At 44.4% G+C, this 56,634-nt stretch overlaps 1 protein-coding gene across 1 annotated transcript; it reads left to right on the plus strand.

Annotated features, from left to right (window-relative positions):
- Positions 1 to 25,788: 25,788 nt before the first annotated feature.
- Positions 25,789 to 55,483, plus strand: LOC134575263 (zinc finger protein OZF-like). Its single transcript, XM_063434525.1, has 5 exons — positions 25,789 to 25,873; positions 44,565 to 44,714; positions 49,407 to 49,592; positions 50,967 to 51,039; positions 52,805 to 55,483. Exons 2-5 carry the CDS (start codon positions 44,637 to 44,639, stop codon positions 53,773 to 53,775), a joined length of 1,308 nt encoding a protein of 435 aa, XP_063290595.1. The 5' UTR covers positions 25,789 to 25,873; positions 44,565 to 44,636; the 3' UTR covers positions 53,776 to 55,483.
- The last annotated feature ends 1,151 nt before the right edge of the window (positions 55,484 to 56,634 follow it).

The raw sequence follows: 56,634 nt of genomic DNA on the forward strand, positions 1-56,634 counted from the left end.
CTCATTCTCTCTCCCACACACACGCTCTCTCCCACACACTCACTCTCCCTCCTACACACTCATTCTCTCTCTCCCACACACACGCTCTCTCCCACATACTCACTCTTTCTCCCACACACACACGCTCTCTCCCACACACTCACTCTCTCACATGTGTTCTCTCTGAATGCTCTTTATGGCACACTCCATGTCTCTCTCTCTCACTGACAAATGTTCTCTCTCATGCTTTCTCTCACAGACACTCACTTTCCTGGGTCTATTTACTAAACAGGTGGGTAAAAAGTCTGTTAAAATGGCCAAATTCCAATTAGATTGGCAATTTCCATATTTACTAAAGTCAATTGTGGTCCGAATTGGATAAAACCGACCCATTCTGTAGCATTCAGCCGGATGCATTCCGTGTCTGGATTAAACAGTGCATTTCACATCGACACCATATGCAGAGTATAATACCCATGATATTACAAAGAAGTCATTTTAACCCCTTAAGGACAAAGGCCATTTTTGCATGTTTTGCTGTTTGTGTTCAAACGCAATTTGCATCTCTGTCATTTATTGCACCAACACATATTATATACCGTTTTTTAGAGGGCAAGCAGGGCTTTAATTTGATGTCACAAATACATAGATAAATTCTCATTAATTATAAAAAAAATGCCAAAAAATTGGAAAAATACAAAAAGTTTTGGCAATTATGGAGTGTGCATAATATGTCCAGCTTACCAAAAGTAATTCAAAATAAATTCATTTATGTGTCTTGATTTATAGAGTACATTATTAGTGATGTCCTGAACTGTTCGCCGGGAAGCGTTCGCCGGCGAACATAGCTTGTTCGTGGCAGGCGAACGTGGCGGGCGAACATATGCGATGGTCGGTCCGCCCCCTATTCGTCATGGAGGTGGGAGGGTCTGGGAGGGAGGGTCTGCTGCTGATTGGCTGGAATGTGTCTGCTGACTGTGAGGTACAGGGTCAAAGTTTACTCAATAATGACGAATAGGGGGCGGACCGACCATCGCATATGTTCGCCCGCCGCGTTCGCCACGAACAAGCTATGTTCGCCGGCTAACGGTTCCTGGCGAACAGTTCGGGACATCACTATACATTACATGTGTAGGATTTCAGCTTATTTTGAAAGTTACCGGTCACAAAATACAAGAACTAAAATCAAATTTCAATTTGCAACAATTTTAGAATTTGGTATGTTTGTCTTATAGCTATATTAGCCATCACAGATAATAAAATTGCCGCAGGAAAGTATAAATTTATATATAGTAGATATTACAGGCTATTTACCAGAAGTTATTTTGACACTTTTTACGTAGCCATTTCACCGCCAATCTCTGCTAAATATTGGAGTAAAATTGAGTTTTTTCTCTATTTTGGCATATACACTTATAACAAGGTTTTTGTAATGTGTATTTCGTAAAGCTGGTGTGTGCTATTCCTGCACAGAACCCAGGGCCGGTGGAAGGATTTTTGGGTACATAGGCGAAGATGTATTTTTCCACCCCCCCCCACAAAATTACATCTTCACCTGTGTGCCTCTTAACCAGCCCCTCTCCCCGTCCATTAGTGGTCCCCTCCCTTCCCTGTCCCTTAGTGTTCTTCTAACTTCTCCCCTCTTTTCCCTGTCCCTTGGTGTTTCTCTCCCCTCCCCTCCTTGTCCCTTGGTGCACCCCCCACCCCCTTAGTGGTCGCACTCCCCTTCCTGGTGTGCCTCCTACCTCTCTTGTAGCGTTGCCGAGCGGAGGATATCCCCTACAGGAGCTTAAATTTTCTGTACCTGTCCGGACTGACAGGGAGTGCTCTCTCAGTGAGCACCTCCGGTCAGTCTGGCCGGGTACAGGAAACAGAACCTCCTGTACTGCGCTCCGCCATGCTACACTCAGTGGTGTATACACACTGACAGTCACACACACTCAATGACAAACACACACACTCACTGATCTGACACACACTCATTCATTAATGAGAGAATAATGCAGCGCACTCAGACTACAAAAAAATACAAAAAACAAAGAAGGCTACTAAAATGCCTAACTCAGTATAAATATGGGGATTTGGTTCCACCATATGGCCATATTTATACTGAGTTAGGCATTTTAGTAGCCTTCTTTGTTTTTTGTATTTTTTTGTAGTCTGAGTGCGCTGCATTATTCTCTCATTCATGAAATCTTGGTCACAGCGGCAGCACCTTTCATGCAAAATTCAGGTCTCGGGAGTGCCCCCTATCCTTTCTCTGTTTATACTATATTTGGAGTCCAGACCAGATTCCTTAGGGGTTAAGCACCCCGCCCAGGCCCCCCCAGCTTCAGAGTCTCCTTTAGAGGTGGCCACAGGTGTGTATATTAAGGAGGAGTTTATCAGTAGTCAAGTCACCTTTATTATTTTTTCCAGTGAGCACAGTCATCTGCATTAGTGAGTATACTCATTTTCAGCACTAACACATTAATTATTTAGCTTTAACACTGCTTTTAATTGCTTTCATCACTTTTGTTTGTATACTCACTATGCTCTTACTAGTATTTAACTCTATATTATTTATAACACGATTACTATTATTTTGTCTCCCACAGTGTAGTGTAGGACCCACCGATAATGGGGTACTTTGAAAGTAGTGGTGGGCTTAACAACATATGGCCATATGGTGGAACCAAATCCCCATATTTATACTGAGTTAGGCATTTTAGTAGCCTTCTTTGTTTTTTGTATTTTTTTGTAGTCTGAGTGCGCTGCATTATTCTCTCATTCATGAAATCTTGGTCACAGCGGCAGCACCTTTCATGCAAAATTCAGGTCTCGGGAGTGCCCCCTATCCTTTCTCTGTTTACACACTCATTCATTGACACACACACACTGATTGACACTCATTGACAGACACACTGATAGTCACACACAGACTCAATGACAAAGATACTCACTAATTTGACAGACACTCACAAACACACACTGACAGACACACACATACACTGACACACTCATACACTCACATGCAACACATACAATCACTCACAGACACACACACTCACACAATCACTCACAGACACACACACTCACACACAGACACACATACACTCACTCACATTCACTCACAGACACACGTACACTCACTCCCGCACACACTCACAGTCACTCACAGACACACACAGTCACTCACAGACACACAGTCACTCAGACACACACTCACACACAGTCAATCACAGACAGTCACTCACAGACACACATACACTCACACACAGACACACTCACACACATACACACAGATACACAGACACTCACACACATTTTTTTAAATCAAAAGAATGTTCTATTAGACTTCTATATATTGATTAATTAATGCACTATGTCTCACTTTAATATAGACTTTCTGGGAGCACAAAACAGAAAGCACTTGCACTTTAATATTGAAACAATCCTGTTATGTTTAATTTTGTAATTGTTTATAGATACAAGCTATATAAGCCCCTTGGATTTGTATTTATAATATTCTAAAAGCAATTTTTCTTTATTTTTAAATATATTGCCGCAAACACCTATGTATCTATGCTGTGGGACTTTGTGCAACACATGGCTACATTGAACTGATACGAATTTCCACTATGGAACGCACACGTTGTACGTCGTGCGTTCCAAATCATAGCCGTCAAGCGTCTTCATGCGACTAGTCAATCCGGAAGTGAATCTCCTAAGCGCCCGGAACTGGATTACGGGTGCGTTCCAGAGGTGAATCGAACCCGGAAATATCGTCCTTAACAGATATAAAAAGACGCCGAAGAAGAAAGTACACTAATTGTCGAGTGAGGAAGCCCCTGGTACGGGGCGAAACGCGTTTTGGATACCTCCAAATACTGGACTAAAGTAAGACTGTATACTGATAGTCTGTTGCAGCTTGCTTTTACGTTTTTATATTATTTTACTTTTGGAGCAATAAAGATTTCACTTATGAAGTAAGTGTGGCCAGTAATCTTCTATTACACTGCACCAAATCCATCCTAAGGAGATTCCTGAGAAGGAGAGGGACATCCTATTCAATGGTCCCAGTTCTGTTCCCTTTAAAGAGCCATATGTACATATTTGGCTCCTGGTTTGTGAGTACCTAATTCTCATCTTAATTTTATTCAACATATGAACAAACTATATTACGCTATATTGCTTTACATTCTTTTGTAGGTGTTCCTACGAGTGTGATTCACCTACTGTATGTATTGCACTCACACACAGACACTCACACACAGACATACATACACTCGCTAATTATTTTAACAAATAAACATTTTCCACCCAGCCTCCCTACCTGGAGAGCTGGTGTGGATGATGGATCATTCCCTGTGGTTCAGTGGGGTTGCTGGGCGGCGTGCGGCACTGCTGTGATCAGACGCGGCGAGGGAGCTCTAATCTCCCCGCTCTGCTCCCTCACGGGCTGCCTATTGATGCCGCAGGAGCCGGAATATGACGTCATATTCCGGCTTCCGCGGCATCAGCAAAAGGCGCGCAAGGGAGCAGAGCGGGGAGATTAGAGCTTCCTCGCTGCGTCTCATCACAGCACTGCCGCGCCGGGGGTCCAGAAGGTGGCCTGGCAGGAGGAAAAGCTTCCCTCCTGCCGGTCACGGAAATCTTGCGCCCCCGGAGCCTTATAGACGCGCAGGCCCTGACAGAACCCCATATTGTGTTCAGCTACATCTGCTGAGTATAACAATACCCCCATTGTATGTCTTTGGCACTTTACTGTAAATCCGCAATGCCATATAAGAGACAAGACTATTTCAGTTTCTATAGTTAGAATTTTCATAGATGGATATGATGGGCCTATGTCTCATTTTAGGGTATTATAGCAGTGTGACTGTTCAAATAACCCCACAAAGGGCTTTAATTTGATCAAGCAGACACCCCAGGGTATCTTATATGACGTATATTGTGCCTTAACTTGTCACCATTTTTTTCACCAATTTATGTCAATGTTTGTGGTGCGGGGAAACAAAATGGCATTTTGACATACATGTTGCATTTTTGCTGAGTATTTCTTACCCTTTATGTGTGCCACTGCCATAACATTTTAAACAAATGGAAGTTTACCCTCTCATGGTCATTGGAGGTAACTAAAAAAACTCCATTTGTTTAAAGATACATAGGGATTAAGGAGACAGCGCAGGTAACTTGTTTTTCTTTGGTTTTTACTATATATTGGGTCTGATGTGTACTGTAATTGTTGCTGCCGCCCAGGAGTGATAGGAGTGAGCGCAGGACTTATCTTTCTGCATTTTTATCCACTTTTTGTATCACACAGCCTTGTTGCAATGCTGCTACCCATCCCATGTGTTCCCTATTAAGGGTTAATAATGGATAGGGGTGTATATAAAAAATACCCCTTTCTGTCTCATTAGCGATATCTTTGCCAGAAGCTCCAGGAAGCAAGGTGAATGGTTAGAGTTAGGACTCACCTAGGGGGGTCTGCCTTGACGTTGGCAGGTGGGCATACCCTCTCATGGTCATTGGAGGTAACTAAAAAAAACTCAATTTGTTTAAAAATACATAGGGATTAAGGAGAGAGCGCAGGTAACTTGTTTTTCTTTGGTTTTTGCTATATATTGGGGCTGAGGGAGCAGGAGTGATGGGAGTGAGCGCAGGACTTATCTTTCAGCATTTTTATGTTTTTTATTCTTTTAAACTTTTTTGATATTTAAAACTTTTCTACTTATTACATTTTTTAAACTTTCTTAAAACTGTTTTTACACTTTTTTACATTTTTATAAACTTGTTTTTATCGTTAGCCCCTAACTAGTAGTAAGCTGCACTAACTGTAAATTCACAAATTTCCCATAACTCCCACCCACCACAGCTGGCAAATTATATAATTTAAAAATATTTAAAATGAGGACTGGGTAAAGGGGGTGGGATTTTTAAACTTTTTTAAAACTTTTCTAAAAACTTTTTTTAACGTTAACCCCTAGCTAGACTAACACCAAATTCCCCACTAACTTCCACCCACCCAAGCTTGCTAAATATATCATTTTAAAATATTTAAATTAATTAATGAAATTAATTTAACCCCTGAGGGTTTCGGGTGACACTGGATGCCCTCATGCACAATGCAAGGACATTCCGCGTCAGGTGTCCAAACGTTGCAGTGTGTGTGTGAGACCACGCAAGAAAATAGTGCGGCGCCGAGGCTCTCCTCTGTTGGCCCATGCAGGGCTTGTTATGGGCATATGCAAATGTAACAAATGTTTAGAATGAAAGTTGTATTTCTTAAACTGTGTACTTTGTCTTTAAGATATTGCAAACTGACAAGGTGTTAGAAATTGAACATTTTGTTTTTCATACAATTTTTCTTTAATAAATGACCTCTTACCGATATTGGTGGGTGTTCAGACTTTAGGACGCCATCTTGTCCTAGGTTAGAGTAAAAACAAGTCAGGGAATTTCCCACATCATTTGCACCCTTAAACATTAGTCTAAACATAGATAAGATGTTCCCGTGTGAAATGACCAAGTTATGGCCTCGTATCTTTGCCAAGTTAAGGTAGGTTCTAACATGACCTATTTGAAAATCTGAGGTATAAATATGTGTACTTACTATTTAATAGTAGGACATGGAAAATTGTGGATGCAGAGACGATGCTCCATGACTGATAGAGGTGGACTTGTTCAGGAGGGTATGTTATTCTATTTTACTGATATTTCAAGCATATATTTTAATCTTATACACTCTGCTATAAATTATTGTAATGGATTATTACGTTTCTGTAGGTCTATATCTATATTTATGTTATATTTATGCCAATAAGTACAGTAAAAATGAAAATCCGGCGCACTCCCGTATCTACTTAATACAGTACGTTATAGAAACTTGTTCATCTCATTCCATATACTTAAACGTAACCTCAAACTCAATTGGCAAGGACATACCCCCAGCTAGCTGCGACGAAATATACCAATAGGGCGGGCGGGAGGGAAGCTGTTTGCTGGCCCAAATCCCAAGTGGCACTGAGGTAAGACCTCCCCCACACTAACTTACACAGCACATAATCCCACCCACATACTCTTTCCCAACCAATCCCATGCATCTATCCCCACACTCCTACATGTGCCCTTGTCCGCTTAGCTGCGCTATCTCCCCAGGGCCTGACTGCTGAAACTGAATGGGTACCTGAAAAGGTATTTTGCAAGCTTTTATTTTCATTTTGTTAAACTACTGGGGTCAGCTTAGCTGCCCAGTAGCATAGACAGGGTACTCTATGTTAGTTAGTCTCCAGTGTGGAGAAGGTGTTTATTTTGGTTTTCATGCTTTGCTGCGGCTCAATTGGGGCATGCTTGCTAAATAAAGCTTTCCTCGTATTGGAAGAAAGAACTGTTTCTGTTGTTTATGACCCAAGACCCGGCCAGCCTGCTACAAGTGGTGTCAGAAGTGGGATGTTTGTGTACTGAAAACCTTACCAGTACAGACCCTGAGGAAATATAAAGCCATATAACATGAAAGTGATATTGCTGCAATGGAGGACGTATTAAAAGGCTTATTACAAGCTACTGCTGTGCAGCAAGAAACCAATCGAGCCCTGCAAGAAAGCAACCGGTTACTGGCAAGTGACAGCCCCTGTAGAGCTTTCCCATTTACTCACCCTGACTTCTTTGTTAAAGAAAGTAAAATACGCAAGTCAAAGAGAGGAAGGAGAAATAAGTACAGGGGTACAAATCGGTTGTGTGAGGTTCTGATTAATGATCAAGATGAGATCCCAAGCGCTAGTGCTGACGCCACACCTTCAGTAGAGAAAGATGTGGAACAGCAGACTGAACGCATGCGCAGTTGTTTAAATTTTGGAAGGGACCAAGCTAGAGAGACCTGTGTATTATTTGGGACACCCACCATAGAGGTCCACACACTTGTTCCAGAAGTAAAAATGTCTACTGACCTTACTCCTGAGCAGCAGAGTGAGGTCAGAGAGCTGCTATTAAGGAATGCAGACATATTCTCTGCCACCCCAGGTAGGACTAATGCAATAGTCCATGAGATTGTAACAGACCCTGGAATAAGGGCAAAGTCAAAACCGTATAGAGTCCCAGAAGCAAAATGGCAGGCAATAGCCGCTGAAGTTGCAAATATGTATAAATTAGGGGCTATTGAAAAGTCTAATAGACTCCCACCTGGCCCCCACCCCTGAGCGGCAATGCTTACAACTGAATCCTGGCTATGTTTGTATACTTTTTATTTAAAATTATTTACAATGTAACATTCTTCTTCTTTCACTGGGTAAGTATATTAGTACTTAGGCAATACTGTGCTTCGGAACTTCGACACTTTGACACTTCGGAAATTCGGTAATTTCGGAACTTCGGGACCTCGGCACTTCGGCACTTCGGCAATTCGGACAGTCGGAAGTACCCGAATGTCCGAATTGTCCGAAATTCGTCCCGAAACAAATTGCACGTGTCTTGTCAACACTAAGTTTTGAATACAGAATTATAATCCCACCTAACAATTAATGTAAAGTACTGCTCTACTTATTGATAATTATTCTGCTATAGCTAACATAATAACCAAGATTATCTATTTAGGCACAACTTTATATTTTATTAATTTTTCTGTAATAAATGCCCTTTTTTCTTCTTATGATACATTTCTTCCTGTTGCGTGGTTCGCCATGTTAATATACGTCACTATATTGTTTTCTTCAGGTCTATTCGTATAGTTACTGATATATACTAAAACAACAAAGGATGTTACAGGATAATGGATGTTTAACAGATGGTTATTGCTGGAGTCTTAAAGGGAGAGTTAGTCTACATCAGGGGTAGTCAACCTTTTTCTACCTACCGCCCACTAATGCATCTTTCTTGATGGAAGAATGTCCTTACCGCCCACCAGTTTTTGCGCAAGTGTGGAATATTTTTTAGAAAGGAGGGTGTTTATTTAAAAAAAATAAAATAAAATGTACGTACGTACTTTTTATTTCTACTTTATGCATATTTATAATGTTTTTAACTTTATGAAGTTTAATGAGAAAACAATAAAGTAAATTGAAATTACCTTTACTAGTGATTAATGAGATCCTTGAGGTTGATGCTGCGAGACTAAATATTTGATATCTGGTTTGATTTTCGTAAGGAACAGACGAAGGTCTCCTATTTAGGTAATATTCAGACGGTTTCTCTGTTTGCTCATAATATGATTTAACAGCACTAAAGCCTGATTCTACAAGATATGTGGTAGGAAAAGGTATCAATAAATTGAACATCATTTTCCACATATTTGGATATGTAACGGATCGTTTCACTTACAAGAGGATAAAACCCAGTTTAGGCGATAATCCCCTTTCCAGATGCACAGGCAGCTACTGCAAACACCATTCTCCCGACTGGAACCACACGAACACTGGAACAGCTGAACAAGAAAAGCAGACCTCGGCTTACACTCTTGGCAGTCAGCATACAATCCCATTCCCCCAAAGACCGAGACGACACATCGCTTTGAGGGTTAAGCAAGAACTCTGGACTGGGACACCCAGTCTGGCTTTTATTACAACCAAGTACATACAGGACACTCCCAGGGGGAGGATGAATTTAACCAATCACATGGATGTACCTCCCACACATTTCCTCCCCTTAGATTAGCACTTAACATAATTATACCGTACACCTTTTTCCCCAATTCCTGGATGTACCCCAAATACATATGGTATCCCCTGATAGCCCTTATTCAGGGGGACAACATATTCAAGAATCAGGTCATTCGGATGAATGGTTCGGGAGATATGAGGTTCCAAAGATTTGACCGACCGCATGGGTAAAGTATCCGAAAACAGTTCCATGCATTTTGGCCCTGCGGTCGGTCACAAACAAGTGAATGAAACAGACGAATTACTTGGGTTATAGAGACTAAGGGGGATTCGTATGAATCCCCTAGTTCGTATGTTTCTTTCTACCGAACGGCGGGTCATTCGGTAGTTTCTATACGAATTTCTGGGAGTATGGAGGTCTCAGCGGTGTTTGCCTAGTCAAGTGTCCGATTTCAGTTCCAGACACTCGACGGCAAAACACCGCTGTTCGGTAGTTTAAGATGGCCGCCGCCACGTGTTTGTTTCCCGAATGGCGGCCACCCAGAGGACAAAGAATACATTACATGGATTGCCAATTACCTGTTTGCAACATTGTTGCAAACGGTAATTGGAGGCACACTTATTCCTGGGTGGTCTGGTTGTTCGGTAGTTTCACTCAATATAATGAATGGAGTGATTCTAGCGAACAATCAGATGAATGCTGCATACATATCACCCAGGTTAAACTTAAAGGGAAACTCCAGTGCCAGAAAAACGATCCGTTTTTCTGGCACTGGAGGGTCCCTCTCCCTCCCACCCACCAATCCCCGGTTACTGAAGGGGTGAAAACCCCTTCAGTCACTTACCTGGGACAGCGGCGATGTCCCTCGCCGCTGTCTCCGCCTCCGCGACGCTCCTCCTAATGATTACGTTGGCCGGTGGGCGAGACTAATCTCGCTCACCGGCCGAGGAGACCTAATGCGCATGCGCGGAAATGCCGCGCATGCGCATTACGTCTCCCCATAGGAAAGCATTGAAAAATCATTTCAATGCTTTCCTATGGGGTTTTGAGCGACGCTGGAGGTCCTCACACAGCGTGAGGACGTCCAGCGACGCTCTAGCACAGGAAACCTGTGCTAGAACCCAGGAAGTGACCTCTAGTGGCTGTCTAATAGACAGCCACTAGAGGTGGAGTTAACCCTGCAATGTAAATATTGCAGTTTATGAAAAACTGCAATAATTACACTTGCAGGGTTAAGGGTAGTGGGAGTTGGCACCCAGACCACTCCAATGAGCAGAAGTGGTCTGGGTGCCTGGAGTGTCCCTTTAACACATGAATACATATACAATATACAGGCAGTACAATAGAATATGCTTCACAGTCTTAAAGGGACAGTAGTCCCAAAATGTCCATCGCTGATTTTAAAGGGCCAGTAGCAGCAATATAAATTATTGATACCGGAGAAACTGACGGAAGCCAAGCACAGAGAGATGGACACAGGTTTCTTCAGGAAGGAAGAGATTCTTTATTGGATCACCGATCGGGACTCAGAGGGACTAGCGTCACCAAAATACAGCAAAGTCTGAGTACTGAATACATAGAGTACATTCCTTATATAGCACTGTAGCTCCTCCCACAATTAACTACACCCACACATACCCTTAACCTATTTAATGAATAGAGTCTAAACTCATCCATCCGGTCTAACCACGTGGCTCATCTGATACAAAGGAGAGGGACGCGTAATTCCAGTTCTTACATTCCTGCACCTGGTCAGTACAGTGATGACAGTATCTTAGCTACGTGTTATTAACTAACTGATACTACAAACACATATACATACATATGCCTTGTGGCAATCTTAGCCTGCTAAACTTGTATTTTACTGGAATTACATCACATCCCCCCCTTTGATGCCTCTGATATTTCACAATTACTTGAGGCATCACTTAACCTTGGTTTGCATATACCTCAGGTTACCATGAACCAGACCAGACTTATCTTATGATGTGAATCTTCAACATTCATCTTCTTGCATTGGTTCTCCCTGATCTAGAGCCTTATACTTATATATCGCCATTATCTGTGCAGCAGCCTTCCTCTCTGCTATACTTCCTATCAGGCTTTGCACAGACCTAACTACTAAGGGTATAAGACACGGTAGGAGTAGACACAACAGTAAAATCAGTAGGACTCCACCTACCACTGCCTTAAGCCCTCCAAACCACTCATACCAGCTACCAAACCAACTACTTGGATTGTACCCTTTCCATACCTGAGTAGGCACATGCGCTAGTTTAACCATATGGCTAGTAAGCTCAGCTATTGCTTGCCCTTCGTCATCTATTTGAAGACAGCAATTACTTAGGTTAAACTTCCCACATACACCTCCCTCTACTGCCAAAAGGTAATCCAAGGCTAATCTATTTTGGTAGACTGCTGTCCTCATCCTGGTGTTATGCTTCGCTAGAAGATTGAGCGCTTGTGATGTCTCATTTGTGATAATCTCAACCACCGCCTGTAATCTTATAATACGGTTGAGCATATAAATAGGGGTTCTATAACCAAAGGTACCATCCTCAGCCCACGTGGCTGGCCCATAATAATCTATGATACGCTGGGGAGGCCATTCGTTATCTTCCCAGGTACCTATCTCTATGGGTCCCCTTTTCTTCCTATGATTCACATCATACACTTTAACACCTAAAGTCTCACCTGTTTCAATTGGTAACAAGAAGAAGGATGGTTTGAGCATACCCAACACACATGCCCCTTCCCAGTCCTGTGGCAACTCCGAATAGGCTTTCTTACCACAGATCCAGTACAAATTTGCTGGGGCTCTCCAGGTAGATGTGATGGATAAATCAAACCACACATCCTTTAAACTGGCATATCTAGCAAACGGGTTAGATGGTTCTGAGACATTTGAAGCCGACCACCAAGTTGTATTTTTAGTATCATCATCATAAGCTTTTTGCCCTAGACAAGTTAATTCTCCTACAGAAGTATTATACATTATTCCTTTCCTTGCTATGCAAACATAACCTATGATGGAGGTCTTTAATCTCCACTCAGATTTACCTCTAACACTCATATGATAATCGGCTTGTGTAGATATTAATTGGTCAACTGCCTCAGAACCGGACATTACCTCCTTTGCTTCCCAAGGCCATTGGTCTCCCATGTTAGTACCTCCACACACATAGCAGTTGGTAACATTAAGACTACCGGCAATACTTTCAGCTAGGTCAATGAACAGGTTTTTAGCATTATGGGGGATCTTATTATCTATACTCATCTCTTCATAAAAGGAATGGTATACTTGATGAGTCTGGGAGGATACCGTATCAGTCTCTATTCCTATAAACAATAATGTCCCAGGATCTAAACCCGTCCCGTATATTTGAAACCCAAATAAATTTCCATACTTATCTAAGAACTTGTCGGGGTTATTAATGAGTATATGGACTGGGTTGCATTCCATAGACTTACAATAAGGGCTAGTCGGCAACTTAGTCACTATCATGTCTTTGTCTACTGTCTGTCCCCAAGTTGCCCACCCCACACAAGACCAATATGGACAAAAGTTATAGTCTTTATTTGGGCATCTAGGACTCACATATTTATTTTTACTACTGGGACAAATATATTTATCATTAGACCCATACGTCCTCTCCCATCTAAGATCCCCACATACATTCCACGGTTTTCTACCACTTGATATCGCCTTACATGCATCAAATAGCAGAACACCCGAAGAATGTACGGATTCTAACACCGTCTTATTAATTAGGGTCCCCTGAGGATCTCCATTCCTGAGAGTCAACCAAATTGTACGAGGTTGATACTCTGGACTGAAGCACTTAGGTTCTCCTACTCCTAAATGGCACACACTATAATCTATATTTAAGTATCTACATCTCGATACATCTCCTTTACATTCGTATTGTGAATGCCAAATTAGGGTTTGGGAAATATGGTTACCTGTTCTCGTAGTCTTAATGCATACCTCACAGCTAGGAGTGTCGGTACCTCTACCTTCCTGAATATAAAAACACATATAAATAAACACTATCAAAAGCACATCTTTCGCCGTCATCCTCAGTCTTCGTCCGTGCGATGGCGCCTCAGCTTCCAGGATGTGAGGGGCTGCAGGGAATGGAGTTCTGCTCATCTTCACAGGTGTCCCTTCGAGACTTTCCTGGCTTATACACTATGTGATGGTAAGCGGACAGGCTTTATTATGGCCTTCTCACTCACACCTGTAACAATAAAATTTGTAATCCACAATAATTCCTCGTTACTCCGACTGAGTAGTGCGTTTTAACCGGATCTTGCAGGGATTCTCTGGATCTGCTGTAACTTGCCAAGAATCGACTGCTGCTGGTTTAACCCTGGAGTGATGTATCCACGGAGTCACTTCTGCTACTTTTATTGCTGTAGGGGTAGACAAAAGAACAACATAAGGACCTCTCCACTTGGGCCCTAACGGTACATTATTCCACTCTTTAATCCACACTTGGTCTCCTGGATGATAACTATGAACAGGGGGATAAATATTCACAGGTAATCTATCTTGTACCCATTTCTGTACCTCCTCCATAGTCTTACCCAACTCTACAACCTGCTGCCGAGTAATTCCTTCTCCCAACTGACTCAAGTCCCCCCTTAAGTTACCAAGTACGGGAGGTGGTCGCCCATACATGATTTCAAAAGGAGAGAGGCCCATCCTTCTGGTAGGGGTACTGCGGATTCGCAATAAGGCTATAGGTAAGAGAACGTTCCACTTAAGTTGGGTTTCCTGACACATTTTAGCCAACTGGTTCTTTATAGTTCTATTCATTCTCTCTACCTTACCAGAACTCTGGGGTCTATATGCAGTATGAAGCCTCCACTTTATACCAAGCATATGAGTCAGTTGTTGTAGGCACTGGTGAACAAAAGCTGGACCATTGTCCGATCCTATAGAACAGGGTAGTCCATATCGGGGTATTATTTCTCGTAGCAGGAATCTCACAACTTCTCCTGCTTTCTCTGTACGAGTAGGACATGCTTCTACCCAGCCTGAATAGGTGCACACAATTACCAGCAGGTAACGATGTCCACCCGACTTAGGCATCACTGTAAAGTCTATTTGTAGATCGGACATGGGGAGTCCCCCCATAAACTGAACTCCTGGTGGCTTTACTGGTCCTTGTCTTGCATTATTCTTAGCACACGTTACACATCTGCGTACAATGGCCTGAATCAAGTTGGACAATCTTGGTATGTAGAAATGTTTTCTAAGAGATTCTTCAGTACTGTCTCTCCCAGAATGTGTCCCGTTGTGATAATTTTGGACAATTTCTACCGCTAGCGATGCTGGTATAACTATTCTTCCATCTTCTAGCTGATACCACTTGTTCTCCAGATACTTTCCCGGTTCAGTCTTTAACCACTCCTCTTCTTGAGCTGTATAAACTGGAGTCCATTGGGACAGTGGAGTTGGTATAAGAGCAGCTATATGCCCTACATACTCCTGTCTTCCTGATTCAGCAGCACGCTTAGCTGCACTATCTGCCATCCGATTTCCCTTGGTTACATCACCATCTCCTCTCAGATGCGCTCGACAATGTATGATACCGACTTCTTTCGGCTCCCACACTGCTTCCAATAGTTGTAGGATTTCAGCTGCGTACTTGATTTCTTTGCCTTCTGAATTCAGTAGTCCTCTTTCTTTATACAAAGCTCCGTGGGCATGAGTGGTTAAAAACGCATACTTAGAGTCCGTATAGATATTTACTCTTAAACCTTCAGCCAATTGTAACGCTCGTGTTAGTGCTATTAATTCTGCCTTTTGTGCTGATGTTCCTTTCGCCAGTGGCCGAGCTTCTATCACCTTGTCTATTGTTGTCACTGCATATCCTGCATAGCGGATCCCTTCTTTCACATAACTACTGCCGTCGGTGTAATATTGAACATCGGGGTTCTGGATGGGAAAATCACGAAGATCTGGTCTACTTGAAAATACTTCATCCATTACTTCCAAACAATCATGTTGACTTTCAGTAGGTTGCGGCAAAAGGGTAGCTGGATTTAAGGTGTTTACAGTCTCTAAATGCACTCTTGGGTTTTCACACAACATTGCTTGATACTTGGTCATACGGCTGTTACTAAACCAATGATTTCCTTTGTAATCCAACAACGTCTGTACTGCATGTGGGACTCGTACATAAAGTTCTTGACCCAGAGTGAGTTTATCGGCTTCAGCTACTAGCAGGGCGGCTGCAGCTACGGCTCTTAGACAAGGTGGAAGTCCGCTGGCCACTGCATCCAGTTGCTTAGACATGTAGGCAACAGGTCTTTGCCATGATCCCAAGTACTGTGTCAATACTCCCACAGCCATTCTTCTTTGCTCGTGTACATATAAGTAGAATGGTCGTGTGTGATCAGGTAGACCTAATGCTGGGGCACTCATCAAAGCCTTCTTCACATCTTCAAATGCCGTTTGCTGTTCTTGGGTCCATAAGAAGGGGTCGTGCTCTGTACCTTTGATAGCTGCGTACAGAGGTTTTGCTAGTATCGCATAGCTGGGAATCCATATCCTACAGAAGCCTGCTGCCCCCAAGAATTCTCGCACTTGTCTTCTATTCTTGGGTATTGGTATTTGGCAGACAGCTTCTTTTCTCTCTGGCCCCATAATTCTTTGACCTTCAGAGATATGGAATCCTAGATACTTGACAGTTGGCAAACACAACTGAGCCTTCTTTCTAGACACCTTGTATCCTGCCTTCCAGAGAATGTGTAGTAGATCGTGCGTTGCTTGCTGACAGATTTCTTTTGTAACTGCTGCTATCAACAAGTCATCTACATATTGTAACAATACACACTCTCCTGGGATGGACTCGAAATCCAATAGATCTTGACTTAGGGCTGAACCAAATAGGGTAGGTGAATTTTTAAACCCTTGGGGCAGTCTTGTCCAAGTCATTTGGCGTTTTGAGCCCGTTACAGCGTTCTCCCATTGGAAAGCGAAAATACATTGACTTTCTGCGGCAATTCGGAGGCAAAAGAAGGCATCTTTGAGATCTAAGACTGTGAAGTAAGTAGCCCCGCCCGGAATTAAAGCAAGCAGGTTATATGGATTGGGTACAACTGGATGTATGCTAACAACCGCATCATTGACTGCTCTTAAGTCCTGCACAGGTCGATACTCATCTGTGCCGGGCTTTTGAACAGGCAGCAATGGGGTGTTCCAGGGGGAAGTACAGAATTTTAGGATACCATACCGTATGAACTTATCCAGATAGGATTGGATGTTCTTCTTAGCCTTCTGCGGGATGTGATATTGTCTCAGGCTCACTGGATAAACCCCATGTTTAAGTTCAATTTTTATAGGTGGAATATTGCGGGCCAGTCCTGGTGGGTTGTTCTCTGCCCAAACTCCTGGTATGTTAAACAATGTCTCATCACTCCTAGGGTTTTGGCTAGTCAACACTGTATAAAGTCGCCACTCTTCTTCCTTTGGTACGGATAAAGTCATAATACCTGAAGGTCCATTAAACTTTAAGGATGTTGTTCCATTTGGTAGGAACGTAATCTGCGCTTGTAATTTGGATAGCATATCACGTCCCAGCAATTGGACTGGACATTCAGGCATATAAAGAAATTGGTGTTTTACTACGTGGCCTCCCAATGTACAGAGTCGACTTTTAAGAACCGGTCTTTCAGCACTTCTTCCAGTTGCTCCTATCACAGTAATAGTCCTTCCAGATGGAGGAGCAACTAGATTAGTCACCACTGAATGTTCAGCACCAGTGTCGATCATGAACGCACTCCTTTTCCCCCCTATTGATACATCGACCATAGGCTCCGCTCGACCAAGGGGGATGGAGCCCGGTCGGTATCAATAGTCCTCCATGACCGTGTCAGCCAATCCTACAAAGTCCCTACCTTCTCTATCGCGAGACCTTTGCGCTGCTGGAATATACCTGTCTTCCCTAACACTTCCTCTGTTCCCATTACTCCCTCTATAACCATTACTCCCTCCGGGACCTCCTCTACCTCTCGCTCTGCCTCTAAAGTTTCCGTAGCCTGCCCTGGGTTGGTCTCTCTCGTACTGCTCTCTTTGCGGACATTCGTTCCTCCAATGCCCTTCTTCCTTGCAATACGCGCACTGATCCCTACTCAAAGGCTCCCTACTCCATCTATTATTGCCTCTATCTGGGCCCCGTTTATCTACGCCTGCGATCGCTACCGCTAGCATATCAGCCTTTTTACGCATCTTGCGCTCTTCCTCTTTCTTACTTTCTGTTTCCCTATTCATATAGACCTTATTAGCTACCTCCATTAGTTGGGAGATTGACATACCTGCAAACCCTTCTAACTTTTGTAGCTTGCGCTTAATATCTCCGTATGCTTGGCTGACAAAGGCAGAGTTAACCATTCGGGAATTGTCTGCGTCTTCCGGATTAAAGGGGGTGTACAAGCGGTACGCCTCCAATAATCGGTCATAAAAGACACTGGGCGCTTCATCGCTTTTCTGGATCACCTCAACTGTCTTCGACATGTTAATGGCTTTCTTTCCTCCGGCTTTCATGCCAGCAATTATAGCGTCTCTATAGGCTCTGAGTTGAACCATATCAGCACCATTTACGTTCCAATCGGGATCGGTGTTGGGATAGTGTGTCGCGGCCCATGCTGCTGGATTGGCTTGGTTCAAAGCACGGGCTCTATCCTCTAATGCTTTAATGGCTGCTTGATTTATTCTTGTCCTTTCCTCATTGTTAAATAAAGTCATTAGTAACTGCTGGCAATCAGCCCATGTCGGATTATGCGTCTGTACTATTGAGGTGAACAGATCAGTCATGGCTTGTGGTTTCTCAGTATACGAGGAATTATGGGTCTTCCAGTTTAAAAGGTCGGTAGTGGTGAAAGGGACATATACGAAGACTGGGTCAGCGTGTGCCATTTGACCTGCGGCATCGATATAAGCTGACCCGGGATTCAGACGAAGAGGCATCTGATAGTGCTTTAATTGTTGGGCACCAGTCAACTGTCGGGTTTGGATGGGGCTACGTAGGGAAGCGTCAGTCATGGGTTCCGGTCGGGGAGATATAGGGTATGGGGATGTGGGAGGTTGGTTTTGGGAAAAGGTAGTGAATAGAACACTTCGGGCCGAGCTAGATGAAGCTTGACCGGAAGTCTGAAGTGGCGCCAAATCAGGATATTCGTTTCTAATGGGGGTGGGTTCTGGTTCCGGAAGGGGAGATTTAGTACGAGGGGGGGTGGATCCTGTACTGGAGGAGGAAGCGGAAGTGGATGAGGGTAATGAGGGAAGGGTTACAGGACTTCCTGTATTTGCGTCACTTCCTCTTACCGGAAAGTAAGGGGGCGGCAAAGGGATCTCGGACTCAGGGGGCGTGTCCAAAATGGGCCTAACACCAGCCCTAGTGGACGAACAAGTCCTAGCTACCATGAGGCGACACTGTTCCTCGTGGCATGTCCGGAGCCATTTTGGCGAGTCATTTACGGCCTGTCTCCAACAATCAATATAAGGAAACTGGCCGTAAAGTTCAGGCCTACCTGATACAGCCACGTGTAAGCGCTGTACCAGAGTTGGATCCAAACTGCCACGTGGCGGCCATGCCGCAACCAAAGTAGGCCACTCCCTAGTGCACAAAGTGACCAAACGTACAGGAGACATCTTTACCCCAAAATCACAAACTTTGAATCCCTTTTTAAAATTCTTAACCATACATCCTAAGGGATCCGGAATCGTTGACTGCGACGCACCCATATTTAACAGTGGAACGTCGTCGACAACGAATACTATACACGCGTACTATTCAACAGTCACACCCGTTTCCTCTGGCAACAGCACCACGTGGTACGGTTACCAAGTGAAACGTACACAATAACAATAAACACTCAGGGAATTCCCATACACACACAGCTGCTACACCAGTCACTATATAATCAATATTATGCCCTTTGGCGTAACTACACAGTCACCCACGCTATAATTCTCTATATACGAATTACCCGTCTATAACACACCCCAGTAACATCGTCTTTTACAAATAGCGGTTACAGTACAGTTAGCATAGGTCAAAGCACAAGTTAAGGTCACAATACAATTATTAGTGGTTATGGTGTTAAACATGCAATGGACGACAATGATTAGTACTTATTATATAATGTCAGTAAATATACAGGGTTATGGTACCGTGCACTATAATACAGCAACACACTATTAACACTCTCGCTAGACGGCTGAGCTCGCGCTATCTAACAAGATATACACTTTACTAAACAATCGTTAACACATTTACAATTCCCAACTAAACTATTGGCCAGTACCTTGAATGGACTACCTAAAACTATATACACCCGTTTTGGTTAGCCACACTGCCCAATCACCACATATATAGCGAGCTAGAGAACCGAATTTACACAGGCGCCTCTTAGTCGCACTATCAAAAGTCTAGTGGGTTCCAAATTTACACGCCTTCCCACTTAGCCCAGATAGGATGAGAACTAGCGAACCGAATTTACACAGGCGCCGCTTAGTCTCCCGGTCCCTCCGACCTAGCGAACGTAATATACACCCTAGAACGCTAGTCTAGACAAGACACCGGTGTCCGGCTAGGGCTATCTTACACCAGGACCCCGCCTGACTAACCAAATCAAACGGTCTGACTAAAGAGCGTTCGATCGAGCGGTGCGCCTTCGCTCCTTCCCTCCGACAGAGGGGGCAGATACACAGATTCAAAACCCCTTTGGGCCTACCGCACAATCGGTATACCCCTAGTGGGTCCTGCCGTCTAAAACAGCAGTTGTCTTACCTCCTCGTTCCTGAACCTGAGTTCACACTCATCGACGGGGACACCCCAGCACTTCTCACGTAGAGGCCGATGATCTCCTGGACAACAGACCAGTGGCGCCGAGACGAAGGGAGGTCCACGCAGAAGTTCAGGGGTGCAGCCGTAGAGAACGTGGGCAAAGATAGACCGTCTCACGCCTCTGCCTCTCAGCTACCGTTGAACGATGAGCTTCCCGGCCAATGCACCAAATGATACCGGAGAAACTGACGGAAGCCAAGCACAGAGAGATGGACACAGGTTTCTTCAGGAAGGAAGAGATTCTTTATTGGATCACCGATCGGGACTCAGAGGGACTAGCGTCACCAAAATACAGCAAAGTCTGAGTACTGAATACATAGAGTACATTCCTTATATAGCACTGTAGCTCCTCCCACAATTAACTACACCCACACATACCCTTAACCTATTTAATGAATAGAGTCTAAACTCATCCATCCGGTCTAACCACGTGGCTCATCTGATACAAAGGAGAGGGACGCGTAATTCCAGTTCTTACATTCCTGCACCTGGTCAGTACAGTGATGACAGTATCTTAGCTACGTGTTATTAACTAACTGATACTACAAACACATATACATACATATGCCTTGTGGCAATCTTAGCCTGCTAAACTTGTATTTTACTGGAATTACATCACATTATTACATGCCCAAATATAGTTTTTAAAGTGCAACATGTCCAGGGGCCATAGTCAGCGGGCAGGAGGCTAGCAACCAGGCCTCTCCAGTTCACAGTGGCGAAGCTGGTTTCGCCACAGGATATAACGCAGGCATTTTTTTATTTTGCCTGAGTTTTTGGTATCCACCACTGCCGAAATTACATTTACTCTCTTCGTCATATTTAAGTTCTAATAGTTCTTCTTGACAAGTTATATCAACCTCAGCAACATTTGCTGTAAAAGGATTTATCATCCAGTCATGCACCTTTAAGTTCAAAATATCTTGAAATCGTTTTTCCATATCCAATTTCAGTTCCTTGAGGTGGCTACTGAACCTTTCAATATCCCCCGGAGTTACATCATTGTTTGTTTATAGAGGACAATTCAGGAAACTGATGAAATTCTCTCTTGAAAATATTATGACGGAGAAGATCAAGCTTTTCGATAAATGATGACACAATATATTTGCAACTTATAAGAGTTATATTGGCTCCTTGAAGCTGCAAATTAATTTCAATAAATCTCTTGAAAATGTCTACCAAATAAAAGGCATCATTCTTTACGGTTTTTAACTGTTCATAGAGACCAGCTTCATTATCACTTTCAAAAAACTGTACGACACTATTAAATAATGCGACAAAACGAGACATGCATGTACCCTTTGAGAGCCATCGAACTTCTGTGTGTAAAAGTAACCTAATAAACTGCTCGTTATTGTCCTGGCACAGCTGTCGAAACATTCTATCACATTTGGCATTAGATTTGATCTTATTTACTGCTTTTTAGCTTGTTGTGCTGCCGAAATCCCTACCGCCCACCTGGAACCCTGAAACCCCCACTAGTGGGCGGTAGGGAACAGGTTGATGACCTATGGTGTAAACACATGGACACATGTAAAAATTAAACATGACAAGGTGTCTTGTTACAGGGTTACTTTTCTTACTTGAAACGTAAATGTTAGAAGGGGGTGAGGGGAGGGGGGGAGCTAAATAACCCATACTTAAGAGAATAAATATCATTATAACTTGATTTTATATATAGGACATTACTCCTCTTTTTTATGAGTATATAGCAGCTATTAATGTATTTTTATTCTAACACTCAGCATGCTGCATTAATGATAAAACTAACAATTACTATACACCTCTATCTATATACAACAACCAAACACTCAAGACGGTAAACCTAGTCGGTTCACCCCTCTGTCAGGCCTTACATTGGCTTCCTGTATGCTATAGGAGTCAATTCAAGGTACTAACTCACACCTATAAAGCACTGAACAAGTCTAGCCCCCCTTATATCTCTTCACAGATCCATAGGTATGTCCCTTCTCGGTCTCTCCGCTCTGCCCGTGACCACCTCCTGTCCGTTGTCCGCACCCATACGGCCAACTCACGCTTGCAGGACATCTCGCGGGCAGCTCCCTTCCTATGGAATAGCCTGCCTACCGCCATCAGACTCTCCCCTAGTATTGCACCTTTTAAGAAGTGCCTTAAAACCCATCTCTTTAGGAAAGCTTATGGCCTCCCAGAGAAACCTCTACCTCACATACCTGTCTCTTGTTCTCTACTAAAGGGCAGCCCACGTTATTTGACTGCAAATTCTAGGCATGTGCATGGGAAAAAGGTTCTGTTCGGCATTCCTAAATTCGTGATTTTCACAATTCGGGACTTCAAGACTTTGGAACTTCGGCAACTTCGGAACTTCGGAACTTCGGCACTTCGACACTTCGGAATTTCGGAACTTCGGCATTTCGGCATTTCGGGACTTCGGCACCTCGGGACTTCTCTTGCAGCCGCTTGGTAGATAAGTCCCTAATTCCCACGGTATCAGGGAGTTATCTACCAAAAGGCTGAAAGACCTGAATTGGTCTTTCAGCCAAATTTACTAATGCTAAGTAAAAATTACTTAGTATTAGTAAATGTTGCCCCTACTCGCTATAGCGCGAGTAGGGGCATGTCTAGTAAACAGTGAGCAGCCTGTGACTGCTCACTGTTCCAAAAAAAAAAAATAGTGCCCCCCGGCCCCACCCCTGAGCGGCGGGTGAGGGCCCTAAATACTAATAAGGGGGGGACCTAATGTCCTCCCCCCTGGCCCCCACCCCTGAGCGGCGGGTGGAGGCCCTAAAAACTAATAAGGGGGGGACCTAATGTCCTCACCCCTGGCCCCCACCCCTGAGCGGTGGGTGGGGGCCCTAAACTAGAATAAGGGGGGGGCCTAGTGTCCTCCCGCCTGGCCCCCACCCCTCAGCGGCGGATGGGGGCCCTACATACTAATAGGGGGGCAACCTAATCTCCTTCCCCTTGGCCCCCACCCCTGAGCGGCGGGTGGGGGCCCTAAATTGTAATAGAGGGGGGGACCTAGTGTCCTACCCCCTGGCCCCCACCCCTGAGCGGCGGGTGGGGGCCCTAGAAAAAAATATCCCCCTCAGGTGATGAAGGGGCCAGGGTGAAGGACATTAGGTCCCCCCCCCTTATTACAATTTAGAGCCCCCACCCACCGCTCAGGGGTGGGGGCCAGGGGGGAGGACAACAGGTCTCCCCCCCTTATTATAATTTAGGGCCCCCACCCACGGCTCAAGGGTGGGGGCCAGGGGGGAGGACATTAGGCCCCCCCCTTATTCTGATTTAGGGCCCCCACCCACCACTCAGGGGTGGGGGCTGGGGGAGGACAATAGGTACCCCCCTTATTCTGATTTAGGGCCCCCACCCACCGCTCAGGGGTGGGGGCCAGGGGGAGGACATTAGGTCCCCCCCCTTATTCTGATTTAGGGCCACAGGCTGCTCACTGTTTAATAGACATGCCCCTACTCGCGCTATAGCGAGTAGGGGCATAATTTACTAATACTAAGTAATCTTTACTTAGTATTAGTAGATTTGGCTGAAAGACCAATTTAGGTCTTTCAGCCTTTTAGTAGATAGCTCCCTGATACCGTGGGAATTAGGGAGTTATCTATTTATTCATTCCTGTCATTAAACTGACTGGCCAAGTAACTTACATTTTATATGAATGTATGTTACTTGATTGTTGTAAGTGTTGCAAATGCTTACAGGTGAATCCTGGCTATGTTTGTATACTTTTTATTTAAAATTGTATACAGTGTAACATTCTTCTTCTTTCACTGGGTAAGTATATTAGTACTTAGGCAATACTGTGCTTCGGAACTTCGGGACATCGGCAATTCGGCACTTCGGACATTGGGAAATACCCGAATGTCCAAATTGTCTGAAATTCGTCCGAATTCCTATTCGGACCGAAACGAATTGCACATGTCTAGCAAATTCCTGTCCTACTGTGTTTTACACCCCACCTCCTATAGAATGTAAGCTCGTTTGAGCAGGGTCCTTTCCAACCTATCGTTCCTGTAAGTTTTGTGTAATTGTCCTATTTATAGTTAAATCCCCCCTCTCATAATATTGTAAAGCGCTACGGAATCTGTTGGCGCTATATAAATGGCAATAATAATAAACACAGACTCAAAGGAATCCATATTTCAAATAGTAGTAGGTAGTAACAACATTGTATTAACTAAATACAACAATATAGGCACACTGTATCTAAACTCAGATAATATCAGAATTGAATAACTTTCTCATAAGATATATTCCTATCTTTAAAGCACTTACTTTATAATTAAGAGTGTCTACAAATTAGTGCGGAAATCCGAATTCTATAAGAATGTATTCATACTTTGGGTTTATACTAAGGACAAATGTGTCAGAAGACTGACTGATGGGTGCGTTTGGTGCCTTCCTGTCTGGTAAAACTGAATACAAATCTTTTGACGTCTGACGTTATCAATGATTTAAGCATGTCGTCAATGACCAATCTCTGACGCAAATGGTATAATCAAATTGAGGTAACTCCTTTATGGATGTAGTTATTTAATTCCTTGACAATGACACCATCTATTGACCAAATTTCCTCTGCGAGTAAAACTATTCACCAAAGTAATCTATAATACCATAAATAAGTAGGTGTCAACGTTGCCAGACAGATGTGCGTTTTAGAGTCCTGTGCTAGGAATCTGTCCCACGTTCTGGAATCTCCCCAGGGGTTCAATGAGCAGGGCAGTTTTCAGGATGCAGGAGAGGCCGGACGCTAAGACCGCACCACTTTCTGTCTCAATATTTAGGTTATTGGGGGCTAGCCCATGTGAGGTCGCTCTGTATCTGGTCAGCCTTGAGGAGACTGTCAGTGGTTATAGTCAAACCTTTCACGGGCAGACCAGAGCCTTTCATAGGTCCGCTCGCTAGAATCACGGGTGGGTAGCATGTTCCCTAGCGTGCCCATCTCTGTCCCAAAATGTGGGCAGGATAAAATTGTCCGGTATGTAAATATATACATGGGTGAAAGGAATTATGGGAATTGGATTAAATACTTCTAACTATAATACTATATCGATAGCGGGAGATTTATTAATGGGAAATAGCGGCAATGTATAAATCCTCAATGTTGAGAGAGAGTGTATTGGTTTCCATGGTGACCCCAGAATAGCCCCCCCCTGTTAGCATTAATAGATCTCACTACATTTACATCTCTTATTTCCAACACATTTACAAAGATAATTATAGGAAATCCTGAGCTTTATATCCCAAGTCCTGGCTCTGCCCTCACTTATCTCACTGTCCAAAGACAGCTCTGCCCTAAACCAAGATGGCGGCCGGAGCCTCATACTGCTGCCTGTGTTATTTCCTGCACATGCGCAGTAAGTGCTGATCCGCACATGCGCAGAGCGGCTGTCACCGGGTGTCTGGCAGGATCAGGCCCGCTCCCGGCTTAGTGTAAAGAGGTAGTGGATACATAGCTCGGACTCCCGGTAAGATGGCTATCAGCATCCATAGAATGCCACATTCCTTCACTCACTCATCCCCCCACTGCCTCCACCATCACTGCCTCCATTATCACAATATAATATACAGCCAGACCCCCCACTGCCACAATAATACCCCCACCCCCCACTGCCTCCATTATCACAATATAATATACAGCCAGACCCCCCCACTGCCACAATAATACCCCCACCCCCCACTGCCTCCATTATCACAATATAATATACAGCCAGACCCCCCCACTGCCATAATAATACCCCCACCCCCCACTGCCTCCATTATCACAATATAATATACAGCCAGACCCCCCACTGCCATAATAATACCCCCACCCCCCACTGCCTCCATTATCACAATATAATATACAGCCAGACCCCCCACTGCCATAATAATACCCCCACCCCCCACTGCCTCCATTATCACAATATAATATACAGCCAGACCCCCCACTGCCATAATAATACCCCCACCCCCCACTGCCTCCATTATCACAATATAATATACAGCCAGACCCCCCCACTGCCATAATAATACCCCCACCCCCCACTGCCTCCATTATCACAATATAATATACAGCCAGACCCCCCCCACTGCCATAATAATACCCCCACCCCCCACTGCCTCCATTATCACAATATAATATACAGCCAGACCCCCCCACTGCCATAATAATACCCCCCACCCCCCCACTGCCTCCATTATCACAATATAATATACAGCCAGACCCCCCACTGCCATAATAATACCCCCACCCCCCACTGCCTCCATTATCACAATATAATATACAGCCAGACCCCCCCACTGCCATAATAATACCCCCACCCCCCCACTGCCTCCATTATCACAATATAATATACAGCCAGACCCCCCCACTGCCATAATAATACCCCCACCCCCCACTGCCTCCATTATCACAATATAATATACAGCCAGACCCCCCACTGCCATAATAATACCCCCACCCCCCACTGCCTCCATTATCACAATATAATATACAGCCAGACCCCCCACTGCCATAATAATACCCCCACCCCCCCACTGCCTCCATTATTATAATATAATATACAGCCAGACCCCCCCACTGCCATAATAATACCCCCCCACTGCCTCCATTATCACAATATAATATACAGCCAGACCCCCCCACTGCCATAATAATACCCCCACCCCCCACTGCCTCCATTATCACAATATAATATACAGCCAGACCCCCCACTGCCATAATAATACCCCCACCCCCCACTGCCTCCATTATCACAATATAATATACAGCCAGACCCACCCACTGCCATAATAATACCCCCACCCCCCACTGCCTCCATTATCACAATATAATATACAGCCAGACCCCCCACTGCCATAATAATACCCCCACCCCCCCACTGCCTCCATTATCACAATATAATATACAGCCAGACCCCCCACTGCCATAATAATACCCCCACCCCCCACTGCCTCCATTATCACAATATAATATACAGCCAGACCCCCCCACTGCCATAATAATACCCCCACCCCCCACTGCCTCCATTATCACAATATAATATACAGCCAGACCCCCCACTGCCATAATAATACCCCCACCCCCCACTGCCTCCATTATCACAATATAATATACAGCCAGACCCCCCCACTGCCATAATAATACCCCCACCCCCCCACTGCCTCCATTATCACAATATAATATACAGCCAGACCCCCCCACTGCCATAATAATACCCCCACCCCCCCACTGCCTCCATTATCACAATATAATATACAGCCAGACCCCCCCACTGCCATAATAATACCCCCACCCCCCCACTGCCTCCATTATCACAATATAATATACAGCCAGACCCCCCCACTGCCATAATAATACCCCCCCCCCCCACTGCCTCCATTATCACAATATAATATACAGCCAGACCCCCCCACTGCCATAATAATACCCCCACCCCCCACTGCCTCCATTATCACAATATAATATACAGCCAGACCCCCCCACTGCCATAATAATACCCCCACCCCCCCACTGCCTCCATTATCACAATATAATATACAGCCAGACCCCCCCCCCACTGCCATAATAATAACCCCACCCCCCCCCCCACTGCCTCCATTATCACAATATAATATACAGCCAGACCCCCCACTGCCATAATAATACCCCACCCCCCACTGCCTCCATTATCACAATATAATATACAGCCAGACCCCCCCCACTGCCATAATAATACCCCCACCCCCCACTGCCTCCATTATCACAATATAATATACAGCCAGACCCCCCCACTGCCATAATAATACCCCCACCCCCCACTGCCTCCATTATCACAATATAATATACAGCCAGACCCCCCCCCCACTGCCATAATAATACCCCCACCCCCCACTGCCTCCATTATCACAATATAATATACAGCCAGACCCCCCCACTGCCATAATAATACCCCCACCCCCCAACTGCCTCCATTATCACAATATAATATACAGCCAGACCCCCCCACTGCCATAATAATACCCCCACCCCCCCACTGCCTCCATTATCACAATATAATATACAGCCAGACCCCCCCACTGCCATAATAATACCCCCACCCCCCACTGCCTCCATTATCACAATATAATATACAGCCAGACCCCCCCACTGCCATAATAATACCCCCACCCCCCCACTGCCTCCATTATCACAATATAATATACAGCCAGACCCCCCCCCACTGCCATAATAATAACCCCCCCCCCCCACTGCCTCCATTATCACAATATAATATACAGCCAGACCCCCCACTGCCATAATAATACCCCACCCCCACTGCCTCCATTATCACAATATAATATACAGCCAGACCCCCCCCACTGCCATAATAATACCCCCACCCCCCACTGCCTCCATTATCACAATATAATATACAGCCAGACCCCCCCACTGCCATAATAATACCCCCACCCCCCACTGCCTCCATTATCACAATATAATATACAGCCAGACCCCCCCACTGCCATAATAATACCCCCACCCCCCACTGCCTCCATTATCACAATATAATATACAGCCAGACCCCCCCACTGCCATAATAATACCCCCACCCCCCACTGCCTCCATTATCACAATATAATATACAGCCAGACCCCCCACTGCCATAATAATACCCCCACCCCCCCACTGCCTCCATTATCACAATATAATATACAGCCAGACCCCCCCCCACTGCCATAATAATACCCCCAACCCCCACTGCCTCCATTATCACAATATAATATACAGCCAGACCCCCCCACTGCCATAATAATACCCCCACCCCCCACTGCCTCCATTATCACAATATAATATACAGCCAGACCCCCCCCACTGCCATAATAATACCCCCACCCCCCACTGCCTCCATTATCACAATATAATATACAGCCAGACCCCCCCACTGCCATAATAATAACCCCACCCCCCCACTGCCTCCATTATCACAATATAATATACAGCCAGACCCCCCCCCACTGCCATAATAATACCCCCACCCCCCACTGCCTCCATTATCACAATATAATATACAGCCAGACCCCCCCACTGCCATAATAATACCCCCACCCCCCACTGCCTCCATTATCACAATATAATATACAGCCAGACCCCCCACTGCCATAATAATACCCCCACCCCCCCACTGCCTCCATTATCACAATATAATATACAGCCAGACCCCCCACTGCCATAATAATACCCCCACCCCCCACTGCCTCCATTATCACAATATAATATACAGCCAGACCCCCCCACTGCCATAATAATAACCCCACCCCCCCACTGCCTCCATTATCACAATATAATATACAGCCAGACCCCCCACTGCCATAATAATACCCCCACCCCCCACTGCCTCCATTATTATAATATAATATACAGCCAGACCCCCCCACTGCCATAATAATACCCCCACCCCCCACTGCCTCCATTATCACAATATAATATACAGCCAGACCCCCCCACTGCCATAATAATAACCCCACCCCCCCACTGCCTCCATTATCACAATATAATATACAGCCAGACCCCCCACTGCCATAATAATACCCCCACCCCCCACTGCCTCCATTATTATAATATAATATACAGCCAGACCCCCCACTGCCATAATAACCCCACCCCCCACTGCCTCCATTATCACAATATAATATACAGCCAGACCCCCCCACTGCCATAATAATAACCCCACCCCCCACTGCCTCCATTATCACAATATAATATACAGCCAGACCCCCCCACTGCCATAATAATAACCCCACCCCCCCACTGCCTCCATTATCACAATATAATATACAGCCAGACCCCCCACTGCCATAATAATACCCCCACCCCCCACTGCCTCCATTATTATAATATAATATACAGCCAGACCCCCCACTGCCATAATAATAACCCCACCCCCCACTGCCTCCATTATCACAATATAATATACAGCCAGACCCCCCCACTTCCATAATAATAACCCCACCCCCCACTGCCTCCATTATCACAATATAATATACAGCCAGACCCCCCCACTGCCTCCATTATCACAATATAATATACAGCCAGACCCCCCCACTGCCATAATAATACCCCCACCCCCCACTGCCTCCATTATCACAATATTATATACAGCCAGACCCCCCCACTGCCTCCATTATCACAATATAATATACAGCCAGACCCCCCCACTGCCATAATAATACCCCCACCCCCCACTGCCTCCATTATCACAATATAATATACAGCCAGACCCCCCCACTGCCATAATAATACCCCCACCCCCCACTGCCTCCATTATCACAATATAATATACAGCCAGACCCCCCCCACTGCCATAATAATACCCCCACCCCCCACTGCCTCCATTATCACAATATAATATACAGCCAGACCCCCCCACTGCCATAATAATACCCCCACCCCCCACTGCCTCCATTATCACAATATAATATACAGCCAGACCCCCCCACTGCCATAATAATACCCCCACCCCCCACTGCCTCCATTATCACAATATAATATACAGCCAGACCCCCCCCACTGCCATAATAATAACCCCACCCCCCCACTGCCTCCATTATCACAATATAATATACAGCCAGACCCCCCCCCCCCACTGCCATAATAATACCCCCACCCCCCACTGCCTCCATTATCACAATATAATATACAGCCAGACCCCCCACTGCCATAATAATACCCCCACCCCCCACTGCCTCCATTATCACAATATAATATACAGCCAGACCCCCCACTGCCATAATAATACCCCCACCCCCCCACTGCCTCCATTATCACAATATAATATACAGCCAGACCCCCCACTGCCATAATAATACCCCCACCCCCCACTGCCTCCACTATCACAATATAATATACAGCCAGACCCCCCCACTGCCATAATAATAACCCCACCCCCCCACTGCCTCCATTATCACAATATAATATACAGCCAGACCCCCCACTGCCATAATAATACCCCCACCCCCCACTGCCTCCATTATTATAATATAATATACAGCCAGACCCCCCCACTGCCATAATAATACCCCCACCCCCCACTGCCTCCATTATCACAAAATAATATACAGCCAGACCCCCCCCACTGCCATAATAATAACCCCACCCCCCCACTGCCTCCATTATCACAATATAATATACAGCCAGACCCCCCACTGCCATAATAATACCCCACCCCCCACTGCCTCCATTATTATAATATAATATACAGCCAGACCCCCCACTGCCATAATAACCCCACCCCCCACTGCCTCCATTATCACAATATAATATACAGCCAGACCCCCCCACTGCCATAATAATAACCCCACCCCCCACTGCCTCCATTATCACAATATAATATACAGCCAGACCCCCCCCACTGCCATAATAATAACCCCACCCCCCCACTGCCTCCATTATCACAATATAATATACAGCCAGACCCCCCACTGCCATAATAATACCCCCACCCCCCACTGCCTCCATTATTATAATATAATATACAGCCAGACCCCCCACTGCCATAATAATAACCCCACCCCCCACTGCCTCCATTATCACAATATAATATACAGCCAGACCCCCCCACTTCCATAATAATAACCCCACCCCCCACTGCCTCCATTATCACAATATAATATACAGCCAGACCCCCCCACTGCCTCCATTATCACAATATAATATACAGCCAGACCCCCCCACTGCCATAATAATACCCCCACCCCCCACTGCCTCCATTATCACAATATAATATACAGCCAGACCCCCCCACTGCCTCCATTATCACAATATAATATACAGCCAGACCCCCCCCACTGCCATAATAATACCCCCACCCCCCACTGCCTCCATTATCACAATATAATATACAGCCAGACCCCCCCACTGCCATAATAATACCCCCACCCCCCACTGCCTCCATTATCACAATATAATATACAGCCAGACCCCCCCCACTGCCATAATAATACCCCCACCCCCCCACTGCCTCCATTATCACAATATAATATACAGCCAGACCCCCCCACTGCCATAATAATACCCCCACCCCCCCACTGCCTCCATTATCACAATATAATATACAGCCAGACCCCCCACTGCCATAATAATACCCCCACCCCCCACTGCCTCCATTATCACAATATAATATACAGCCAGACCCCCCCCCACTGCCATAATAATAACCCCACCCCCCACTGCCTCCATTATCACAATATAATATACAGCCAGACCCCCCCACTGCCATAATAATAACCCCACCCCCACTGCCTCCATTATCACAATATAATATACAGCCAGACCCCCCCCACTGCCATAATAACCCCACTCCCCCACTGCCTCCATTATCACAATATAATATACAGCCAGACCCCCCCACTGCCATAATAATAACCCCACCCCCACTGCCTCCATTATCACAATATAATATACAGCCAGACCCCCCCCACTGCCATAATAATACCCCCACCCCCCCACTGCCTCCATTATCACAATATAATATACAGCCAGACCCCCCACTGCCATAATAATACCCCCACCCCCCACTGCCTCCATTATTATAATATAATATACAGCCAGACCCCCCACTGCCATAATAATAACCCCACCCCCCCACTGCCTCCATTATCACAATATAATATACAGCCAGACCCCCCCACTGCCATAATAATAACCCCACCCCCCACTGCCTCCATTATCACAATATAATATACAGCCAGACCCCCCCACTGCCATAATAATAACCCCACCCCCCCACTGCCTCCATTATCACAATATAATATACAGCCAGACCCCCCCACTGCCATAATAATAACCCCACCCCCCCACTGCCTCCATTATCACAATATAATATACAGCCAGACCCCCCCACTGCCATAATAATACCCCCCACCCCCCCACTGCCTCCATTATCACAATATAATATACAGCCAGACCCCCCACTGCCATAATAATACCCCCACCCCCCCACTGCCTCCATTATCACAATATAATATACAGCCAGACCCCCCACTGCCATAATAATACCCCCACCCCCCACTGCCTCCATTATCACAATATAATATACAGCCAGACCCCCCACTGCCATAATAATACCCCCACCCCCCACTGCCTCCATTATCACAATATAATATACAGCCAGACCCCCCACTGCCATAATAATACCCCCCCACTGCCTCCATTATCATAATATAATATACAGCCAGACCCCCCCCACTGCCATAATAATACCCCCCACCCCCCACTGCCTCCATTATCATAATATAATATACAGCCAGACCCCCCCCCACTGCCATAATAATACCCCCACCCCCCCACTGCCTCCATTATCACAATATAATATACAGCCAGACCCCCCCCCACTGCCATAATAATACCCCCACTGCCTCCATTATCACAATATAATATACAGCCAGACCCCCCCCACTGCCATAATAATACCCCCACCCCCCCACTGCCTCCATTATTATAATATAACATACAGCCAGACCCCCCCACTGCCATAATAATACCCCCACCCCCCCACTGCCTCCATTCTCATAATATAACATACAGCCAGACCCCCCCACTGCCATAATAATACCTCCACCGCCTCCATTATCACAATATAATATACAGCCAGACCCCCCCACTGCCATAATAATACCCCCCCACTGCCTCCATTATCACAATATAATATACAGCCAGACCCCCCACTGCCATAATAATACCTCCACCCCCCACTGCCTCCATTATCACAATATAATATACAGCCGGACCCCCCCCACTGCCATAATAATACCCCCACCCCCCACTGCCTCCATTATCACAATATAATATACAGCCAGACCCCCCCCCCCACTGCCATAATAATACCCCCACCCCCCCACTGCCTCCATTATCACAATCTAATATACAGCCAGACCCCCCCACTGCCATAATAATACCCCCACCCCCCCCCCACTGCCTCCATTATCACACTATAATATACAGCCAGACCCCCCCACTGCCATAATAATACCCCCCCACTGCCTCCATTATCATAATATAATATACAGCCAGACCCCCCCACTGCCATAATAATACCCCCACCCCCACTGCCTCCATTATCACAATATAATATACAGCCAGCCCCCCCACCCCCCACTGCCTCCATTATCACAATATAATATACAGCCAGACCCCCCCCACTGCCATAATAATACCCCCACCCCCCCACTGCCTCTATTATTATAATATAATATACAGCCAGACCCCCCCACTGCCATAATAATAACCCCACCCCCCACTGCCTCCATTATTATAATATAATATACAGCCAGACCCCCCCACTGCCATAATAATACCCCCACCCCCACTGCCTCCATTATCACAATATAATATACAGCCAGACCCCCCCACTGCCATAATAATACCCCCACCCCCCCCACTGCCTCTATTATTATAATATAATATACAGCCAGACCCCCCCTCACTGCCATAATAATAACCCCCCCCCCCCACTGCCTCCATTATTATAATATAATATACAGCCAGACCCCCCACTGCCATAATAATAACCCCACCCCCACTGCCTCCATTATTATAATATAATATACAGCCAGACCCCCCACTGCCATAATAATAACCCCACCCCCCACTGCCTCCATTATTATAATATAATATACAGCCAGACCCCCCCACTGCCATAATAATAACCCCACCCCCACTGCCTCCATTATTATAATATAATATACAGCCAGACCCCGCCACTGCCATAATAATACCCCCACCCCCACTGCCTCCATTATCACAATATAATATATAGCCCGACCCCCCCACTGCCATAATAATAACCCTACCCCCCCACTGCCTCCATTATTATAATATAATATACAGCCAGACCCCGCCACTGCCATAATAATACCCCCACCCCCACTGCCTCCATTATCACAATATAATATACAGCCAGACCCCCCCACTGCCATAATAATACTCCCCCCACTGCCATAATAATCCCCCCCACTGCCTCCATTATTATAATATAATATACAGGCACACCCCCCACTGCCTCCATTATCACATTATAATATACAGCCAGACCCCCCCACAACCATAATAATACCCCCCCACTGCCATAATAATACCCCCCACTGCCATAATAATCCCCCCCACGGCCTCCATTATTATAATATAATATACAGCCAGACCCCCCCCACTGCCATAATAATACCCCCACCCCCCACTGCCTCCATTATCACAATATAATATACAGCCAGACCCCCCACTGCCATAATACCCCCACCCCCCACTGCCTCCATTATCATAATATAATATAGAGATACTGAGTGTAAACACAGCCAGAACCTGCACCCCCCCACCCCCTGCCAAAATAATACCCCCACCCCCCACTGCCTCCACCATCACTGCCTCCATTATCACAATATAATATACAGATACTGAGTGTAAACACAGCCAGAACCTCCACCGCCCCCACCCCCTGCCAAAATAATACTCCCCCCCCACTGCCTCCATTATCACAATATAATATACAGATACTGAGTGTAAACACAGCCAGAACCTCCACCCCCACTGCCAAAAAAAATTATCCCACTCCCCCGCCATAATCATACCCCCCCTGCTAAAATCATAACCCCCCCTGCTAAAATCATAACCCCCCTGCTAAAATCATAACCCCCCCTGCTAAAATCATAACCCCCCCACCGCTAAAATCATAACCCCAACCCCCCTGCTAAAATCATACTTCCTCCCACCCTGCTAAAATCATACCTCCTCCCCCCTGCTAAAATCATACCTCCCCCCCCTGCTAAAATCACACCTCCTCCCCCACCGCTAAAATCATAACCCTAACCCCCCTGCTAAAATCATACCTCCTCCCCCCCTGCTAAAATTATACCTCCTCCCCCCCCCTGCTAAAATCATACCTCCTCCCCCCCTGCTAAAATCATACCTCCTCCCCCCCTGCTAAAATCATACCTCCTCCCCCCCCTCGTAATATCATACCTCCTCCCCCCCTGCTAAAATCATACCTCCTCCCCCCTGCTAAAATCATACCTCCTCCCCCCTGCTAAAATCAAACCTCCTCCCCCCTGCTAAAATCATACCTCCTCCCCCCTGCTAAAATCATACCTCCTCCCCCCTGCTAAAATCATACCTCCTCCCCCACTGATAAAATCATACCTCCTCCCCCCCGCTAAAATCATACCTCCTCCCCCACCGCTAAAATCATAACCCTAACCCCCCTGCTAAAATCATACCTCCTCCCCCCCTGCTAAAATCATACCTCCTCCCCACTGCTAAAATCATACCTCCTCCCCACTGCTAAAATCATACCTCCTCCCCACCGCTAAATTCATAACCCCAACCCCCCTGCTAAAATCATACCTCCTCCCCCACCGCTAAAATCATACCTCCTCCCCCCTGCTAAAATCATACCTCCTCCCCCCCTGCTAAAATCAAACCTCCTCCCCCCCTGCTAAAATCAAACCTCCTCCCCCCCTGCTAAAATCATACCTCCTCCCCCCCTGCTAAAATCATACCTCCTCCCCCCCTGCTAAAATCATACCTCCTCCCCCACTGCTAAAATCATACCTCCTCCCCCACCGCTAAAATCATAACCCCAACCCCCTGCTAAAATCATACCTCCTCCCCCCCTGCTAAAATCATACCTCCTCCCCCCCCCCGCTAAAATCAAACCTCCTCCCCCACTGCTAAAATCATACCCCCTCCCCCACTGCTAAAATCATACCCCCTCCCCCACTGCTAAAATCAAACCTCCTCCCCCACTGCTAAAATCAAACCTCCTCCCCCACTGCTAAAATCATACCTCCTCCCCCACTGCTAAAATCATACCTCCTCCCCCCTGCTAAAATCATACCTCCTCCCCCCTGCTAAAATCATACCTCCTCCCCCACTGATAAAATCATACCTCCTCCCCCCCGCTAAAATCATACCTCCTCCCCCACCGCTAAAATCATAACCCTAACCCCCCTGCTAAAATCATACCTCCTCCCCCCCTGCTAAAATCATACCTCCTCCCCACTGCTAAAATCATACCTCCTCCCCACTGCTAAAATCATACCTCCTCCCCACCGCTAAATTCATAACCCCAACCCCCCTGCTAAAATCATACCTCCTCCCCCACCGCTAAAATCATACCTCCTCCCCCCCTGCTAAAATCATACCTCCTCCCCCCCTGCTAAAATCAAACCTCCTCCCCCCCTGCTAAAATCAAACCTCCTCCCCCCCTGCTAAAATCATACCTCCTCCCCCCCTGCTAAAATCATACCTCCTCCCCCCCTGCTAAAATCATACCTCCTCCCCCACTGCTAAAATCATACCTCCTCCCCCACCGCTAAAATCATAACCCCAACCCCCTGCTAAAATCATACCTCCTCCCCCCCTGCTAAAATCATACCTCCTCCCCCCCCGCTAAAATCAAACCTCCTCCCCCACTGCTAAAATCATACCCCCTCCCCCACTGCTAAAATCATACCCCCTCCCCCACTGCTAAAATCAAACCTCCTCCCCCACTGCTAAAATCAAACCTCCTCCCCCACTGCTAAAATCATACCTCCTCCCCCACTGCTAAAATCATACCTCCTCCCCACCGCTAAAATCAAACCTCCTCCCCCACTGCTAAAATCATACTTCCTCCCCCACTGCTAAAATCATACCTCCTCCCCCACTGCTAAAATCATACCTCCTCCCCCACTGCTAAAATCATACCTTCTCCCCCACTGCTAAAATCATACCTCCTCCCCCACCGCTAAAATCATACTTCCTCCCCCACTGCTAAAATCAAACCTCCTCCCCCACTGCTAAAATCATACCTCCTCCCCCACTGCTAAAATCATACCTTCTCCCCCACTGCTAAAATCATACCTTCTCCCCCACTGCTAAAATCATACCTCCTCCCCCACTGCTAAAATCATACCTCCTCCCCCACTGCTAAAATCATACCTCCTCCCCCACTGCTAAAATCATACCTCCTCCCCCACTGCTAAAATCATACCTTCTCCCCCACTGCTAAAATCATACCTCCTCCCCCACTGCTAAAATCATACCTCCTCCCCCACTGCTAAAATCATACCTCCTCCCCCACCGCTAAAATCATAACCCCAACCCCCCTGCTAAAATCATACCTCCTCCCCCACCGCTAAAATCATACCTCCTCCCCCACCGCTAAAATCATACCTCCTCCCCACCGCTAAAATCATACCTCCTCCCCCACTGCTAAAATCATAACCCCAACCCCCCTGCTAAAATCATACTTCCTCCCCCAGCACCTCTCTCTCCCTATATTATCCTGGCTTATACTGGGAGCAGCATGTGCTCAGTACCACCGTCCATTATTTTCCTGCTCCCTATTAGATTCCCGGAGCTTGAGCCCTATAGCCTCTTTTAAAGGGACTTTATCTCATTTAAGTGGTTATAGTGTGTGGAATTCTCTGTGGCTGACTGATACTTAAAGGGGAACTGTAGTGACTACAACCACTGCATGGAAGCTGTCCTGGTTATGATGTCAGGAGTCCTCCGGCCCCATCCCACTGTTAAGAGTCAAAGCATTTTTAAACAGTTTGCCACCTATCTGGTCCCCTCAGGAGCCCGTCGTCTGGACTCTCTTTATAGATATTGCTAAAGTGGAAGTTCTAATTTTGGAAGGAATTCATTGGCTGAGGAGTGTCGGCTGATACTCAATGAATTCTCTCCAAAGACATTTTTATTGACTGATGTCGAAGTATGAATTTCTGATGTGCAGAGTAACTGGATCCCAAGGACCCAGGTACGTCTCAAACTGTTTAGAAATGGTTGGACTCTCAACAGTGGGATGGGGCCAGAGGACTCCTGCATCATAACCACTACAACGTTCATGTAGTGGTTATGGTGATTACATTTCCCTTTTAAAGGACCACTCTAGGCACCCAGACGACTTAAGCTTAATGAAGTGGTCTGGGTGCCAGGTACCTCTAGGATTAACCCTTTTTTTTATAAACATAGCAGTTTCAGAGAAACTGCTATGTTTATAATGAGGGTTAATCCAGCCTCTAAATCCTCTAGTGGCTGTCTCATTGACAGCCGCTAGAGGCGCTTGCGTGCTTCTCACTGTGAAAATCACAGTGAGAGCACGCAAGCGTCCATAGGAAAGCATTGTAAATGCTTTCCTATGCGACCGGCTGAATGCGAGCGCGGCTCCTGCCGCGCATGCGCATTCAGCCGATGACGTCGCGATCAAGATGGAGAGGAGGAGGAAAGCTCCCCGCCCGGCGCTGGAAAAAGAGGTAAGTTTAACCCCTTCCTCTCTCCAGAGCCGGGCGGGAGGGGGTCCCTGAGGGTGGGGGCACCCTCAGGGTACTCTAGTGCCAGGAAAACGAGTATGTTTAAGTGAGTATCAGTCAGCTTATGTTTGTGCAAAACTCAGTGCGCAGCTGCCAAGCCCAGGGATTTGCACCACACACACATGAACGTCACGTATTAAAGATCTATCTTACTACTTATAAATTATTGTGTTTGATCCTGGCACCATAACCACTGCAGATGACTAGTGATTTAGCTATATGTGAGTTGGAGTGATAATCACTCACTGGATTCAATTTTGACATTTCTTTTTATTTTATATGATACCATTTTTTCTTGCAGATTTTAGATCAGTATTTAATTAAGGTACCTGCTTTGTCACAGATTAACCACAGTTTGTAAATAAGGAAGTATTTAGCAGAAGTGTGGTTATGTGTTCATTAAAACGTTATCCTTATTTCCCGTAATTGTTGGAATCACCAAAGCTGCTCCTTCTTCTTCTTCTTTTTTTTTTTTTTGGTCTCCTGTAATACGCTGCGTTAACCCATTGAGTGCCTGGGCAGGTATGATAAGGCCAGTTTTAAAGAGGACATGTCACTTCTGAGCTTCTCAAAAAGATTGTATGACGTTATATTCCTAGAAGCCGTTTGAAATTCACCTAAAGAAATCTATTTCCATTATTTTATAGAAGACCGTTTTATTTCCTGATATACATCGAAAATAGAATAAAAAAAGTATTTATATTTTTTTTTACAGTCTTTTTTTCTGTAATGATTGAAACACAGATTACTGAAGGCCTATCGATCCCCGGTACTATAATTTATTATGATTTGGGGACTATCTAATATGCATAGGATTTATAGCAGTTACAGGTCATGTAAAACAAGGAGCCCATCTTTATTTCAGTCTACTATTCTGTTCATTTAAGCTTATTGGTCACTTAATTGTTATAATTTTTTAAAATGTACACACCTAAATGTATTAGCGTAGATTCATCTTGATCCTTTTTTTGCCGCCATTTGCATTTGAGTTGGCTTAAAAAAACCTTAAAGAGGCCTTTAGACCCGTGTAGGATTTTCAGGGGACAATACTCTGCCTCTATATTTGATTGCACCCTATGCAGTGTACAGTACACTGTGTATAACAATATACTACTGCCCAATCCAATGTATGTATTCTGTACACATTGCATGGCCGGACAACCCCCAGACGTCAGCGTCATGGTTTCTAAAACGGCTGCTGTTGGTGTGTAATATTTTTAACCCTTTCTATAAAGCAATTTTGTATATGTACTGTTTCACACGCTGACTGTGGCTGTCTAAAGCCTGCAAGGACAGCTGTCATCAAATGTTCACTTCGCGCTTTTTTAAAAGTTTATAACATTTAATGAAATGAATGATACTTTTTTTTTTAAAAGGAATATAATGTAATTTTTTGGGTATTTAAAAAAAAAAAAACTGTTTTCTGACCAGCTGCTGCTCAAGCTAACTTGCCTGCTGCAGTAGTTTTATATAGAACAATGACTGCAACAAGCGAGGTAGGTTACGCAGTAGAGTCTGACTCAAAATGGCTGCTTAGCCACATATATACATAATTTATACATATATAATTACGTTTCATTAAATATTCTAAATTGATGTCAGTTTTAAAACCTCTGATATAATGCAAGATAAATATTACCCCATGGTTATGTATATGATACGAGGTAAATATCACCCCCTAGTTATGTATATGATACGAGGTATATATCACCCCCTAGTTATGTATATGATACGAGGTAAATATTACCCCCTGGTTATGTATATGATACGAGGTAAATATCACCCCCTAGTTATGTATATAATACGGGGTAAATATCACCCCCTAGTTATGTATATAATACGAGGTAAATATCACCCCCTAGTTATGTATATAATACGAGGTAAATATCACCCCCTAGTTATGTATATAATACGAGGTAAATATCACCCCCTAGTTATGTATATAATACAAGGTAAATATCACCCCCTAGTTATGTATATGATACGAGGTAAATATCACCCCCTAGTTATGTATATGATACGAGGTAAATATCACCCCCTAGTTATGTATATAATACAAGGTAAATATCACCCCCTAGTTACGTATATGATACGAGGTAAATATCACCCCCTAGTTATGTATATGATACGAGGTATATATCACCCCCTAGTTATGTATATGATACGAGGTAAATATTACCCCCTGGTTATGTATATGATACGAGGTAAATATCACCCCCTAGTTATGTATATAATACGGGGTAAATATCACCCCCTAGTTATGTATATAATACGAGGTAAATATCACCCCCTAGTTATGTATATAATACGAGGTAAATATCACCCCCTAGTTATGTATATAATACGAGGTAAATATCACCCCCTAGTTATGTATATAATACGAGGTAAATATCACCCCCTAGTTATGTATATAATACGAGGTAAATATCACCCCCTAGTTATGTATATGATACGAGGTAAATATCACCCCCTAGTTATGTATATAATACGAGGTAAATATCACCCCCTAGTTATGTATATAATACGAGGTAAATATCACCCCCTAGTTATGTATATAATACGAGGTAAATATCACCCCCTAGTTATGTATATAATACGAGGTAAATATCACCCCCTAGTTATGTATATGATACGAGGTAAATATCACCCCCTAGTTATGTATATGATACGAGGTATATATCACCCCCTAGTTATGTATATGATACGAGGTATATATCACCCCCTAGTTATGTATATGATACGAGGTAAATATCACCCCCTAGTTATGTATATGATACGAGGTAAATATCACCCCCTAGTTATGTATATAATACAAGGTAAATATCACCCCCTAGTTATGTATATAATACGGGGTAAATATTACCCCCTGGTTATGTATATAATACGAGGTAAATATCACCCCCTAGTTATGTATATAATACGAGGTAAATATCACCCCCTAGTTATGTATATGATACGAGGTAAATATCACCCCCTAGTTCTGTATATAATACGAGGTAAATATCACCCCCTAGTTATGTATATAATACGAGGTAAATATGACCCCGTAGTTATGTATATAATACGAGGTATATGTCACCCCCCAGTTATGTATATAATACGAGGTATATATCACCCCCCAGTTATGTATATGATACGAGGTAAATATCACCCCCTAGTTCTGTATATAATACAAGGTATATATCACTCCCCAGTTATGTATTTAATACGAGGTGTATATGTCACCCCCTAGTTATGTATATAATACGAGGTATAGATCACCCCCCAGTTATGTATATAATACGAGGTAAATATGACCCCGTAGTTATGTATATAATACGAGGTATATGTCACCCCCCAGTTATGTATATAATACGAGGTATAGATCACCCCCTAGTTATGTATATAATACGAGGTAAATATGACCCCGTAGTTATGTATATAATACGAGGTATATGTCACCCCCCAGTTATGTATATAATACGAGGTGTATATGTCACCCCCTAGTTATGTATATAATACGAGGTGTATATGTCACCCCCTAGTTATGTATATAATACGAGGTATATATCACCCCCCAGTTATGTATATAATACGAGGTATATGTCACCCCCCAGTTATGTATATAATACGAGGTGTATATGTCACCCCCTAGTTATGTATATAATACGAGGTGTATATGTCACCCCCTAGTTATGTATATAATACGAGGTATATATCACTCCCCAGTTATGTATATAATACAAGGTATATATCACTCCCCAGTTATGTATTTAATACGAGGTGTATATGTCACCCCCTAGTTATGTATATAATACGAGGTATAGATCACCCCCCAGTTATGTATATGATACGAGGTATATATCACCCCCTAGTTATGTATATAATACAAGGTAAATATCACCCCCTAGTTATGTATATGATACGAAGTAAATATCACCCCCTAGTTATGTATATGATACGAGGTAAATATCACCCCCTAGTTATGTATATGATACGAGGTAAATATCACCCCCTAGTTATGTATATGATACGAGGTAAATATCACCCCCTAGTTATGTATATGATACGAGGTAAATATCACCCGCTAGTTATGTATATGATACGAGGTAAATATCACCCGCTAGTTATGTATATGATACGAGGTAAATATCACCCGCTAGTTATGTATATGATACGAGGTAAATATCACCCGCTAGTTATGTATATGATACGAGGTAAATATCACCCGCTAGTTATGTATATGATACGAGGTAAATATCACCCGCTAGTTATGTATATGATACAAGGTAAATATCACCCCCTAGTTATGTATATGATACAAGGTAAATATCACCCCCTAGTTATGTATATGATACGAGGTAAATATCACCCCCTAGTTATGTATATGATACGAGGTAAATATCACCCGCTAGTTATGTATATAATACAAGGTATATATCACCCCCCAGTTATGTATATAATGCAAGGTAAATATCACCCCCCAGTTATGTATATAATACGAGGTAAATATCACCCCCTAGTTATGTATATGATACGGGGTAAATATCACCCCCTAGTTATGTATATAATACAAGGTAAATATCACCCCCCAGTTATGTATATAATACGAGGTAAATATCACCCCCTAGTTATGTATATGATACGAGGTAAATATCACCCCCTAGTTATGTATATGATAAGAGTTAAATATCACCCCCTAGTTATGTATATGATAAGAGTTAAATATCACCCCCTAGTTATGTATATGATACGAGGTAAATATCACCCCCTAGTTATGTCAAGGCTGGCTACCCATTACTTCTCTCTAAAGGGATATAGTTGCATTGGATGTTCATCTATTTCTAATATATTTCAATGTGATTAAAATAAATTATATGTGTAAAATTTCAGAATCACACAGCATTCAGGTTGTTTCTACAAGGACTTGGGCCAGTGTTCGATCATCTAACTGGCTAAGTGAAGATGAACAAGGACCGGAATCAGATGACAGAGAGGATCTTGGACCTAACTTTGGAGATCATCTACCTGCTGACTGGAGAGGTGAGGGATTCTGGGTAATGTCACCATGGAGATCATCTACCTGCTGACTGAAGAGGTGAGGGATTCTGGGTAATGTCATTATGGAGAACATCTACCTGCTGACTGGAGAGGTGAGGGATTCTGGGTAATGTCATTATGGAGATCATCTACCTGCTGACTGGAGAGGTGAGGGATTCTGGGTAATGTCAGTATGGAGATCATCTACCTGCTGACTGGAGAGGTGAGGGATTCTGGGTAATGTCACCATGGAGATCATCTACCTGCTGACTGGAGAGGTGAGGGATTCTGGGTAATGTCAGTATGGAGATCATCTACCTGCTGGCTGGAGAGGTGAGGGATTCTGGGTAATGTCAGTATGGAGATCATCTACCTGCTGGCTGGAGAGGTGAGGGATTCTGGGTAATGTCAGTATGGAGATCATCTACCTGCTGACTGGAGAGGTGAGGGATTCTGGGTAATGTCATTATGGAGATCATCTACCTGCTGGCTGGAGAGGTGAGGGATTCTGGGTAATGTCAGTATGGAGATCATCTACCTGCTGACTGGAGAGGTGAGGGATTCTGGGTAATGTCATTATGGAGATCATCTACCTGCTGACTGGAGCGGTGAGGGATTCTGGGTAATGTCACCATGGAGATCATCTACCTGCTGACTGGAGAGGTGAGGGATTCTGGGTAATGTCACCATGGAGATCATCTACCTGCTGGCTGGAGAGGTGAGGGATTCTGGGTAATGTCAGTATGGAGATCATCTACCTGCTGACTGGAGAGGTGAGGGATTCTGGGTAATGTCAGTATGGAGATCATCTACCTGCTGACTGGAGAGGTGAGGGATTCTGGGTAATGTCAGTATGGAGATCATCTACCTGCTGACTGGAGAGGTGAGGGATTCTGGGTAATGTCAGTATGGAGATCATCTACCTGCTGACTGGAGAGGTGAGGGGTTCTGGGTAATGTCAGTATGGAGATCATCTACCTGCTGACTGGAGAGGTGAGGGATTCTGGGTAATGTCAGTATGGAGATCATCTACCTGCTGGCTGGAGAGGTGAGGGATTCTGGGTAATGTCAGTATGGAGATCATCTACCTGCTGGCTGGAGAGGTGAGGGATTCTGGGTAATGTCATTATGGAGATCATCTACCTGCTGGCTGGAGAGGTGAGGGATTCTGGGTAATGTCAGTATGGAGATCATCTACCTGCTGACTGGAGAGGTGAGGGATTCTGGGTAATGTCAGTATGGAGATCATCTACCTGCTGGCTGGAGAGGTGAGGGATTCTGGGTAATGTCACCATGGAGATCATCTACCTGCTGACTGGAGAGGTGAGGGATTCTGGGTAATGTCAGTATGGAGATCATCTACCTGCTGACTGGAGAGGTGAGGGATTCTGGGTAATGTCAGTATGGAGATCATCTACCTGCTGACTGGAGAGGTGAGGGATTCTGGGTAATGTCACCATGGAGATCATCTACCTGCTGGCTGGAGAGGTGAGGGATTCTGGGTAATGTCACCATGGAGATCATCTACCTGCTGACTGGAGAGGTGAGGGATTCTGGGTAATGTCAGTATGGAGATCATCTACCTGCTGACTGGAGAGGTGAGGGATTCTGGGTAATGTCAGTATGGAGATCATCTACCTGCTGACTGGAGAGGTGAGGGATTCTGGGTAATGTCATTATGGAGATCATCTACCTGCTGACTGGAGAGGTGAGGGATTCTGGGTAATGTCAGTATGGAGATCATCTACCTGCTGACTGGAGAGGTGAGGGATTCTGGGTAATGTCAGTATGGAGATCATCTACCTGCTGGCTGGAGAGGTGAGGGATTCTGGGTAATGTCATTATGGAGATCATCTACCTGCTGGCTGGAGAGGTGAGGGATTCTGGGTAATGTCATTATGGAGATCATCTACCTGCTGACTGGAGAGGTGAGGGATTCTGGGTAATGTCATTATGGAGATCATCTACCTGCTGGCTGGAGAGGTGAGGGATTATGGGTAATGTCACCATGGAGATCATCTACCTGCTGGCTGGAGAGGTGAGGGATTCTGGGTAATGTCAGTATGGAGATCATCTACCTGCTGGCTAGAGAGGTGAGGGATTCTGGGTAATGTCAGTATGGAGATCATCTACCTGCTGACTGGAGAGGTGAGGGATTCTGGGTAATGTCAGTATGGAGATCATCTACCTGCTGGCTGGAGAGGTGAGGGATTCTGGGTAATGTCACCATGGAGATCATCTACCTGCTGACTGGAGAGGTGAGGGATTCTGGGTAATGTCATTATGGAGATCATCTACCTGCTGACTGGAGAGGTGAGGGATTCTGGGTAATGTCAGTATGGAGATCATCTACCTGCTGACTGGAGAGGTGAGGGATTCTGGGTAATGTCAGTATGGAGATCATCTACCTGCTGACTGGAGAGGTGAGGGATTCTGGGTAATGTCAGTATGGAGATCATCTACCTGCTGACTGGAGAGGTGAGGGATTCTGGGTAATGTCATTATGGAGATCATCTACCTGCTGACTGGAGAGGTGAGGGATTCTGGGTAATGTCACCATGGAGATCATCTACCTGCTGGCTGGAGAGGTGAGGGATTCTGGGTAATGTCATTATGGAGATCATCTACCTGCTGGCTGGAGAGGTGAGGGATTCTGGGTAATGTCACCATGGAGATCATCTACCTGCTGGCTGGAGAGGTGAGGGATTCTGGGTAATGTCACCATGGAGATCATCTACCTGCTGGCTGGAGAGGTGAGGGATTCTGGGTAATGTCAGTATGGAGATCATCTACCTGCTGACTGGAGAGGTGAGGGATTCTGGGTAATGTCAGTATGGAGATCATCTACCTGCTGGCTGGAGAGGTGAGGGATTCTGGGTAATGTCAGTATGGAGATCATCTACCTGCTGACTGGAGAGGTGAGGGATTCTGGGTAATGTCAGTATGGAGATCATCTACCTGCTGGCTGGAGAGGTGAGGGATTCTGGGTAATGTCATTATGGAGATCATCTACCTGCTGACTGGAGAAGTGAGGGATTCTGGGTAATGTCATTATGGAGATCATCTACCTGCTGACTGGAGAGGTGAGGGATTCTGGGTAATGTCAGTATGGAGATCATCTACCTGCTGGCTGGAGAGGTGAGGGATTCTGGGTAATGTCAGTATGGAGATCATCTACCTGCTGGCTGGAGAGGTGAGGGATTCTGGGTAATGTCATTATGGAGATCATCTACCTGCTGACTGGAGAGGTGAGGGATTCTGGGTAATGTCATTATGGAGATCATCTACCTGCTGACTGGAGAGGTGAGGGATTCTGGGAATTTCCTGATTGTACTTCTCTTTTATCCTTCGTTTACATACAAGTAATGTTATACAGCGGGGTGAACTTCCTGCATCGTGATTCATGCTCTAAAGCCAGGTCCTGATAGCACCATAGATGGGGTAGAGAAAACTGTCATCATCCTGTTATTTAATTTGGTGACCAGTGGACCATCTTTTTATTTTTATTCCATTTATGTTTTAGTGATGGTGTCTCACTTTGAGAACGTTTCTCATCCTTCAATAGATACAGCAGAACGTATCTACAATGACACACAGAGGGGCTGGAGTAGAGGACAATGACACACAGATGAGCTGGGGATGGGGGCATGGATACAAAGAGGGGCTGGGGAAGAGGTCAATGACACACACAGCGAAGCTGGAGAAGAGGTCAATGACACATATAGAGGAGCTGGAGAAGAGGTAAATGACACACACAGAGGAGCTGGAGAAGGGGATAGTGACACAGAGATACTGGGAAGAAAATCAAGAGACACCCAGAGGAATTGAGGAAGGGGACAATGACATACTAAGGGCCTGGGGGAAAGTAAAAGTAAAACACACAAAGGGGAAAAAGTAAGAGACACAAGGAGGGTGTAAGACACAAATGGAAAAAAATGGAGGATAAAGTAAACTAAGGGAGGTAGATACACTAAGAGGTGTAAGACATTCAAAAGATCGAACAAACACACAAAAGGGGATAAGAGACATACAGGTAAACAAAAAACAATCCTTACAGACTCTCTAATGGATGCTGAGACTGCCTCTGTTAGAGGGCCCCCCTCCGAGGCCCATTATTATTACTGGCATTTATACGGTGCAGGAAGTGTTGTGGGTGCAATCTGGTACTGTGTGCACATTCTGGTGCTGTGAGTGTGTCCTAGTACTGTAGTAACTGCTGTGCTGCTACCTAGTGCTGTTTGTGTTTCCTAGTGCAGTAGCTTTATGTGCCGTAATTTTTATTTTTATAATTCGGTTAATAGTGCCTTGATCATGGTTGTATGAAAAATGGGGTGCATTGAATAGTGTTAACATTTAAATAGATTAGAAATTGAAACACTAAAATCAGACAATGGCAACTTGATTCTTTTATTAAGCTTTTGCATCAGGTTTCCCGAATCTTTTCCAAGCCTGCGCTTTATGTGATAATGACTACGCCCCTAGCCCTTCATGACACTGTCAAAAAGTGTGAAAGCACGAATGTAATTGTAATTACGCCCTCCCCCCGAAAAATTTCCATGCCAGGTCGGAATGAAAAACAGCAGGGGGGTGAAATCCAGTGATTGTGTGTACTTGTAATCCACAAAGCCATGATTTAAAAAAAAAAAAAAAAAGTGCTTGTACTTGGTAATCCATAAGTTGTCACTTGATATTTAGGATTATATAATGAAGAAGCTTGTTGAGCATGCAAAGACCAGCAGCAGTCCATTCGTGTCAGGAGGATTTTGTAACACTGAAAGCCCAACCATGGTGCCTCCACCTCACTCACTCATACGTGAGAGGCAAAATGGACAGAAGATCCTGAAACTGACCAATAAGATCGTCCATCTGCTGACTGGAGAGGTGAGGCTGCTGGGAATGGGACATCATAGAGTAAAACCAAGGGATGTGTCTGGATGGTGACTGTATCGTTGTGTGTGTCAGGTTCCTGTTAGGTGTGAGGATGTGTCTGGATGGTGACTGTATCATTGTGTGTGTCAGGTTCCTGTTAGGTGTGAGGATGTGTCTGGATGGTGACTGTATCATTGTGTGCCAGGTTCCTGTTAGGTGTGAGGATGTGTCTGGATGGTGACTGTATCATTGTGTGTGTCAGGTTCCTGTTAGGTGTGAGGATATGACTGGATGGTGACTGTATCGTTGTGTATGCCAGGTTCCTGTTAGGTGTGAGGATGTGTCTGGATGGTGACCGTATCATTGTGTGCGCCAGGTTCCTGTTAGGTGTGAGGATGTGACTGGATGGTGACCGTATCATTGTGTGTGCCAGGTTCCTGTTAGGTGTGAGGATGTGTCTGGATGGTGACTGTATCATTGTGTGTGCCAGGTTCCTGTTAGGTGTGAGGATGTGTCTGGATGGTGACTGTATCATTGTGTGTGCCAGGTTCCTGTTAGGTGTGAGGATGTGTCTGGATGGTGACTGTATCATTGTGTGTGTCAGGTTCCTGTTAGGTGTGAGGATGTGTCTGGATGGTGACTGTATCATTGTGTGCCAGGTTCCTGTTAGGTGTGAGGATGTGTCTGGATGGTGACTGTATCATTGTGTGTGTCAGGTTCCTGTTAGGTGTGAGGATATGACTGGATGGTGACTGTATCGTTGTGTATGCCAGGTTCCTGTTAGGTGTGAGGATGTGTCTGGATGGTGACCGTATCATTGTGTGCGCCAGGTTCCTGTTAGGTGTGAGGATGTGACTGGATGGTGACCGTATCATTGTGTGTGCCAGGTTCCTGTTAGGTGTGAGGATGTGTCTGGATGGTGACTGTATCATTGTGTGTCAGGTTCCTGTTAGGTGTGAGGATGTGACTGGATGGTGACTGTATCATTGTGTGTGCCAGGTTCCTGTTAGGTGTGAGGATGTGTCTGGATGGTGACTGTATCATTGTGTGTGCCAGGTTCCTGTTAGGTGTGAGGATGTGTCTGGATGGTGACTGTATCATTGTGTGTGCCAGGTTCCTGTTAGGTTGAGAATGTGTCTGGATGGTGACCGTATCATTGTGTGTGCCAGGTTCCTGTTAGGTTGAGGATGTGTCTGGATGGTGACTGTATCATTGTGTGTGCCAGGTTCCTGTTAGGTGTGAGGATGTGTCTGGATGGTGACTGTATCATTGTGTGTGCCAGGTTCCTGTTAGGTGTGAGGATGTGTCTGGATGGTGAATGTATCATTGTGTGTCAGGTTCCTGTTAGGTGTGAAGGGGTTTGTCACTGTTTCTTTCTTTGTACAGGAATGGGAGTATTTAGGGCAGAAAGATCATTGCCAGGATATGATCGAAATTCACCAGACTTTCAGCTCACTGGGTAAGAGGTCTTTTAACCTTTCTTGTGGGTTTGCATGTTGCAGCCTTTTTTCCATGTTTGTAATTCACACACTAGACAAAATGTACATAGTAAATATAGTTGGTTAGGCTATAAATCCATTGTATTTTACACCAGTCCAATGAGTGGGAAAACAAAAGCCAAGCAATAAACCTGGTCTGATAATATTTGTATGTGAGCTATTCAAGAGAATATAATCCCTACAATAGGCTAAGCCATTGATGGCAGTTAGAGAACACAGGATATAATTAGAGAAGAAGGCTCCCTTTGACTCAAGCTAAGCATGGTTGAAGACAGTCCAAAAAGCTAGATAAGCAGACTTAAGCAATACGTTCTCAGGTTTGTTTATTGATGGGCTGGTCTTCTAGTTACATGTCCTTGGTGTACTTCCAGAAGTGCAGTCTGTCACTAGAATACACTGTTACGCATGAGACCGTATGACTCTGGCATACAGTGTAGTGGACGCTTTCTCTTTATGAAATGAAGCTAGGAGTAATTTCTACAAACTGTGAACCATAGTCTTTTGAACAAAGAAGATCCCAACTTCAACTAGCCCTGATTTGCTAGTACAGGTTGCAGATAGGGCTGACCAAATACTATTGTGCATCTGGGTTAAAGATCAGTAAGCCATCTATAATCCTGATCATAAGCAAAATACGTTCTTGTTGTAGACCATCTTCACGGTCTGTTTTGTGATTGGATATTGTGCCAAGAGCAAAATGTAGTACTGTTAGAAAAACTGCACAGGAAAGCATCCATGGTGCTTGGGTACAGTGGGGAGTACAAGATGAGCTAAAACCCGCTTGAGATCTGAGCAGGAATCCACCGAAGGGCAGGCTATCCGTTTTCCATTCTCAGTATTCTCTTGCACACTGTTCTTTACTCTCGCTACAGTAGGGCGTAGACTAGTCTCCTGAGTAATAGGCGCTGCTTTCAGATGTTACCAGTGCAACACCTGGATCTCTGGCAAGTTGGAATGAAACGTATCTGGAATATAGACGTGTCCCTTGTCTGACATTGGAGACCCGAATAGTAATTTACACACTGCTCGTATTCTCCTCTTAAGTACGTAGATGTGCTTGTTTTGAGTGTAGTTTCTTTTTCTGTCTGATGAAATTCTATGTAGGCACACGATGAGTTGTGTGCTCCTCTTTTTTTCCTAAAAAAGTGATTAATTGTTGTCTATGTTTCTGTAGGAGTAAGTAACTGTACATTGCAGTATCACTAATTTTCTCAACACAGAGATACATTTATATATAACTGTTAGAGGGTCTGTAAGCTTCTGGGATCTTTGCATAATTTGAAAAGACCTCCGATGAAGACTTCACCTGTGGGTGTCTGGTGTCCACAAGGTGCAGGAAACCCTAAGTTTTTCTTACCTGAACCGGTCATTCACGGCTGTCGCCATCAGCATCAGGTGGGTTCTCTTCAGCATCATTGCTGTGCTGTTGCTCATGTGCACTGAGAACTATGGAGAACACACCGCAGGAGCCTCCGTAGGGAAAAAAATACCTAAGGCAAAGTAGTCCTTCCATTGCCTTCTGTATTGTAAGAGAAACAGATTAAAAATAACACATTAGGAACAAGGCAGAGAAGAGGAGCAGATTGAAGTCCGGTAAGTAAAGAGACGCTTTCATAAACCGGGCAATATACAAGTTATTTTTTCTCTATATTTCAATCCTTAGAAGTTGACACCTTTATACTATGTGCTAGGAAACCTTACAACATATTTTCATTTTCTTTCCAGGAGACAGTTCTGTGAGGAGGACTACAGCTGACCAATATCACAAACTTATTTCTTCTCAGCATTATATATCGGAAGGTACAAATATTTGCACTTCTCAAAGACTGAAACATTTCAGGTCTGACAGAAAAAGTGAGATCACATCAATGAGGCAGGAGACAGCCTCATACGCACAAAGAACTCTAAAAGACAGAGATATGTATAGGTCTTCAGACCATACTCCGATTAAGGAGGAATCCACCTCATGTGAAGAGACAGAGATCACAGACTGTAGCATTTACATACACCCGGAAATTAAACTGACAGAATATCCATCTACTCATATTAAAGAGGAACCCAAGTTTTGTGAAGAAGGAAATCTCCCAGTGTCCAACATTTACACACACACAGAACATACACAGACAGAATATCCATTCACTCATATTAAGGAGGAATCGACTTTGTGTGAAGAAGAAAATAACGTTGGGCAACTCTTCATCACACAAAATGGAATTGTCGTAGAAAAACCATTTGCTTGTTCTGAATGTGGTAAATGTTTCAGTCACAAGTCAGGTTTTAACATCCATCAGAGGATTCATACCGGTGAGAAACCATATCCTTGTTCTGAGTGTGGGAAATGTTTTATTAAAAAGTCTGATCTTGTTCGCCATCAGAGCATTCACACTGGAGAGAAGCCTTTTTCCTGCACTGAATGTGGGAAAAGTTTTAGTCAGAAGTCCAGTTTGAAGTCCCATTTGATGGTTCACACAGGAGAGAAACCATTTTCTTGTTCCGAGTGTGGAAAACGGTTCAGTCAGAAGGCAAGTCTGTTATCACATTTGAGGACTCACACGGGAGAAAAACCATATTCTTGTACTCACTGTGGCAAAAAGTTTGGTCAGGAGTCAAGTCTTAAGTCACATCTAAGGATTCACCTTGGAGATAAAAAGTGCAATCTACTATTTAAGAGGAAACTCGTATGGGTTTCTTTTTAGTCAATTAATCAATGAAATCTAATTTCTTATAAAGTTTCAAAAGGTAACTGTGTGAGTTCAAACTTACTTTGACTATTTTCCTACGCTGTGCAAGCCAAGTGAAAGGTAGGTTTGTCTTTAGAGCTTCTTTCTTGCCGGTCCAGCTGGTTTATCTACTGAGAGGGTACAAGTTAAACCTCCGAAGAACTGATTAGAGGACAGGGTGGTGGGGGGGAAGAAGAAATGTTTCACAGCACTTTATATCTAGATCCAAGTCTATTTTACTTGCTATTTAACGGGGAGTTATTTGTATTGTAGCTCTTGCTTTTGTCTTTTAAAGAACAAGAAGACACAGACCATATCCTGTAGTAAATAAGAGAGTCTGGACCACAAACACAGATCCACTCTTGATCAGCTGAAATATATTATGGATCTAGCGAAGGACAGGTCACAGCTGGACAGCAGGGAGGATATCAATGTTTATTACAGTTTTATATCTGTACAGTTGTTTCACTGAGTTGGCAGTTCTTCTAAATGGTTCTTGTAGAAAGATAGAGAGAGCTTTGATCTCCATCCAAAGGTTCGGTTTAGATGCTGCATTCTTCTGCTTTTTACACAGTACGTAGGCACATTTAAACACTTTCACCTGCACAAATACCTCTCTTTCAAACCAAATATGATATTTAAAACATATCTATGCAGATATAATAAAAAGAGGAGATGAAACAAATGGAAATAATAACAGATTGCATTGTGTCGAATAACTCATGTGTCCTCAGTTCTGTGGGAGCATCCAAGGGTAGTACGAGAGTCCCAGTGTCCTGCTCCTTTGGGGTGGCCACGAACTGTGCATGTGTGGCCAAACAGAATATCGGAAATAAAATCACACACGTGATGAACCTTTCAATATGGATTATGTTTAAATCACTAATCTAGTCTGATTCCATATCTGATAAATCACAAAATATATAACATTTTTACATATTGTAGTAAAAATGAAGTATTTGGTTCTTTAAATTATTGCAGTTTTGCTATTTTATTACTCCCCTAAAATCACAATGCTGGTCATTGTAGTGAGCTATATGTAGAGAAATGGGATTAGTAACTGGTATGCTGTGTTCCTACCAATACAGGTAGATTAACTAATGGGAGAAATTACATCATGTTTAAGGTTGAGGTCATGTGGCTTTTATTTCTGCTGACAAAAGTGTCTGGGTCCATATCATCATCCACAGATAACTCTATTGCATACATAAGTAGAAGGTGTAGACACGCCACTGCCCATGTAAAAATAGAAAAGTAGCTATCTAGTAGATATACCCCCAATGAAAACATGCATGCATTCTGTACTCATTGGAGGTATAGCTACAATCAGCCCTCCCCTTCCAACTCTGTCCAGACTTACTGTGTCTGTCCAATCAGAGTCTTCCCAATGCAGCTCAATGAGAAGTCTTTACAAGGCAGGTGCTCTGGGCAATTGCTGCCTTTTGAGTTTAGCTCCACTGAGCTAACCAAACCAGGAAGAAACAGGACAACCAGGGGTTGTAACAAGGTTAATTTATAAATGTAACAGTTTTTATGGAAATCTACACTGTTTGAAAAATAAATAAAGAGGACACATAATGCACTTCAACATGCGCTTTAGGGGTCTGGAGGGTCCCTTTAATCTTCTTCCAATATGCCACTTTTCAGGGTACAACTGTGGACTTGGGATAGAAGTCATTTCTGTATACTCTAGACAAATATCGCACAAATAAACAGATATTCATTCTCAGTCTATTAAATGAAGTATTATTATGCCTCATAGAATTATTGTTTCACAAAGTCTAGTGTTTTAGAGTATATGTTAATTGTTTGGGTTTACGGTTTGTATTTAATTTGTCCAAATGATATCATTGCGTTTTGTTACTGTGTGTAACATAACGCAATGGCTGGTTGTCCCATATCTGACCAGTGGTCTATAGCAGTGTTTCTGAAATCAGTCTAGGAAGACCAACACCAGTCCAGATTTGGGGATTTCCCTAATGTTTTACTATCAGCATATCAATATGTTATGGACTGGTCTATAGAAGGCCTACCAAGCTTTACATTCCAGATTACGAAAAGGAAGTGGCTGAGAATTCTCAAACATTTGCGACCATGAAATACATTTCCCGAAGATCTCACCTCTTCTAACTGGGTACAATACTTGACAATATCTGTGTCTGTATTTACAATTTAAATGCAACTGTAATAACGTTTTAAATTGTATGTTGAATGTATTTATGTTTACATGTCCAACCTGCTCCCAGAGTATATTTGTAAATGAGACAAATCTCAATGTGGTCTGATTGGTAAAATGCTTTATAAATAATAAAGGACTGTGGAGGTTCTAATAAAAATAATACAAGCATCCTGTGGTTTATATTCAGATATTAAAAGAACATGATCTGCACTGCCATAGTATTGTGAGAGGTACATCCAGTTTCAACTACTAAAATATTATGGTAGCAAACTAAAGAAAACGTGTAGGCTGTAGGTACCCTACAGCGGCTGTTTCATGACAGAGGAGTCAATTCGTGTGGAGTTTATAGGAGAATTTTGATGACTTTTCTTTGACATTGCCTTCCATGTTTGGTAGTAGGGTAGGACCCACCGATATTGGGGTACTGTGAAGGAGTGGTGGCCTTAGCACAATGTGGCCATATGGTGGAACTGAATCCCCATATTTGTTTGCTGAGTTAGGAGATTTTAAGTAGCCTTATAAAATTAAAAAAATAAATTTTTATGTGTGCGCTGTAACAACCCCTTAAGGACCAAACTTCTGGAATAAAATGGAATCATGACATGTCATGTGTCCTTAAGGGGTTAAAGGGATACTGTAGTACCATGAATACAAAG

Source organism: Pelobates fuscus, chromosome 10 (genome assembly GCF_036172605.1).
Source record: "Pelobates fuscus isolate aPelFus1 chromosome 10, aPelFus1.pri, whole genome shotgun sequence".
NCBI classification, from domain to species: domain Eukaryota; kingdom Metazoa; phylum Chordata; class Amphibia; order Anura; family Pelobatidae; genus Pelobates; species Pelobates fuscus.

Bases quoted from the DNA above. Each gene is read 5' to 3' on its own strand.
- LOC134575263 (XM_063434525.1), top strand. From the start codon at position 44,637: ATGAACAAGGACCGGAATCAGATGACAGAGAGGATCTTGGACCTAACT. The intron at 49,593-50,966 runs GTGAGGCTGCTG...TTCTTTGTACAG, and splicing joins TCCATCTGCTGACTGGAGAG to GAATGGGAGTATTTAGGGCA. The intron at 51,040-52,804 runs GTAAGAGGTCTT...TTTTCTTTCCAG, and splicing joins CCAGACTTTCAGCTCACTGG to GAGACAGTTCTGTGAGGAGG.